The sequence below is a fragment of the Corylus avellana genome, chromosome 5, assembly GCF_965113065.1.
Source record: "Corylus avellana chromosome 5, dhCorAvel1.hap1.2, whole genome shotgun sequence".
Taxonomy (NCBI): domain Eukaryota; kingdom Viridiplantae; phylum Streptophyta; class Magnoliopsida; order Fagales; family Betulaceae; genus Corylus; species Corylus avellana.
Window position 1 is genome coordinate 17,297,785 of NC_142494.1, and position 70,548 is coordinate 17,368,332.

The 70,548-nt window shown below is 37.5% G+C and overlaps 3 protein-coding genes and 2 pseudogenes across 5 annotated transcripts; all 5 read right to left on the reverse strand.

Annotated features, from left to right (window-relative positions):
* Positions 1 to 4,740: 4,740 nt before the first annotated feature.
* On the reverse strand, positions 4,741 to 6,858 carry LOC148585866 (uncharacterized). Its single transcript, XM_088516797.1, has 2 exons — positions 6,565 to 6,858; positions 4,741 to 6,474 (listed from the first exon to the last, which is right to left on the reverse strand). The coding sequence occupies exons 1-2, from the start codon at positions 6,856 to 6,858 to the stop codon at positions 4,741 to 4,743; spliced, it is 2,028 nt and encodes a 675-aa protein (XP_088372923.1).
* A 9,274-nt stretch (positions 6,859 to 16,132) lies between these two features.
* On the reverse strand, positions 16,133 to 17,513 carry LOC148585867 (zinc transporter 1-like; annotated as a pseudogene).
* Positions 17,514 to 30,707: 13,194 nt separating this feature from the next.
* LOC132181080 (zinc transporter 1-like) lies at positions 30,708 to 34,372 on the reverse strand (annotated as a pseudogene). Its single transcript, XR_015912142.1, has 4 exons — positions 34,229 to 34,372; positions 32,379 to 33,037; positions 31,557 to 31,706; positions 30,708 to 31,450 (listed from the first exon to the last, which is right to left on the reverse strand). The product of XR_015912142.1 is annotated as a zinc transporter 1-like (transcript).
* Positions 34,373 to 34,933: 561 nt separating this feature from the next.
* Positions 34,934 to 36,704, reverse strand: LOC132182605 (zinc transporter 8). Its single transcript, XM_059595900.2, has 3 exons — positions 36,096 to 36,704; positions 35,377 to 35,526; positions 34,934 to 35,271 (listed from the first exon to the last, which is right to left on the reverse strand). The coding sequence occupies exons 1-3, from the start codon at positions 36,684 to 36,686 to the stop codon at positions 34,966 to 34,968; spliced, it is 1,047 nt and encodes a 348-aa protein (XP_059451883.2). The 5' UTR covers positions 36,687 to 36,704; the 3' UTR covers positions 34,934 to 34,965.
* Positions 36,705 to 52,580: 15,876 nt separating this feature from the next.
* PIF4 (phytochrome interacting factor 4) lies at positions 52,581 to 56,961 on the reverse strand. 2 transcript variants are annotated; one of them, XM_059595832.2, is made up of 8 exons: positions 56,593 to 56,961; positions 56,004 to 56,095; positions 55,090 to 55,855; positions 54,695 to 54,793; positions 54,546 to 54,611; positions 53,846 to 53,911; positions 53,511 to 53,765; positions 52,581 to 53,295 (listed from the first exon to the last, which is right to left on the reverse strand). In XM_059595832.2, exons 2-8 carry the CDS (start codon positions 56,072 to 56,074, stop codon positions 53,170 to 53,172), a joined length of 1,449 nt encoding a protein of 482 aa, XP_059451815.2. In that variant the 5' UTR covers positions 56,075 to 56,095; positions 56,593 to 56,961; the 3' UTR covers positions 52,581 to 53,169. The 2 variants fall into 2 exon arrangements, with proteins under 2 accessions (XP_059451815.2, XP_059451816.2); XM_059595833.2 differs by lacking the exon at positions 56,593 to 56,961 and adding an exon at positions 56,297 to 56,376.
* Positions 56,962 to 70,548: the final 13,587 nt, after the last annotated feature.

Consider the following 70,548-nt stretch of genomic DNA (forward strand, 5'->3'; position numbering starts at 1 on the left):
AAGGCTGAAAATGCTAAGCTGAGGGATACGTTGGCTCAGCAAGACAAAGAATTGCTCCTTCTTGGCCAACAGCAGTCGATGGCCCAGACCGAGTTTGAACAAGTCGAGTCTAGGATGTCGGCTCTATCTTCCGAGTTGCAGACCCTCCATGCCGATCATTCAAAGCTTCAAGAGGATCATTCCATCATGAAGGAGGACTTGCATCAACTTGAGGAGAAGCACGGGGAGGTCCTGGAGCAGTTAATGGCTTCTCAAGCGGAGAATGCTGGCCAAAATACGAGAATTGAAGAAGTTACCAAAGGTCAGGTTGTCGCTGAGGAGCGACTTAAGTTCTTCCGTGGGAAGCTTGAGGAGACGAAGTTACGACTTAAAAAGGCCGAGGCCCAGTCCTCTTAACTATTTGGAACAACTATCATACGCTTCCTGGACTCGGGATAGTGCCTGGGCCGACGGAATCATTCTTGGTTTTGAGACCTTTCGATCTTGGGCCAAGGATCCGGCTCGCACTACTGACCTTGATACAGTCCAACCTGAGACTATTCTTGTTTCCGATAAGGCTTTGAAGCAGCTGATCAGTCTTGGGTCAGACTTGATGCCCGATGATGAAGGGATCAACAGATTCGCTCATCAACCATTTTCGTGTTCCGAGGAGTCCTCAGGTGATGGAAGGACTACTTCTGGTCATGGTGCCGAGACCCCTTATGCTTCTAAGGCCCCTTCTGAAGATCCCAAAGAAGACTAAACCCCTTGGCCCTGGTGCTGAGACCCTAAAGAAGCTTCTTTTGTTTTTTTTATTTATTTGTAAATGAAGAATTTGAGATTTTAATGAAGTTTTGTTTATATTTCTCAGAATGACCTAGCTTTGTAAATGAATACTTGCTCTTAATAGATTACTTTTTCTGAAGTTTGTTTAGCTTTTTTCGAGCACACCTTTTTTTGTAAGGATTTCTACTCTTGACAAGCTACTTGCTCCGCTTTCTTTGAACACACCTTTGTTTTGAAGGTTTTACGTTCTTTACAAGCCATTGGCTTAACCTTCTTTGGATACACCTTGCTTGAAGGTTTTACATCCTTGACAGGTTACTGACTTTAACCTTCTTTGGACACACCTTGTTTGAAGGTTCTATGTCCTTTACCGGTTTTGTCTTAGGAAAGTTACAAATCTTTTTAGTGACCTGTTGGTTGTTTATGTCGAAGGTAGTTTTAACTTACCTTGCTTTGGAATGTTAAAAGATGATTGAAACTCTGGGAGATTCTTTTATTTAAAAAAGTAATAAAAATTACAGGAAAAATAAGAATCAAACGAAAATCAAATAAGAATCACCTTACTGAAATAAGCTAGACAAAGTACTTTTTTAGGTGCTCGGCATTCCATGGCTTGGGGAGTGCTTTTCCTTCCATGTTCTCAAGCTAGTAAGCTCCCGCCCTTCTACACTCAATCACTTTGTAGGGTCCTTCCCAGTTCGGAGCTAACTTCCCTTCCACTGGGTCTCTGGTAGTAATGGTGGTCTTGCGCAAGACCATGTCCCCAATCTTGAAACTTCTGTGCTTGACTCCTTTATTAAAATACCAAGTCGCTCTCTCCTGGTATGCCGCCATAGTTACTCGGGCCTAGTCTCGCTTCTCTTGTAACAGGTCCAAGTGTAGTTTGAGCCCTTCATCGTTAGTTTCGAAATGAAAGGATTCGACTCGGTAACTTCCCGAGCCTATCTCGGCTAGGATGACTGCCTCGATTCCAAAAGCCAAAGCGTATGGAGACTCCTCTGTGGGTATTCTCTTGGTTGTTTGATGTGCCCATAAAACTTCTGGGAGATCATCTGCCCAGTCCCCCTTCCGATCTCCAAGTTTTTTCTTCAACATTTTGAAAATTGTTTTGTTAGTCATTCTACTTGTCCATTTGCCTGAGAATGGGCTGGAGACGAGTAGTAGTTTCTTATATGGAGATTTGCACACCATTCTCGGAATGATTCACAGTCAAACTGCTTTCCGTTATCAGTTACAAAGGCATGAGGAATACTATAACAGCAAACAACATTCTTCCACAAGAACCTTTCGATGCTCTTGGCCGTAATGTTCACTAGAGCTTCTACTTCTACCCATTTTGTGAAATAATCCACTGCCACAACCGCGAAACGCACACCCCCTTTTCCACGAGGTAGTGGTCTTACTATATCTACCCCCCATTGTGAGAAGGGCCATGGCGAGGAGATTGAGCTTAGGTCTCCTGGGGGTTGCTTTGCAATGTTTGCAAAGCGTTGGCATTTATTACAATTTCTTACCATTTGTACCGAGTCCCGATTCATATTTGGCCAGTAAAAACCGGCTCTGACTGCTTTATGGGCCAATACTCTCGCTCCCGAGTGACTATCACAGATTCCTTCATGGATCTCGCGGAGGACATAATCTCCCTCTTCCTTTGAGATACATTTGAGTAGCGGTAGCATGAAGCCCCATTTGTATAGGACTCCATTAATTATGGTAAATCTAGCAGCCTTAATTTTGATTTGAGTTGCTGATTTTTTATCTGACGGGAGAGTTCCCTGTTCTAAATATTCCCTTATGCTCCTCTGCCATTCCGATACGGTTTCAATAACTGAGACCGAGACCGTCTTGGGTACGGCAGGTCTCGACAAAACCTGAATTTGTACATCGGGTTCTTCAGCACCGCTACCTGTTGTTGATGCTTTTCGGGCTAGTTGGTCCGCCCTTTCATTCTCTTCTCTCGGGATCTTCATAATACAGAATTTCCTAAAGGCATTCTGTAAATCCTGTACCTTTGACAGATATTGCTTCATCTTATCTCCTCTGGCTTCAAACTCTCCTCGGATGTGTCCAACAATCACCTGCGAGTCACTCCGTAGCTCAACAAAATCGGCTCCCATCTCTCGGGCTAAACCGAGTCCTGCTAGAACTGGCTCATACTCGGCTTCGTTATTGGTGGTCTTGAACTCCAACCTTAGGGAACTACATAATTCTTCTCCATCGGGGGTGATTAATACTACTCCAGCTCCACCATTCTTCCTTGTAGATGATCCGTCTACTTAGACTACCCATGTTTCATCTTTCTGCCATTCTGTGGTGGCAGGTAGATTAGTGAATTCTGCTAAGAAGTCAGCCAATACCTGCCCCTTGATACTATTCCTTGGGAGGAACTCAATATCAAATTCTTCGAGTTCGATCTCCCAGTTCGCTAATCTGCCAGACAGATCTAACTTCCTGAGCACTTTCTTTAATGGGTACTCGGTCAAGACTCTAATGGTGTGAGCTTGGAAATACGGGCGTAGTTTCCTGGAAGCAATAATCAACGCAAATGCTAACTTCTCCATCTGAGGGTACCGCTCTTCTGCTCCCCTCAATGCTCTGCTTATAAAGTAGACTAGTTTCTGAACACCGTCTTCTTCTCGGATGAGGGCCGCACTTATAGCTGTTGGGGAAACAGCCAAGCATAGATACAAAGCTTCCCCAGGAATGGTTTTGCTTAACAGAGGTGTGCTGGTCAGATACTTCTTCAGCTGTTGAAAGGCTTCTTCACACTCTGTAGACCATTCAAATGCCTTCCTTAGGATTCTGAAGAAGGGTAGGCATTTGTCTGTCGACCAAGAGATGAATCGGTTTAACGCTGCAATTTTGCTCGTCAACTGCTGAAGTTGCTTCGTATTTTTAGGTGACTGCATATCCAACACTGCTTGGATCTTTTCGGGATTAGCTTCTATTCCTCAGTTTGACACCATATAACCAAAAAATTTACCCGAGGCCACTCCAAACGCACACTTCGCGGGATTCAACTCATCCCATATTTCTTTAAAGTTCCAAAAGTCTCCTGCAAGTCTTCTATATGACCTTCTAGTAGCATGCTTTTGACCAACATGTCATCGACATATACCTCCATATTACTGCCGATTTGGTCTCGGAACATCTTATTAACCAGCCTCTGATACGTCGCTCCGGCGTTCTTGAGACCGAAAGGCATAACCTTGTAGCAATACAAGCCTCGGTCAATGATGAATGCGGTCTTTTCCTAGTCTTCTGGATGCATATAAATCTGGTTGTAACCAGAAAAAGCATCCATAAAGCTCAACAGGCCGTATCCCGCTATCGAGTCCACCAGCGCATCAATGTGTGGTAGATGAAAGCTATCCTTCGGGCATGCCTTATTAAGGTCTGTGAAGTCCACACACATTCTCCACTTCCCACTGGATATTTTGACCAGCACCACATTAGCCAACCAGTCAGGATAATAAACCTCCTTTATAAATCGAGCTTTAAGTAATTTCTCCACTTCCTCGGCGATAGCCATATTCCGTTCTGGGGCAAACTTTCTTCTCTTCTGTCTTACTGGCTTTATGTTTGGGTCCACGTTGAGTTGGTGGACAATGTCATTGGGACTGATCCCTGGCATATCTTCATGAGTCCACGCAAACACCTCCATATTTTCTCGAAGAAAAGTTATGAGAGAGTCTTGGATTTCTGAGGCGAGCTGCGTTCCTACTTTCACTACTTTTCCTTTTTCCAATTTTACTTCTTCCAAAGGCTCGGCAGGTTCCCCTTTTAGGGAACTTTACTTCGGCTGCCCACCATACCAACCTTCAAAGGGGAAGGTTCTGACTTCTTCAAGGAAATGTTATAACACTTCCTTGCCGTAACTTGATCTCCTTTTACCACTCCTACTCCCTTCTCAGTTGGAAACTTCATCATTAAATGGTAAGTGGAAGTTACAGCCTTCAACTTATTAAGGGATGGTCAACCAATGATTGCGTTGCATGCAGACGGCCAATCGATCACCAAGAAATCAACCATAGTTGTGGACTGCCTTGGAGCCGTTCTTACTGTAACTGGAAGGGAGATGAGTCCCATTGGCTGAACTTCTTCTCCTGCAAACCCTACTAGTGGTGAATCAAACGGTTGGATCCTGTTCCGTTCGACACCCATTTGTTTGAAGACCGGCCAATATAAAATGTCGGCTAAACTACCACTGTCCACCAAGACTCGGTGGATTTTATGGTTGGCCATCGTTAGTGTGACGACTAATGCATCATCATGAGGAAATATTACCCCCCTTTCATCTTCTTCAGAAAAGGATATAGCCATCCCCGCTCTCCTTGCTATTTTTAGCGGTCTTCCGATCGACAGTACTTCGTTATCAGGTTTTGTTCTCCTCACGTAAGCTTTCCTAGATGAGCTAGAAACTCCTCCGCCAGCCAGTCCTCCTGAGATGGTGTGAATCTCCCTCACCACATCTTGATGGCGAGGCTGATGGAATTCTCTGTCTCGCCTTGGTTTCGCCTGCTGATCCTGCATCGGTTCAGCATACCGATCTTCTCTCGGCCTTGCCTCTCGGTTTCTGGGAGCTTCTCGGTCTCCTTCCAATAACAGAGGCTCTTCATTTCTTCGTTGATTCCTCTCACCCGCTAGGAATTTCACCAACCTTCCGTTTCTGATATGGTTCTCAATCTCTTGCCTCAACGTTATGCATTCCTCTGTTAAATGACCATGATCGCGATGATACTTGCAATACTTCTGAGGATCACGTCTCTTAGGATCGCCTTTCAGCTTGCTTGGCCATTTGAAGGCAGGATCCCTCCTTATCTCCATGAATACTTCAGCCATGCTAGTATTCAGTGGAGTAAACTTCGCGCTCTGCAATTTCCGAAGGTCCATTCTAGGATATGATGGGGCCACCTTCTCCGACCTTTTCACATTCTTCTCCTCCTTTTTTACAGCACTTGCCGGTGCTACCTTCTCCTTACTGCCCTTGGCTTCGAGCTCTTCCTTCTGGTTCTTCATGAGAGCCTTGACGGTCTCTTCTTGATTAATGTACTTATCAGCCTTTTTTATGAACTGACCGAGAGTCACTAACTTGGTACTTTTCGACAGCTCGGCCATCAAAGGCCCTTCAGCCCTTACTCCATGCATCAGAGCGTCAAGTACTGTTTGCTCAGGAGGATTTTCAATCATCAACTTCTCCTGGTTAAATTTGAGCATGAACTCTTTTAATGACTCCTCCTTCCCCTGCACAAGGGACAACAAATAAGCCGGATTCTTCTTCCTCTTCTGGGTAGCCAAGAACTGACTCAAGAAGAGACGCCCGAGAGTCTTGAAATCGTCTATTGAATTGGCCGAAAGTTTGCCGAACCAATATTTAGCTACTACAACTAAAGTTAAGGGAAAAACCCTACATGAAATTGCGTCTGGGGTTCCATGAAGAATGAAATACGCACGAAGACCTTCCATGTGCTCAGTTGGATCCCCAGTGCCATCATAGAGATTGACTCGGGGCATCTTGAATTTATCAGGGAGAGGAAAATTCATGACCCGAGGGGTGAAGGGGAGACTTGTGTTTTCCATAAGTTCCCCCGCATTGGTTTGATCTCCGCCATCAGCTATTTGATGAGCCATTTCGTCGCATTTCTTCTTAAGCTCCTGCAAGTCGGTATTAACATTGCTCTCGTTATACCCTTCAGTGCGACGGTCCTCCTGGCGGAAAGACTACTCCCTTCGAGATATAGTATGACGAGACCTTTCGTTCTGGACAGTATTATGATGGCTGGCCTGAGCTGAGCTTACTTCATCTTCTTCCTCAAAACCTCGAGGCCTCTTTCCCCTATGGATCTCGGCGCGTCTTTCCCTCTCGCGCCTATCTTCTTGTCTCTTCGTCCTTCTTTCCTCCCGCTCTTGATCCCTTCGGCTGTTTTGGCCTTCGGCAACCGTGAGCCTTGTGGCGAGGTCTTCGTTCTGCTTCTGCAAAGCCTTCATGGATTTAGTCATCTGCTTTATAAGATCTGCTAACTCTGGAGGAGCTCCAGCAGCCCCAGGAGGTACACCGGGCTGTCGCACGGATTGGGAGCGTGTATACACCATACCTAGAATAATGAAAGAATGAAGGAAATAGCTAGGTCCCCACAGACGGCGCCAAACTGTTGATACACAGTTTTCTGGGATGGTGATGTGGCATGCCTTCTGGAGGTGTGATTGGCTTTGGTGATATTTCAGACTACACACAGAAGAGAACAAATAGGATTAGAGCCCCCGGTGGTGTCCCGGCGGGGGAACTCCGATGCCTAAGTTAGAAACTGAGGAAAAAGTGTTGGAATAGAGTTTGTTTCCCGCATATCTTGGGACTCTTATCCCTGAATATCTGGTTTACAGTTATTCTGTTAAGGGATGAATCTTGGGATGAGGTAGTAAGCTGTCGTTTGACGTATATTGCCTTTTTGAATTTAAACAGCCTCTTATCCCGCTAGTATAGGGATTGTTTGTTGAAGGCTTCTTTCGAATGTAGGATAATGTTTACTGAAATGAATTTGAATCTTTGTATATCCTTAACTGTATAATGGCAACTTTACCCTTGGTATTTTGACTTATTTGCATTCGGTGTAGTGTCTCGGATCTGACATCTGACTTCTATCCAAGGGACGGTCTCGGAGTCAGATCCCGAGACCGTGCTGGTTTACGAGGCCTTCTCGGGGAAAGCTATTCCGAGGCCTTGTCGGACATCCTGTTTAGGCAAGATCGGGTTTGGAGTCTATTGGGTTTCAATAGCGGATCCATGACCCAACAGTATACTTTGACATTGCTAATCGCTTAGGACTTGATGATTGCTGATTGATTGTTCGATTGTTTGTTTGCTAATTGATTGTTGTTTAATCATTTGCAGTGAGTGCGGAGAAGTCGAGCTGTCATGATGGCGTTAACCTTTGTTTTTTGTTGGGATGTTTGTACGTAATGTACTCGCGAATCACTTAAGTTGTATTTCCTATTTTTGTTGATGTATATATATATATATATATATATATATATATATATATATATATATATATATATATAGTTGGATTTATTTGTTTATTAACAATGTTGATGTATATAGACAATGATGTATATATGTATGTTTTATGGACATCATCTTGATTGATAACTCATACGACTCGAGAAATGATGTATGTTGATGAATAGCTATTGACAGTCATTTTTATCAAGTGTACACATAAAAATTTTGGAGAAATTTATTAAAAAACAAATTTTTTTTCCTGCATGGTTTAGTAACGTGTCAAAATTGACATGTTACTAAAGTTTAGTAACATGTCATAACGTGTTAATTTCTCACACGTTACTAATTGGAATTTAGTAACACCAAATTAGTAACACGCCGCACACGTTACTAGTAACATGTCAAAAGTGTCGTTACTAATCAACAGGTTTTTTGTAGTGATTGCCAAGATCCCAATCCGTTTGACCCACTCATACCATGTACTTGTAAGGAGAGACAATTCAAAGTAAGAAAATCGTATGTATACCTTGCACTCAGACTAAGAGAAGGAGCAATCAAAAAGCTGCAAAAGGGAGAGAGAAGCAAATGGTAAACAAAGAAGAAAATCTTTTGGGGAGTTTTGAAAAGGTCAACAAAAGTGGGCAGTGTTTGACGAACTGAGATCCCCTCCAATTGAGGAGAAATTGAAGATTCTCCAATTGTTAATCGTGGCTCTTCATTTTAAATTCAATGGTTTAGCTTTTGTATAACTGAGGCATTAAATGTTGGCTTTTGTTTTACCGGGGTTTAAATGATTTTATAGATCACTAAATTTAAAATGAAGGGCCACGATTAACAATTGGAGAATCTCCAATTTCTCCTCAATTTGAAGGGGTCCGGATCCGTGTTTGACGGCTTTTGAGCAACTTTATCAATTTCTTTCATATTTAACATTTAAAAAAAAAAATTAACAAAATTTACAAAAAATATCATTTATTGAACTCTTTATCCAAACTTAAATTTAACATTTGCTGGTATGAAAAAGTCGTTTGTCTTATCCTTCCTAGTTTTCTCTCTGGAGAACATCTAGCGGTGAGGGTTGAACCTCGTTACTAGTTACGGTAGTGGAGGGTTTGTGTGGATTTGTCTGGTGGGAACGATTAGAGGAAGAAGATGACGGATCATATTGTGAATTTGTGTGGCAAAATTTCACTTACGGAGGGAGAGCAAACGGGTATCAATATTACTGAGGGTGAAATTGAGGAGGTGAGGGCATAAGTAGGAAGATGTCTGGTTGGACAGATATGGATGGGGAAGAAGGTCAACACTGAAGCTTTTAAATTTGTCCTTGCTCGAATCTGGCGTACGAATGGTAGTGTCAAATTCAAAGAATTAAACGACAATATATGGTTTTTTGAGTTTGAAGACGAAGATGATATAAGGAGGGTGTTGGATGTAAGGCCTTGGTCTTTTGACAGGCATATGCTAGTTTTAAATGAGTTTGATGGGAGTATCCCCCATTCGAAGATGGAGTTTTTGCATTCTCCTTTTTGTGTTCAGGTGCACGACATGCCTCTGATGTGTATGACCAAAGGGATTGGTACAAAAATTGCTTTGTCGATGGGGATGGTGGAGGATGTGGATGTTGCAAGTGATGGTGTCGAATGGGGGAGATGTTTACGAATCCGAGTGGTGATAGATTTATCAAAACCTCTCGAGCGTGGAAGGGCTCTTATTCTCAATGGCAAATCATGTTGGGTCAATTTTAGGCATGAAAAACTTCCTGAACTATGTTTCACATGTGGTCGCATAGTGCATGGGGAGAAGGGTTGTCCAGTTTGGTGATCATCTAGACAAAGTACAAATGAAGAGGCAAAGCAATGGGCAGTCTGGATTAGGGTTGAAGATCCAAGAAGGAAAGGTGGTGGTGGAGCGTATGGCAATTAGTCAGATGGAGGACGACATCCTAGTTCAGGTGGTGACAGTGGGGCCACTGGCGGCAGGGAGAATCCATCTTTTTCAAATATGGGCGCAAACGGCAATGGAGGGAACCCTAGCAAGGGAACCAATGAGAAACAAGGGACTAGGAGTGCTAAATCAGATTCAGTTAAATATGGAGAAGTTGGTGGACCGAAGGAGACAGAGCTTAAGGAGATAGAGGACTCGATTGGGCAGGAGTTTGTAATAGTTATGTGAAAAGAGAGTGGGAAGTCCACGAGGGATGCTGAGTTGACAAAAAATAAAACGAAGATTGGGGTGGGCAGCATAGAGAATACTGGTGGATCTTGAGATGAAGAGTTAAAAGGCCATAAAGTTAAAACAATAATGGGAGAAAACCCAATGGGTGATGGGCCAGCAAGGACTTTAGTTGAAAATATGGAATTTAGCCCATCCCCAATATTTTCATTGGCTAGTATTGGTGAAATAAAGGATGACGGGAAGAATCAGCTGTAGCTATATTTCCATACGGTGAACAGCTTCAGGTCCAATCTTTACGAAATTTGAAGAGGAAGGCCCGTGATGGCTTAGCTCTATGGGGTGATTCCGAAGGTGATAAAAATAGAGGTAAGAAGAGGAAAGAGATGAATTAGACGATAGGCAACAGGGAGGGAAAGCGATGTAGGCGGATGGAGACTGAAACTCCAGTAAATGTGAATGATATGGTGGAGGCTGGAACCCAGCCCCACCAAGTCAAATGAATATATTAAGCTGGAACTGTTAGGGGCTTGGGAACCCCTAGACAGTTCGAGACCTTTGTCAGTTGACAAAGGAGAAGAATCCCAGCATTGTGTTTCTAATGAAAACAAAGTGCATGAAAGGTAGAATGGAGGTTATGAGGGTCAAGATGGGGTATGCTAGCATGTTCGTAGAGGACACAGTTAGTCGTAGTGGTGGGTTGGCTTTGTTATGGAAGGATGAGGAATTTTTGGAAATTCAAAATTATTCCCGAAGACACATCAATGCCATTGTCAAATATCTGAATGAAGATAAACCTTCGAATTTCACAGGATTTTATGGCCATCTAGACTGGACAAAATGATGTGAATCGTGGTCATTGCTCTGTCATCTTAGTATCTTTGCTCCGATACCTTGGCTCTGAAGATTTTAATGAAATCATTGATCAGTCTGAAAAATCGAGTGCAGCTCAAAGAAGGGAGATCCAAATGGCTTCGTTTAGGGAAGCTTTTGAGGATTGTAGTTTGAATGATTTGGGGTTCTCAGGATCTAAGTATACTTGGAACAATGGCAGACAAGATGCTTCTTTTACTAAAGAAAGGCTAGACCGAGTGACAGCTAATGTTGGTTGGTGTGACATGTATATGCATAAAGAGGTTCATATCTTGGCAGCACATGCATCGGATCACAAGCCTTTATCAATTGAATTTGCAAAGGAGGCCGACAGTTTTACAAACACTAGACTTTGGAGTAAATTTGAAGCACGTTGGCTATTAGATGAAGAATCCAAACTAGTTATAAAGGAGGTATGACAGACTGAGGAGGGGGGGGGGGGGGGGGGAGGGGTTCACATATGTAGCAAGTGCAGCAAAAGCTCGATTCATGCAAGGCAGAATTGAGGCGGTGGAATTGGCTCAAACACGGAAATGCAGAAAAGTCTATTAAGGAGAAGACGAAACTTCTACAAGAGTTGTAGATGAATGAAGGTCAAGGTGTAGTGGAGTCAACGAATTGGTATAAAAATTGGGATAGAAATACTCCTTATTTTCATGCTTGGGTGAGTCAACGCCGTCGAACAAATCAGATTCAAAAAATCAAAGATGATTTGGGTAATGAATGGAAGAAACCCAAGGATGTAAGGCAAGCCTTTATCAACTTTTATCAAGAGTTATTTACTGCTGGAGAGGTCTTAGGGGTGGAAGACAACTTGATGGGTTTGGAGAGTAGAGTGACGGAGGAGATGAATCTCAATCTGCTCAAGAACTTTTCATCGGTTGAAGTGGATAATGCTCTACGGCAAATGCATCCCTTAAAGTCTCTTGGACCGGATGGTATGTCGCCTTATTTTTATCAACACTCATGGGCAACAATACGTGAGGAGGTTAGTATGGTTGTGCTTCATTTTTTGAATACTGGGTATTTGATTCTTCCATTAATGACACATTTATCACTTTGATTCCTAAGATTAAGAAACCCACCTGAATTATTGAGTATAGGCGTATTAGCCTATGCAATGTAATTTATAAGTTGATTGCCAAGGTCTTAGCAAAAAGATTATCTCTCCCAATCAGAGTACCTTTATACCAGGTAAACTCACTTTTGATAATGTGTTGGTGGCTTTTGAGGTGCTTAATACAATGGATACTTGGATGAAAGGGCGAAAGGGTTTCATGGCACTCAAACTTGACATGAGCAAGGCCTATGATCGAGTCGAATGGGACTTTTTGGAAGCTATTATGCTTAAGCTTGGTTTTGCAAAGAGATGGGTGGATTTGGTAATGGTTTGTGTCCACACGGTAACTTACTCAATTCTGATTAATGATCAACCATATAGGGACATTACCCCTACCAGAGGAATCAGACAAGGAGATCCTTTATCACTTTATTTTTTCATATTATGTGTGGAAGGATTGAGCAATATAAATCATCTTTTCTTTGCAAATGATATTTTGCTCTTTTTTAGGGCCAATACTGTGGAATGGGTACAAATTCAAGAGGTGTTAGAGAAGTATGAGAAGGCATTGGGGAAGAAATTGAATCGACGGAAGACTTCTATATTTTTTAGCCGAAATACAAATGCTGAGGCTAAGACTCTTATTCTGTCAGCAGCTACGGTGAATCCCACAACATGGTGTAAGAAGTATTTAGGGCTACCAGCTTTGATTGGGAGGTCGACAGTAAGTTCCTTCACAACCCTTAAAGGCAAGATATGAGAGTGAATGAATGGGTGGAAGGAGAAGTTCCTTTCTCAAGCTGGCAAGAAAATTCTCTTGAAGGTGGTAGTTTAGGCGATCCCCACATACACAATGAGTGTATTGCTACTTCCGAAAGGACTTTGTAGAGATATAAGCTTGATGATGTCTAAATTCTGGTGGGGACATAACAAGAATTCTTCTTGTATTGCATGGATGAGTTGGCGTAGAATGGGAAGGGCAAAGGAGAAAGGTGGTATAGGTTTTAAGGATTTGGAGATGTTTAATTTATCTCTATTGGCTAAATAAGGCTGGAGGTTGCTTCAAAAACCTAACACATTGGCTACAACCATCTTTCATGAAACTACTACCCAAATGGAATGTTTCTTGCTTCAAATTTAGGGAGTAGTCCTTCATACGCTTGGAGAAGCATATGGAAGGCCAAGTTTTTTCTTATTGAGGGGCTAGTGTGGAGAGTGGGTGATGGCCAGTCAATTCATATATGGGGTGCTTAGTGGTTACCCAAACCGGTGGTGTATAAAACACAAGCGCAAGAGCAAGTGCTGGATAGAGGGGCGGTGAGTGAGCTGCTAGACGGTGAGACTAATTGGTGGAATAGGGATTTAGTGAAAGTTGTGTTTAATGAAGATAAAGCCAAGGAGATTTGCGGTATAGCAGTTTGTCCACGGTCCCGGTGTGATAAATTAGTATGGGCAGGCGCAAACAATGGGGACTTTACTATGCATAGTGCATACCATATGGCGAAGGAGCGAGAATTGAGTAATGAAGGAAGCTGCTCCAATCCGTAGGTTTTGGAATCATTATGGAAGGATATCTGGAATGTTAAAGGATCAAGAGTGGTCAAAACTTTCTTATGGCAGGCCTACAACGATACTTTACCAACGAAGGAGCGTTTATTTAAACGATATATTACTGTGGATCCTCTTTGTCCTATATGTGGTTTGGAACTTGAAACATTAGGACACATTCTTTAGAGTTGTTCGTCTGCAAAGAATGTGTGGCTGGAGTGTGTTCCCCAGATTCAAAAGAGTACAAGTGATGTTGCTAATTTCATACATATTTTTGTGATGTTGCTGACAAGAATTGACGTGGAACATATACAACTGGTGGCAACGGTAGCCAGGCAATTATGGTTAAGGAGGAATACGATTATATTTGGTGGTGATTTTCTGGGGCCATCTGCTATTATCAGAATAGCCAATGAACAAGTGGATGCTAGCGTTGAAGCGGCACAGAGGAGGAATGCCAGTGGAGAAATGCCCAGGCCACTTCTTGTTACTATGTGGCAGAAACCAAGGCATGGGTGATTGAAACTTAACTGGGATGCAGCTTTGGATTTGCGTCAAAACAGGATGGGCCTTGGAGATATCGTCCAAAATCATGAAAGGATGCTTGTAGCCATGTTTTGCGCAGTAAAGGAAAATGTGTCTGAATCGACTATGGTTGAAGCGTTTGGGGAATGGAAAGCAGTGGATATTGCTTCTCAACTGGAAATACGAAGCATCATATTAGAAGGAGACTCGTTGATAATTGTTCGAGCATTAGTAAGCAAGGATGATTGTTGGAGTTTGTATGGACAAGTTGTAAATGATGCTAGGGACAATCTGAAACGTTTCTATGAGTGGGAGGTAAAGCATGTTAGTAGAGTTGGCAATGGAGCTGCTCACTGCTTAGCAAAAATGGCTTTGGGTTTGGAGGGGGATAGGTTGTGGAGGGAAGACTTCCCTCTACGAATGCAAGAGCTGTAATCATTTTGTTTGATTGTTTTCACATTGTTATGAATGATTAGAACCAATTCAAAAAATAAAAAATAAAAAATAAAATAACATTTGCTTTAATTCCTCTCTAAATATAAAGACATCAAAAGCAAAAGTTATTTATCTTTTAATATTATTTTGGTTGTTAAGGTAGTATTGTTGAGCTATAGTGCTCAACAAAGTTGTTGAGCATTGTAGCTCCTCAGCAAACTCTTGACTAGTTTGTTAAGCCGGATGGAGAGTGATTTTAAAACTATGGCTCAACAAAATAGCATGAGCTGGATGTGAATGCTCTTAGGGTTTCCCACGTATTCCAAGAAATAGGACAGCCAAGAGAGAGAGAGAGAGAAAAAAAAAAACCATAATTAAAAGAGAGGAAAATTACGTTTCCTCTTAAAATAAAAAATAAATACACAATTTTATTTCCTTGAAAGCTTCAATCTCGGTGGTCTAGACCCTATATTGTAAAATATGTTTTCCCTTATGGGAATGGTAATGTGTTTAAAGTTAATGGGTAATGATTGAAAATCTTGGGGAATGTATGGTTCAAACATTTTCATTACTAATCAATGAGTGTGGTGTAGATTATTTTCAACATTCTTCTATGAGACTACTTGTTCTTTCTTAATTAAGCGTTTTCATATGGTTCATATGTGAGGTATTTATATTGCTTACATTATTTCACTCATATATACTCAAGAGTGTTACACCGATTTCAGAGTGATTTCAATTATTGAGTGTTAATTAACATCGGTAAGGCTTGAGTCAAAACATACTTTCAAATGGAAACTATGCCATTAATTTCCCAGTACTAAACAATATTTCTGAGAAGAAAAGAATCTATTGATGAAGTAAACAATATTCTTGAAAATTTGCTTTGCAAGTAAATATGACACAATATGGGGAGAATTAATAGACATTTAACTATAAGTATACAATCACCAAAATACGTAAAATCAAACACAAGGATTTTTGTGACAAAGAGGAAACCTTTTAGAAAACATTTTAAAAGTAAAACCTCTCCGGGGCAGCTAAACCCAGAAAATCACTATCAAAAAGATGTTTAGAGATTACAGACACTAGGAACCACTTACAACCCGATGCAAGTCCTTGACTCTGTAAGATGGACAAGCCTCCAACTCGTCTCCTCGCTCACAATCTCCTTCAATGTGATTCTCCTTTACTAGACCATTCTGATAGACTTCTCAATGAAGCTCACAATGAAACTTACAATAATCCTTTAAGAAGAATAATTAGGCTCACAACAGATGTTCTCTCTAAGCACAACCTCTCACAAAACTTAGGGTAGAATTTCGTCACTCTCTCTCTCTCTCTCTCTCTCTCTCTATATATATATATATATATATATATATATAATCTACAAAACCCTAGACCTGGGCCCACATAAAATACATGATTTGGACAGCATAGCTCCTTGTCAGGACGCCCAGTATTCAAAAAATGAAGCACAACCATACTAACCTCCTCACGCACTGTTGCCCATGAGTGTTGATAAAAACAAGGCGACATACCATCCGGTCCAAGAGACTTTAAGGGATGTATTTGCTGTAGAGCATTATCCACTTCAACTGATGTAAAGTTCTTGAGCAGATTGAGATTCATCTCCTCCGTCACTCTACTTTCCAAACCCATCAAGCTATCTTCCACCCCTGAGACCTCTCCAGCAGTAAATAACTCTTGATAAAAGTTGATAAAGGTGTGCCTTACATCATTGGGTTTCTTCAATTCATTACCCAAATCATCTTTGATTTTTTGAATCTGATTTGTTCGACGGCGTTGACTTGCCCAAGCATGAAAATAATGAGTATTTCTATCCCCATTTTTATACCAATTCTGTTTTGTCCGCTGTTTCCACCATCTATCCTCTTGCTCAACGAAGTAGAATCGTCAACGACAGAAGCGAGGCCATGGGCATGCGTTGCATGAGAGTGAGCGTGAACGTGCATGTCACCCGTCTTCTCCTCGTCCTCAACCCCTCCTTGAGCGTCGCTATTGAAGCTGGAGCTCCTGTAATACGACTTCGCAAAGGCATCAACCATCAGAGTCAAGATCGCCGACGTCATTGCCACGAACCCCGTGAACGGAAACGTCTGCCACGGCTTCTTGTCGAGACATGACGACGTCAAGCTCTCGAAAGCGTCGGGAAGCATGTGGATGAACCCGGTCGACAATATCACGCTGGCAGTGAACGCCTTTATCATGAAAAACACGCCCTTCTCGGGTCACAAGGCTGGAATAGTCTTACCCAGTAACGGAATACAAACGCTGATTGCGTCGGTGATGAGTATAGAAGTGATGGCGGCAAGTTTGTACTCCAGAGCCTGGTGCTTGTTGCGCTCTCCGTCGTTGGCGTCACACGTGCAGTCTCCCGAAACTAAGGGAGGGAGCAGGATTAGGAAGAAGAGACAGAAGATTTGTTGAAGGGTCAACATATTGTGAATATTCAAAAGGAAAAAGGAATTTGAGAGAGTATGATGAGGGAGAGAGGTAGTTATATAGTAGGACAAATATATGAGCTCATGAAATCATTGTGGCCCATGATTTGGAGAATGACGACAATCCTGCATTGGTAGTGGTGTCAAACTAGGTCACTAAGTATTCATTTAATTTTAAATACGCAATTATGTCATCATATTGTCATCTCAAACTAATTATCAAGTCATGCAAAGTAACTTTTGTTTGACATGTCATATGCCAAATATGCGTGCAGAACCATAATTTTAGGAGGATGGGGACAAAGCTAAAAAAAAAAAAAAAAAAAAAGAGTTTTTGAGTATCCATTTCATTTAAATTAAATAGATAAAATGTAGAAGAAATTTTTAAAATTATATAACATTTTTTAAATTTTACAAGGGCCGAGAACCCCACAGCTAGTGGTGGTTCCACCCTTGTATATGTACCATGTGATACAATTACATTAAATTATAAATATATTCTAAATAGAAAAATTAAAAAATTAAAAAAAAATTAAAAAAATTCTTAATTTATAGTACTACTATATTTGTAATTTTAAGTAATTAAGCCATGTGACACATCACGTACGTACATGGCATGTCAGACAAGAGATACAGTACAGTAATTGATTAGTCTGCCATATGACATACACTCTTAATAATAAATTGGAATAGGTTGTGTATATCTACTTTTTCTTCTCTCTACATTTTCTCTCTAAGAACTTAGAGGTGAAGCTTTTTGATCTTTTATCATCGGTGGGTGAAAGGTTGATTGTGTGTTGAGACTTGAAGTATGAGTAATATGGCGGACACGTTGACTGAACAATGGGAAAAATTCACTCTATTGGAGGAGGAGAATGTGGGGGTGGAAATCCCAGAGCAAGAAATTGAGACTGTGGTGTCTCAAGGGTCGTTGAGCATTGTTGGGAAGCTGTTGACGGATCGAGTAGTGGGGAAGGAGATTGTAAAAATACCTTTGATGTGGGCATGGCACCCCTCTGGCTGGGTGAAATTCAAAGATCTTGGACCGAACTTGTTTCTTATTGAGTTCAAGCATTCCTGGGACAAATCCAGGATTTTGGAGGGACATCTGTGAACTTTTGATGGGCATTTGGTCTCTTTGGTGGACTTCAATGGAATGACGCCTCCTCACTTGTCGGAGTTTGAAAAAGCGGCATTCTAGGTGCGAATTTTCAAACTCCCACTTGGATGCATGGGAAAGGCAACTGGATATCGGATTGGATCTACTGTAAGGGAAGTGGAGGAGGTCGGTGTGAATGAAGATGGTATCGGATGGGGGGAGTTTTTGAGGGTACAAATTGTGCTAGACTTAACAAAACCTTTATCCCAGGGGAGATTCCTGAAAGTGAAGGATAAAACTATTTTGGTCACTTTTCAATATGAGAAGATACGCAAATATTGTTTTCATTGTAGTGTGATTTGTCATGGTAGCAAAGGGTGTGTAGCGGCGGGGAAAAAACGTCAACATGGGAATGACAAGGAGCCTGAATTTGGCCCGGGTTTGAGGGTTATGTCTCCTAAGAGGAGATATAGAGGGAATAGGTTTTGTGGTCGAGGAGGGAAGTGGGATCCGAAAGAAGAGGAGAGTAGTCAACAATTGGAGAAGGAACATGGGGATGCCGAGAGTGCTTTCGAAGAGACTAGCGGTGGCCGGAGCCAAGCGTCAGTCGCCGGCTAGGGGAGAGGGCAGTTTCGGTAGACGGGATAATTGCCAAAGCTTCTCCAAGGAAAGTGCGGATTCAATTCCTTTGGAAAAGGAAGGAAAAATTCCCATGCAGAGACAAGTAGACAGGTGGCAATCAAGGAGAATCAAATATTACACTCATGCAAATCAGCCACAGATTTTGGAGATAAAAAGAAAGCAGATGTTGGCTCCTCATAATCGTCATTTAATGCAAAAGATGCTGGGGGATCAAAAAATGTTTATATTGGTCAATGGGATGCCATTAAGGAGCGCATGATTTGGGGAATTATGGAGCAACATAAGGCGGCTCATTATTTGGCTGGAGGGGTGCAATCTTCCATAGGGGTGTCAATGCGGGCAGTTTGCTAACCACTATATATAACCGCTAACCACTAACCGCTTAACTGTTTAACCGTATTAACCGCTAACAGCCTAACCGCTATAACCGCCTAGCGATTAGCGGTTAATGGTTATTGGGTTTACTAACCGTAACCGCTAACCACTAACCGCCTTTTTATATAATATATTTTTATAATTATAATTATAAAAATATTTATACATATAACATAATCATTTGATCATTAAATCACAATTTGAGTATTAATATATTATCACTATAATTTATATGATTATATCACATGATCAATTGATCATTAAATCATTTGATTACATAATAACAAATTATATATATATAATATGACATAACTCATAAGTATACCAATTCATATTAATACAACAATTAAATATCTAGAGACTTATTTCCAATGTATGTTATAAACTTATAAGTCTATATATGTTATAAATCTATATAAGTCTACATATGCATATGAATAATATAAATGTATAATATCAATACTTAATCATATGATTCAATAACAATTCAAATACTTTATTTAAGATTTCAAGTGAATCATATTATTAATGTACAATGATGATATGATTCGTATAATATCAAATTAAGTAATTGACATTGGATTAAAAAATGACCAATGTGTTACTTATAAACACAATTTAAGTATTAATGTATTATCATTATAATTTTAGTAATTTATATATTATCACTGTAATTAATATGATTATATCACATGATGACTTGATCATTAAATCATATGATTATATAATAATAAATAATACATATATAATATGACATAACTTATAAGTCATAAGTCTACAAGTTAATCATATGATTCATGTACAATGATAATCATAATTGATTCAATTGAATTAAACAATATATTACTTATAACTACAATTTAATTAAAGCATGATTAGATACTTTAGGAATTTAGGATTTAGGAGTTTAAACATTACTATTTACCATTAGATATTAAGTTCAATTCAAAGAAAAAAGATTATAAGTAAATATGATAATAATTTAAATAATTAATCATATGATATAGTTTAATGAGATTATATGATTATATAATATCAAATTAAGTAATTGACATTAAATTCAACAATGTGTTACTTATAATCACAATTGAAGTATTAATGTATTTTTTTAACATTTTTTAGAAAAAGAAATTTAACCATTTTTTGAAAAAAAAAAAAAAAAAAAAAAAAGAAAAGAAAGAGCATTAACCATTTTTTGAACCATTTGTAACAATTTTTTTTAAAATTGAATCATTGATAGTTAATAGTTTTCCCCTTAACCTTTTTTCTAAAAAAAATTATATAGAAGGCAAAACTACGTCATTTTGTACTTCTATATATTCATCTATTTCTTCCGAACCCTAAATCTCACGAAAATCATCTCAAAATCACTCAACACAGCAGCCTCTCTCAAACTCTCACCGTGACACCGTCTCAACTTTCGTCTCTCAACTCTCTCAAGCTCACCCACTACTCATGGTCGGCTCAACGAAAATACTAGGCAGTTTCTTTCTCAAATTAGACAGCCAAGGTCAGTGATTTTGGGTTCATTTTCTTTGAGTTTTTGAAATGCTCTGTGTATTGTGTAGTTGCCGAGCTACTTTGATTTTTGATTTCCTACTATTTTACAATTCTTTCCAATGATTTTGGGTCGTTTATTGTGTATTTGTTGATTATTGGGATATGATCGAAATGGGTTTTGGATTATATTGTGTATGGCAGCCGTATGGGGTATTGGGATATATATATATAGTCAAAAGGCTTGAATCATTCAATATATAGGGATAAATTACATTTTCTTCTTCAATAATGCAAATAAAAACAGGGAGACATATTTGTTCTTTTAACTCCTTTTCGAGTACTCCAAAGAGAAAAGGGCAATGTGAGCAGCCTAGCTCACAAGCCTCTATGGGATGTCCAAATTACATGCAACTTGAATTATAGAAGATCTCAATCTTATGGGCATCCAGTTTTCAGAAAAAATACATGCATTAACAAATGGGTATAATTTTTCAGAACTGGACTCTTGAATCTCAGATTGGATAAGACATCAGGTCTTGCAAACCAATGCACACAAAGGTATATAATTATATTAAGCACGTTTTGATATGTGTACATGCTTGTGCCTTAATATTATTATGTTTAAGTTTATAACTTTTCTTCTTTTGATGTCCACAGGATTTGCTAGAGGACCAAATGAGAGGATTGATGAAGTTTTAATTTTTTATTTGTATCATTTAATGTTTTATTTGAACTTATTTTATATGTTTTGTGTTGAACTTTTTTTTTTATATGTTGTGGCAGTTGTCTGAATTCTAAACTTTTTTTTTATATGTTGTGTTGAATTTTTTTTTTTTTTTTTTTATATGTTGTTTTTTTTTTCAAAAAAAAAGTTAACCGGTTATGATTTAATATTTAAGGAAATTTTTTTAAAGTATAAGTAAATGTAAATTTTTGGGTCAAATATTTTTGATTTTTCAATATGAGCTCTTTTTATAGCAATTGGGCCCAAGAAGACACTAAAAAAAAAAAAAAAAAAAAAAAGTAAAAAAAAAGCCCAAAAAGGCCCAAAAAGCAAGAAAAAAAAAATAAAAAAAAATAAAAAAAAGCTAAATTTTAAAAAAGCGGTTAGCAGGCAGTTATCTATTTCACTAACCGCTAAGGCGGTTACGGTTAGCGGTTATTGCCAATAACCGCTATCCGTAACCGCCTTGACACCCCTAATCTTCCACGTCATGTGGGTTTGGTCATGTGGCTGAGAAGGTGGCATACCACGTAGGCTATAGGACTATACAGCTGAAAAAACACATGAGATCACGGCATGGGTTTCGACCAAATTGTGGCAACGATCCATCGGGTGAAGGTATGGCGATGACAATGGTGCCAAGCAATGAGGTACAGGTGGGGGGGAAAAAGAAGGAGTGGTGATGATGGGGAAAGAGTTTTCGGTCCAGGGAGATCTTGTCATCTTCTAATGGGGGCGGTTCTCGGGTGAGTAACATAAGTGGGAAGAGAGCTAAGGTTGGGGATATGGCTTTGAAGAAGGGAAATGATGAAAAGGCGGCGGCTGTGACATAGCCCTTCCAATCACCATTAGCATAATAAGTGGGAACAGTTGAGGGCTTGGTAACCCCCGGGCAGTTCGGGACCTTTGCCGGATGGCGAAGGAAAAGAGACCCAAAATGGTTTTCATTATGGAAACCAAGTTACAGGCATCCCATTTTGACCGTCTTAAAAATAAGTTGGGATTTGAAAATGTGTTTGTGGTTGATAGTGTTGGTAGAAGTGGAGGTTTGGCATTATTTTGGAGTAGCGAGGTGGATGTGGAAATTTAAAACTATAGTAGAAGACATATCAATGTGATGGTACAGTTGGAAAGGTGGAGTCCCCATTGAAAATTTACGGGATTTTATGGACATCCCGATGTCACAAAGCGAATGGAGGCATGGAATCTTCTCTGATACCTTCAGTGTATGTCTCTAACTCCTTGGCTTTGTGTGAGATATTTTAATCAGATACTTGATCAGTTGTCGGAGAAAAAAGGGCGTATGTGGACGACCAATGAGGCAAATGGAGGAGTTTAGAGAGGCTTTGGAGTTTTGCAATTTGCATGATTTTCAATATAGTGGCCCAAAATTTACGTGGAGCAATAAAAGGGGAGGAGATGATTTTGTTCAAGAAAGATTAGATAGAGCCACGACCAATGGTGAGTGGTTGGAGATTTTTCAATATGACAGTGGAGATTTTGGCCACAAGAAGTTCTGATCATGCTTCTGTCCATGTTATGGTGTGTATTCAACCCCAAGGTTTGGTGAGGCGCAGTCCACGTTTCTTCTATGAGGCAGGCTGGGGAAAGCAAGAGGAGAATCGCAAAACTATTAAAAAAGTATGGGTAGCAAAGATTCAGGCTGGGAGTGAATGGCAAAAATTAAAAAAGAAAATTGAGGGGAGCAAGAGGGAGATTCTTTGCTGGAGGAGGAAAAACAAGGAGCAAAATGAAAATGGAATTGAACAAAAAACGAAGCAGCTTGTGCTATTTCAGAGGGGCCGGACAAAAATGAGGAGATTGGGCAGATTCAAAAAGATTTACACGAGTTGTTGGAGGCGGAGGAGATGGGGTGGAGACAACAAGCCTAGGAGCATTGGTTAAAATATGGAGACAAGAATTCGAAATATTTCTACGCAAGTGTGAAACAAAGACAAAGAGCCAACCATATTCATCGCATTATAGATGAGGGAGGGGTGGAGTGTTCTACTGTGGAGGAGGTAGTTCGAGGGTTTACCACTTATTTTCACTCCATTTATACAACATCCAACCCGGATGGTATTGGTGAGTTCATTGCTGGGCTCCAACCAACAGTGACAGCTTCCATGAATGCCTCGTTGGGGAAGGAGTTTACTGAGGAAGAGATTTGTGCAGCTCTATCTCAGATGGATCCCCTAAAATTGCTTGGTCCGGATGGCTTACCTGTGGCTTTTTATCAAGAACACTAGGCCTTGATAGGCGATGAGGTATGTAATGGGGTATTACAATTTTTATGTTTTTGATGAAACTATAAACCATACTTATATTACATTAATTCCGAAAGTGAAAAATTCCTCAAAGGAATAGGTTGATGGAATGACCAATTGTAAACCAAAGAAAAATGGAAGAACCAAATTTTCTAAATTGAAAACTTAAGGACAACATTAAATTGCACAAAAAAAAATTAATGATTGAATTTGATTTTGTTGGAAAAGTTAAAAGAGTGTTGAAAGAATGTCGACATTAACACGTACCACACAATCCACCGAGAAAGGAAAGAAAGTCGATTCAAATTTTAGGTCAGATATTTTGTTGATAAGTTTACCTTTTAGGTCGGCAATTAATTAAGTGTTAATTAAGATTTTGTTTTAATTAATTGTGTTGCCAACAATGGGAATTAATAGTTTTTCATTAAAAGGTGTTTGGATTTCATTAAACTTCTTCATTGTTTTGATATTATTGTTGTTAATGTCCATGTAGGCTTCCAAGCTAACGTAATCATATATATAGTTGACAATGTCCTTTTGTGGTGATCATGAATTTCATGAATCTATCATAATTTAGAATGATGACATTTCGCTAATTCAAGAATAAGTTAATTTAATTATATTTCATACAAGAGCCTGTTTGAGATTGAGTTTGAGAAATTGAACTTTTAAATCAAAAAAATGTTTTTTTGGCAAAAACTTTATTTTTAAGCTTTTGCCAAAAGTGCGTTTTAGCCATTTTTAGGCTTTTTGAACCCTTAAAAGTGCCTTCAATTTTTTTTATCAAACGAATACTTTTTTCTTCAAACAAACTTCTTGAATATTAAACGCACTTTTAGGCTTCTCACATAGACCCTAAGTATATGTGGTTATGTTTTGAAAATGAGTAACGCTAAAAACTATACTTTCATATTGTCACTATCTCACTATGTAGAGGTAGCAATGTGAATCAGCCGTTTTGATCACCCCTTATTTCACAAAATAAAAAAATTAAAAGGGCTAATTAGCATTATGATCATGTCAACGGGGTGGAATAATGATTAAATAAAAGTAAGGTTTTATAGTATGATTAGTAATGTTATATATTAAACTCTCATCCTACTCAGTTGATGTGGTGGTAGTGCTATTAGTCCTTGGATCAACAATCATTAAAAAACAAAATTCATAGCAAGATAAAAGGTGGAATGAGGGTGTTCTAAATAGCGTTATTCTTTGAACCAATTAGATTTTCTGAGTCTTAAGAACAAATAGGTGCTCCCCCTTTTTTCTTTTATTTTTTCCTTTTTTTTTTTTTTTGTTAATGAATAAATATTATTTCATGTTAAAAAAATAATAATGAATAAATATTATTTCATGTTAATGAATAAATTTTTTTTTTGTAAAATAAAAATGTAATTTTTAACATTACTAAAAAAAAATGTAAGTGGACTATTGTATAGGAGAAAAAGCCCAAACAAAATAAAATGGGCCCTAAGTGGATTAATATAAGGGTTAAATACCTCAGACCCCCCTGGGGTTTGCCAACTTTATTTTTTTTCCCCTGAAGTTTCATTTTTATCACAAGAGGTCACTCTAATTTTGATAATAGACCAAGTTAGTCCTCCATCAGTTGACCGTTAGTTGACTTAACGGAATTCCACGTGTACCAATCAAATGTTAACACGTGACACCTATTTAATTTTTTTTTTTTTTTAAAAAAAAAAAGTATTTTCGAAAAAAAAAAAAAAAAAACAACAAAAAAGAAAAGAAAAACAATTGGAGGTGGCCAAGCCACCCCCTTGGCCCGAGCCACCCCCTTTGGCCATGGGGGTGGCCTAGTCACCCCCATTTGGCCGAATGGGGGTGGCTCGGCCACCCCCTAGGCTCCAAGGGGGTGGCTAAATGGCCAAGGAGCCACCCCCAATTGTTTTTCTTTTCTTTTTTGCTTTTTTTTTTTCGAAAATACTTTTTTTTGTAATTTTTTTTTTAAAAAAAAATAAATAAATAAAAAATAGGTGCCATGTGTCAACATTTTATTGGTCCACGTGGAATTCCGTTAAGTCAACTAACGGAGGACTAACTTGGTCTATTATAAAAACCACAGGGATCTCATGTGATAAAAATGAAACCCCAGGGGAAAAAAAAAAAAAAAGTTGGCAAACCCCGGGGGTGATGAGGTATTTAACCCTCACCATGTTTGGGGAAAGGGACATTGGGCTGGTCTTAAGCCCAAAGCCACTTAGGAAAAGTCCATTTGGTCTTCGAGATGAACTTTGACCCAGAAAGTAAAAGGGAATTTTCAAGGACAAACCAAATAGGCCTTAGAAACTTTAAATAGGCTTTTAAGAAAAACAAGTTGAACATTTTTCTAAACTTCAAGAAAAATTATAAGTACAATTCAAAGTTTGATATGATTTATGAAAATTGGACGTTGGCCCTTTAAAGTAATTATTTCACGAAAATAAATAATTTTGGCCCATTTTGAGAATTAAAAGAAAATTAAAAACAAATGTACTTAAAATTTTGGATTTTGGAACTTAGGCCATTGAAATTTTTGGCATGGGCTAAGAAAAGTTCAATTCGATTTGGATTTGGGCCAAGACCCAAATTGGAGAATGGGGAGAAAGGTATATTCAGCCACAGTGAAAAATCAAAGGGAAGAAAATTTTTCGGAGAAACTTCAGTTTGGCCTTCTGAACTTTCAGCCGATTTTACAAACCCTCCCACCCCCCCCCCCTTCTCAACTTTCAAATCTCTCATTTAGGACCCCCTCTGTTAGTTTTCAACGTTAAACTCAAACGGTTTGACTTTTTATGCCCATTATACCCTCACCCAATCCACTTGAAATTTCGAAAACACCCAAAACTATAACACCCACCCCCAGACCAAAACAACACTGTTTTAGGCATCTATTTTAAAAATAAAAAAGAAAAAGAAAAAGAAAAAGCAAATATTAAAATTTTTTTTAAAAAAAAAAAAAAAAAATCAAATCGGAGACACCCCCTTGGCCAAAAGGGGTTGACCTGACCACCCCATTTTTGGCTAAGGAGCTACCCCCATGGTTAATCTGAGGGTGGTCGAACCACTCCCATGGCCAAGGGAGTGGTTCACCCACCCCTGAAAGGCCCAAAAAAAAGAAAAAAAGGGAATGGGTTTCGGGCTTTTGGGGGTGGCTGGACCACCCCCAAGGGCCTGGGGGTGGTCAGGCCACCCCCAAAAGCCCAAAAGCCATTCCTTTTATTTATTTTATTTTTTTAATAAATATAATAAATAATTATTTAATATATGATAATTAGTTACTCATAATCAGCTTGTTTAATTTATCTTGAGTGTTTAATTTGCTTCACATGCATTGTTCCTTACAAATATACTGCCAATTATATAAGGGTCCCTCGTGTTGAGCCGGTCTCATAGAAGCTAAGGCATGTTCTTCATGCTGCAGTTGATGGAAAAGTGAGATTCTTCTGATGGGCCAGCGTGAGTGGAATTATTCCCAACACCCTTCACAAAAGCCTTTAGCCACTGGAGTTCCAGGATTGCAAGAGGCGACTCATAGAAGAATGGACTAGAAGTTATGGAGCTAATGTAGTACTAGAAGCAAACGGGTTGTTTGTTTGGTACGCATGAGGTGTGCATTACAAAAACTTTGTAAGTGTATCCTACTTGTAATTTGAATTCTTCTGTGGTAAACGAGTTTCCTTGGTTTGAGTACTGGGGAGTGGGTTTACCTTTGTTCTACAAATAGTTTTCACACTAAAATTGATTAGGTAGTGAAGCCCAAGATTAGGCAGGAAAAGAAGGCAATGATTAAGAAGAAGAGCCTATTTGGTTTTGCAAACGTAAACTCGACCTAGTTGCTTATCACAAGGGAGATGAAAAGATGGCAATGTTGGGTAGTGGAAGTTAAAGGAACATAACCAGAAATAGCAACTTTCATATCCAAGCTGTGGACAGAGAAAAAAGTAAAGAAAAGAAAAGAGAGCGCCAAAAACAATAGTGAAGTGTGTAAGACTTGGACCATGCACCATGCATGCATGTTGGCTCAAGCTTTTTCCACCTTCCAGCATCCAGAAAAAGATAGTGGGGACACACAGAAACAATAAGAGCTGTCCATGCCACTATCCTCCATTAATATCTTATCTCTTTATATTTTGATCTTCTTGTTGCATGTCACATCTCACCTCTCTCTCTCTCTTGCTGTATCCACCACAACATAATTGCCATGGAGGCAAATATATAATTTGATTTACAAGTTTCAGCATGCTTGGGCCAGAAATTCAGGGTCCTTCAAATTCAAGAAGAGAAGATGGAATATATTGGAAGTAAAATCAGAATATGATGATGCATGCTAAGGGGAGAAAATGAAGAAAGTGGTCCGTTGTTTGAGTCCTTGACCGATTCATTGTTGGTACTGGCCGACGGGGAGTTTATTAGAAAGGGATGGGCAGGGCCGGTTCAATGTTTTTTGGGGCCTTAGGCGAAACTTTTAAATATGATTTTTTTTTTTTTAATATTTATATATTAATTAAATTATATTTATTTTAATATTATTATTATATTTAGAATTCTCAGTTTTATTAATCCTTACAAAAATAAACACAGCAATAAAAAAAATCATTTTTTTTTTTTTTTTTTTATGAATCAATCCAAGAACCGCACCATATCTCTGCTAAGCACATGTTCCAAAACTGAAGCACACAAAAACAAACCAACAAAAAAAAAAAAAAAAAAACCACTAGAAATATTATCAAGAACCCATAGAAAATTACCAAAAAATAAAATAAAATAAAATATCTATACCGTGGCAGTAACTTCCCCACTTGATTCTTTGATACACCTCTGTTTCAAACAAAACCCACCAAAAAATTTGTCAAAAACCAATACAAAACCCACCAGAAAAATCAAGCACAGAAATAAACATTAATTTTTATTTTTATTTTTGGTTATGAAATCCTTACCTCTTTGATACACATGTTTCAAACAAAACCCACCAAAAAAATTGAAAAATACTCATACAAAACCCACAAGAAAAATCAAGCACATAAGTAAACATTACAATTTTTTATTTTATTTTATTTTGTTTTATTTTATTTTTTTATGAATCCTTACCCCATTGATACACATGTTTCTCTCTCTCGCCTAGCCTCTCTCTCTCTCTCTCTCTCTCTCTCTTCATCTCTCTCCATCACGTTCTGTTTTGAGTGAAACTAAGGAAAGAGAAAAAGAAGATAAGAGAGGAGGCTGTCAGTGGAGAGGAAAAGTGAGAAAGAAAAAAAAAAGAAAGAAAGTGGGTGGTTAGATAGGGTTAAAATGATCTTTCAATATCAAATAATTTCGGATGCATAGGTAGATAGGCTTTTTTTAAGTATAAGTATATTTGTTTTTCTGAGTTAATTGGTCTTATTTTACTATGTGCTTATTATATTGGAGTCTTATTCAATGGAAGCATTTTTTAAATTACTTACTTATCATGATCAGAGGCCTTAAGTTTTTATGGAAAAATAATTTTAGGCCAAAAAAAAAAAAAATGGGCCTTAAATTACTACCAAAAAAAAAATTATTAAAAAACTTTTTTGGGCAAATTTTTTTTTTTTGGCCTTATTAATCCGGAGACCCTAGACGAGTGCCTCTCTCACCTAATGGTCTAGCCGGCCCTGGGGATGGGTCATAAAATGACCTTGCCTTAAAAGGGTTTCACGTCAATACGTCATTAGAAGAAAAAAAAAATGAAGTGAAATAATGCATATATCTCTAACTTCAATCCCTTTTTTTTTTTTTTTTTTTTTTACATGTCCGCACAAGAGGGGAGAGGGGAATTCGAACTAGTGACTTTCACTTCATTAAGTGTGGTCCCAGCCGATTGAGCTACCTCTTGGGGACAAAAAAAAAAAAGGAACACTTTTAATGAAGTTTCAATAACACAACATGACAAATAAGGTCAAGCCTAAAACATAAAACTACCTAAAACCTTAAATAGAACATTACTAGCCTACCTCTGGAAATAAGGAAACTTTAGTGATTGACTCTTTAAAATAAGGAAAGAAAATATAACTAAAGCTACTCCTAAATCCCAGTTGCCTATATTAATTTAGAGTGTAACTTGTTCTACATCAATCTCAATTGCTTGAAACAAAGATGTCTTCAAGTTGGCTTCTGTTAAAGTGTTGATTTAACAGCTTCAATATCGTATAGTCTATTGGAATTCCAATTACTCATTTCAAATGTTCTTTCTTTCTTTATGTTTTCATATACAATAAGAAATAGTTCGTTAACTGTGATATACTAATAAAATGTTAGATTTTATTAAATACACTTAAGTCACCTAAACTATGAGTCATTTTCAAAAAAGTTCTAAAAACTGATCACAAGTTTGATACCTAGATATATTAAAACTACCATTTTGTGGCATATAAGGCACTCCATTAGTCTTGGCAGTCAGTTTAAATGGAAAAAGTGAACTTTTCTATCTCTCTTCCTATAATACCCATAATTTATTAAAATCCAAAAATTAAAAATAAAATAAAAAAATTAAAAAAAAAAAAAAAAGAATGAAAGAAAAATAATAACTTTAAAAAAGAAAAAGAAAAAAAAAGCAACACAACACAAAGGGTGGCCGAACCACCCCATGAGTGTAGATTGGCCACCCAAAATCAAGTGGGATGGGGTGGCTCGTGGGTCACCTCAAACCCCCAAAGGTGGTTGGGGTGGTTCACGGCCAGCCCCTTCCCCCTTTCCATTTGGTATTTTTTTTTTTTTTTTTTTACATATTAATAATTATAAAGGGTAAATTTGGTTTTTCAATAGTCAAATTGAGAGTATTTTTGAAAAATTTCAGTCAAATTTGAGTTTTCTATCCATTTTAACAATTAACGCTAACGGAGTATGCATTTTTGCCATAAAATATTATTTTGATTTTTTCAAGTGCCACACCTGTCAATTTGTAGAGCTTTTTTGAAAGTAGCTAGTAGTTATGGGGAATAAAGTGTATTTAACTCTTAATAACATAATTTTTTTATTATTTTATAAATGGGTATTTCAAATAATTAAGAAATAATATTTTTTTAAAAAAAACTTAATATTTACATTTTTTATTTCAAACCAAAAATTTAGGTGAAAATCCACAATGTTGAAGTGAATGAATTGGTTAAAATTTTGTCCAACACTTTATAAATTATCCTCTTCACTTTAACTATAAGTTGAGTGATGGAGAAAAGAGCTAGCGGTCGAGCCTTTGAAACACCACCTGTGTCACACGCATAGGCAATGGGCTTTTAGTGCTATAAAGCGCACCTTACACTTCAAATTTCGATTGACTCATGATTAATTAGTTCGATTTATACTTCGATCGATCAAACTAGTGCAATACAAAAACTCGAGAACTTCAATCTTAATATGAGCGACCTAACGATTAATTGTCATTATTGGTACTAAGGGTTATATGACTTTTGAAAAGCAAGGGTACCTTGCGTCCTTAAACTGAAAACCATTTTTGGGCTAACCTAACTACCATTATGAGGGGACAATGATGAGGGCATGGGCCTGGGGATTGTTATATGTCATGGCCTCCCAGTGACCAAAGGGATAAGGTTAAAAGGTTAAACTAGCAAACCATGTGAGCTGACAACTTAGGCTCCCATTTGGATCTCCAAGGACCCCTAGGCCCTAGTGCACAAAACTTATTGAGCCGGACCTGGTTGCAAGATATGCCGAAACTCAAGCCCATTTGGCGAGGAGAGACATACAACTAGCCCCAACAAGAAGAGAGAAATTAGCCCCAATTAGAAGGCATAAATTGGCTTGCATCCTAGGGTTCATAAATCAACCGCTAGAAGATCAACAAGAGCCATGTAGATTAAGATCCCAGCTGACGCTGCGTTCAGAATTCCTTCAACAATCAAGGCAGTGGGGCTGTTCTCGTTGTATACGTTGGATATTCCTGTTCCAATTGCAATCCCAATTGGTGTTGTAAGGGAGAAGAATAGCACCATAATTGATGTAGTTCGGACCTTGAATTTTGCCTATAAATATTGCATGTACAGGCATCAAAAAAGGCAGCTAAAAAAGAATGACATATTTGTGTCAAAATTGAAGTTATAAATGCATGGTGATATATATATTGATTACCTGAGAGATGCATCCACCAAGTCCCATGCCCTCAAAGAATTGATGAAAGGTCAATGCAGCTAGAAGAGGCCTTATTGTTTTTGGACTTTGAGAAGCACCCAGAGAAATTCCAATTATCACTGAATGTACCACAATTCCCAATTCCAAAACCTGCACTTTACTCAAACCCAGTTATTCTTCATCCCAATTCCAAAACCTAAAGAGATGGACTGTACATATAGCATGTATCTAAAATTATATAAATTAACTCTAATTCAACCACTCAACCATAACATGTTGATTTCGTATTAAGTTTACATTGAATTCATGTAAAAAAACTGTTGGCTATATATATATGTTACATGTTAGATTCGGGTTGTGTCGAGACATAAATATAAACTAAATAGGTCAACTCTAACCCAATTCATTTAACTAAGCAGATTAGACTCCTCAATATTTGATTGTGTCGAGACATAATTATAAACTAAATATGTCAACTCTAACTCAATTCATTTAACCGGATTAGACTCCTCAATCCTAACTCGGTTAAAGAAAACGGTACAAAACATGATTAATGGTCAATAATTTTTTTTTAAAAAAAAAAAAAAACAAAAAACAAAAAAAAGAAAAGAAAAGAAAAAAAAAACAAAAAAAAAAAAAGAAAAAGTTGACCTTGGAGTCCTTAGTCCTTACTCAGCTGTATTACTCAATAGTGACAGACGTTATTATAGGAGGGGTCGTGGCATGAATTCAAGAGTCACGAAGTGCCGTGGCCTTCCTTTTAGGGTTCCACGTCATTAAACAAAAATAAAAATAATAAAAACTCCGAACATTAAAAATTACCTGCGATACGACTCGATGCCGAAGAAGGTCCAACGAAGTAGAAGCGGGGCCATGGGCATGCGTTGCATGAGTGTGAGCGTGAACGTGCATGTCACCCGCCTTCTCCACGTCCTCAACCCCTCCTTGAGCGCCGCTATTGAAGCCGGAGCTCCTGTAATACGACGTCGCAAAGGCATCAACCATCAGAGTCAAGATCGCCGACGTCATCGCCACGAACCCCGCGAACAGAAACGTCCGCCACGGCTTCTCGTCGAGACATGGCGACGTCAGCTCTCGAAAGCGTCGGGAAGCACGTGGATGAACCCGGTCGACAATATCACGCCGGCGGCGAACGCCTTTATAATGAAAAACACGCCCTTCTCGGGTCGCAAGGCCGGAATAGTCTTACCTAGTATCGGAATACAGACGCCAATTGCGCCGGCAATGAGTATGGAAGCGATGGCGGCAAGTTTGTACACCAGCGCCTGGTGCTTGTCGCGCTCTCCGTCGTCGGCGTCGCACGTGCAGTCTCCCCAAACTAAGAGAGGGAGCAGGATTAAGAAGAAGAGACAAAAGATTTGTTGAAGGGTCGACACATTGTGAATGTTCGGAAGGAAAAAGGAATTTGAGAGAATATGATGAGGAAGAGAGGTAGTTATATAGTAGGACAAATATATGAGCTCATGAAATCATTGTTGCCCATGATTTGGAGAATGACGACAATCCTCATTGGTAGGTTCGTTGACTTTTGATACCAAAGAAATATCGCCACTATGCTAAGGATCATTGTGGCCCATGATTTGGAGAATGACGACAATCCTGCAATGGTAGATTCATTGACTTTTGATATGACTTTTGATACCAAAGAAATATCGCCACTATGCTAAGGTTGAAGAAATAATGAGGACATCCCAAAGATGATCACTACTTTTAGGAATCCATTATATATATCGAAAAAAATGAAATTTAGTTTTTAGGTTTTAATGTAATTTTAATTTAGTATACTTAGGTTTTCAATTCTAACAACTAGGTCACTAAGTATTCATTTAATTTTAAATAGGCAATTATGTTATCCTATAGTCATGTCAAACTAATTATCAATTAATGCAAAGTAACTTTGGTTTGACATGTCATATGCCAAATATACGTGCAGGGACAGAACTATAATTTTAGGGGGATGGGGGGACGAAGCTAAAAAAAAAAAAAAAAAGGTAGAGCTTTTGAGTATGCATTTCATTTAAATTAAATACGTAAACTTTAGAAGAAATTTTTAAAATTTTATAACCTTTTTTGAATTTTACGAGGGCTGAGAACCCCCACGGCTAGGGGTGGTTCCACCCTTGTATACGTACCATGTACGTAATAAAATTACATTAAATTAAATATATTCTAAATCGAAAATTTAAAAAAAAAAAAAATTCTTAATTTATAGTACTACTATGTTTGTAATTTTAAGTAATTGAGCCATGTGGCACATCACGCACGCACATGGCATGTCAAATAAGAGATATTGTACATTAATTGATTAGTCCGCCATATGACATACACTCTTAATAATAAATTGGAATAGGTTGATGGAATGACCAATTGTAAACCAAAGAAAAATGGAAGGAACAAAATTTTCTAAATTGAAAAGGACCACATTAAATTGCACAAAAAAAAATTAATGATTGAATTTGATTTTGTTGGAAAAGTTAAAAGAGTGTTGAAAGAATGAATGTCGTCACAGTCCACCGAGAAAGGAAAGAAAGTCGATTCAAATTTTAGGTCGGATATTTTGTTGATATTTTTTGTTTTTTTTGCAGAAAAGATATCTTTTATTGCTTTTCAGGAAAATGGATAAACATCTAGAACCCAAGGTTCTAAATTACAAGAACATGAAGCTCTAAAGGTACTAAATGAAAAAGACAGTCAGGCAAGGCATGGATCCAAACTTGATCTGACGGTTGTCGCAGACTCTCCTTGGCCAGACTATGGGCCGCTTGGTTTGCTCCTCTCCTCACGTGTTGAACCATCCAGCTCCTGCATGTACCTAGAAGGACCCTGTCATCGTCAACAATATGCCCATAGGATATTTTGTTGATAAGTTTACCTTTTAGGTCGGCAAGTAATTAAGTGTTAATTAACATTTTGTTTTAATTAATTGTCTTGCCAACAATGGGAATTAATAGTTTTCATTAAAAGGTGTTAGGATTTCATTAAACTTCTTCATTGTTTTGATATTATTGTTGTTATTGTCCATGTAGGCTTCCAAGCTAACGTAATCATATAGTTGACAATGTCATTTTGTGTTGATCATGAATTTCATGAATCTATCGTAATTTAGAATGATAACACTTCGCTAATTCAAGAATAAGTTAATTTAATTATATTTCATACAAGAGCCTCTTTAAGAAATTGAGCTTTTAAGTCAAAAAAGAGTAATTCTAAGTACCATATTTTTTTCCTCCTAAAGCTGATGTGACTTTTAAAATCATCATTAAACTTTAGATGAATCATACTTGAATTTTGATTCAATAATGATTTTGATCCATTAAATGTCAATTTAGTGTATCCAACTGAAGCTCGCTCTGAAATTTGAGTGAAGAGTTGAAAGATATGCCGAAACTCAAGCCCATTTGGCGAGGAGAGACATACAACCAGCCCCAACAAGAAGAGAGACATTAGCCCCAATTAGAAGGCGTAAATTGGCTTGCATCCTAGGGTTCATAAAATCAACCGCTAGAAGATCAACAAGAGCCATGTAGATTAAGATCCCAGCTGATGCTGCGTTCAGAATTCCTTCAACAATCAAGGCAGTGGGGCTGTTCTCGTTGTAGACGTTGGATATTCCTGTTCCAATTGCAATCCCAATTGGTGTTGTAAGGGAGAAGAATAGCACCATAATTGATGTAGTTCGGACCTTGAATTTTGCCTATAAATATTGCATGTACAGGCAACAAAAAAGGCAGCTAAAAAAGAATGATTTGTGTCAAAATTGAAGTTATAAATGCGTGGTGATATATATTGCATGCATTACCTGAGAGATGCATCCACCAAGTCCCATGCCTTCAAAGAATTGATGAAAGGTCAATGCAGCTACAAGAGGCCTTATTATTTTTGGACTTTGAGAAGCACCCAGAGAAATTCCAATTATCACTGAATGCACCACAATTCCCAATTCCAAAACCTGCACTTTACTCAAACCCAGTTATTCTTCATCCCAATTCCAAAACCTAAAGAGATGGACTGTACATATAGCATGTATCTAAAATTATATAACTCAACTGTACTTCAACCGCTCAACCATAACATGTTGATTTCATATTAAGTTTATTGTTAGCTATATATATGTCACATGTTGGATTCGGACTTTGTATAAACATAAATATAAACTAAATAGGTCAATTCTAACTCAATTCATTTAACGGTACAAAACATGATTAATGGTCAATAATATAAATTAAATAGGTCAACTCTAACCCAATTCATTTAATCGGATTAGACTCTTAATACTAACTCAGTTGAATAAAAAGGTACAAAAGATGATTAATGGTCAATAATTACAAAAAACAAAAAAAAGTTGACCTTGGAATCCTTACACAGCTGTATTACTCAACAGTGACAGACGTTATTATAGGAGGGGTCGTGTCATGTATTCAAGAGTCACGAAGTGCCGTGGCCTTCCTTTTAGGGTCCCACGTCATTAAACAAAAATAAAAATAATAAAAACTCCGAAAATTCAAAATTCAAAATTACCTGCGATACGACTCGATGCCGTAGAAGGTCCAACGAAGTAGAATCGTCAACGAAAGAAGCGGGGCCATGGGCATGCGTTGCATGAGCGTGAGCGTGAACGTGCATGTCACCCGCCTTCTCCGCGTCCTCAACTCCTCCTTGAGCGCCGCTATTGAAGCCGGAGCTCCTGTAATACGACGTCGCAAAGGCATCAACCATCAGAGTCAAGATCGCCGACGTCATCGCCACGAACCCCGCGAACGGAAACGTCCGCCACGGCTTCTCGTCGAGACACGGCGACGTCAAGCTCTCGAAAGCGTCGGGAAGCACGTGGATGAACCCGGTCGACAATATCACGCCGGCAGCGAACGCCTTTATAATGAAAAACACGCCCTTCTCGGGTCGCAAGGCCGGAATAGTCTTACCCAGTATTGGAATACAGACGCCGATTGCGCCGGCGATGAGTATGGAAGCGATGGCGGCAAGTTTGTACTCCAGAGCCTGGTGCTTGTCGCGCTCTCCGTCGTCGGAGTCGCACGTGCAGTCTCCCGAAACTAAGGGAGGGAGCAGGATTAAGAAGAAGAGACAGAAGATTTGTTGAAGGGTCGACATATTGTGAATACTCAGAAGGAAAAAGGAATTTGAGAGAATACGATGAGGGAGAGAGGTTGTTATACAGTAGGACAAATATATGAGCTCATGAAATCATTGTGGCCCATGATTTTGGGGAATGACGACAATCCTGCATTGGTAGTGGTTTTCAGTTCTTAAAACTAGGTCACTAAGTATTCATTTAATTTTAAATACGCAATTATGTCATCCTCTTGTCATGTCAAACTAATTATCAATTAATGCAAAATGTCATATGCCTAAATATACGTGCAGGGACAGAACTATAATTTTAGGAGGATGGGGACGAAGCTTTAAAAAAAAAAAAAAAAAAAAAAAAAAAGAGTTTTTGAGTATCCATTTCATTTAAATTAAATACATAAAATTTAGAAAAAAAAATTTCAAATTTTATAACATTTTTTGAATTTTGCAAGGGCCGGGAACCCCACGGCTAGTGGTGGTTCCACCCTTGCATGCATGTATATGTACCATGTGATACAATTACATTAAATTATAAATATATTTCAAATAGAAAATTAGAAAAGTTAAAAGAAAAAAAAAATTCTTAATTTATCGTACTACTATATTTGTAATTTTAAGTAATTGAGCCATGTTACACATCACTTACGTACATGGCATGTCAAACAAGAGATACAGTACAGATCAAGTCTGCCATATATACGACAGACACTCTTAATAATAAATTGGAATAGGTTGATGGAATGACCAATTGTAAACCAAAGAAAAATGGAAGGACCAAATTTTCTAAATTGAAAACTTAAGGACAACATTAAATTGCACAAAAAAAAAAAAAATTGATGATTGAATTCGATTTTGTTGGAAAAGTTAAAAGAGTGTTGAAAGAATGTCGACACAGTCCACCGAGAAAGGAATTGAAAGAAAGTCGATTCAAATTTTCGGTCAGATATTTTGTTGATAAGTTTACGTCGGCAATTAATTAAGATTTTGTTTTAATTAATTGTGTTGCCAACAATGGGAATTAATAGTTTTTCATTAAAAGGTGTTTGGGTTTCATTAAACTTCTTCATTGTTTTGATATTATTGTTGTTAATGTCCATGTAGGCTTCCAAGCTAACGTAATCATATAGTTGACAATGTCCTTTTTGTGGTGATCATGAATTTCATGAATCTATCGTAATTTAGAATGATAACATTTCGCTAATCCAAGAATAAGTCAATTTAATTATATTTCATACAATTTGAGACTGAGTTTGAGAAATAAAGTTTTTAAGTCAAAAAAAAAAAGTTTTTTTGGTAAAAGCTTCATTTTTAAGCTTTTGTCAAATGTGTTTTGGCAATTTTTAGGCTTTTTAAACCTTTAAAAACGCTTTTAATTTTTTTTACCTTTTTTCTTCAAATAAATTTTTTGAGTGTTAAACACACTTTTAAGTCTCTCAAATCGACCCTAAGTATATGTGGTTATGTTTCGAAAATGAATAACGCCAAAAACTGTACTTTCATATTGTCACTAGCTCACTGTGTTGAGGTAACAATGTGAATCAACGGTTTTGATCACCCCTTATTTCACAAAATAAAAAAATTAAAAGGGCTAGTTAGCATTATGATCACGTCAACGGGGTAGAATAATGGTGAGATAAAAATAAGGTTTTATAGCATCATTAGTAATGTTATATATTAAACTCTCATCCTACTCAACTGATATGGTAGTGCTATTAGTCCTTGGATCAACCATCGTTTAAAAAGTGTTCTAAATAGCATTTCTTTGAACCAATTAGATTTTCCTGAGTCTTAGAACAAATAGGTGCTCCCCCTTTTTTCTTTTATTTTTTTCTTTTTTGTTAATGAATAAATTTTTCTTTTGTAAAATAAAAATTTAATTTCTAGCATTATTAAAAAAAAAAAAAAAATGCAAGTGGGCTCTTGTACGGGAGAAAAAGCCCAAACAAAATAAAAGGGGCCCAAAAAAATTTTATTTTTCACCGTGGCTGAATATACCTATCTCCCCATTCTAACTTTTGGTCTTAAGCCCAAAGCCACTTAGGAAAAGTCCATTTGGTCTTGGAGATGAACCTTGACCCAGAAAGAAAAGGGAATTTTCAAGGACAAACCAAATAGGCCTTAGAAACTTTAAATAGGCTTTTAAGAAAAACAAGTTGGACATTTTTCTAAACTTCAAGAAAAATTATAAGTACAATTCAAAGTTTGATATGATTAATGAAAATTGGACTTTGGCCCTTTAAAAGTAATTATTTCACGAAAATAAAGAATTTTGGCCCATTTTGAGAATTAAAAGCAAATGGACTTAAAATTTTGGATTTTGGAACTTAGGCCATTGAAATTTTTGGCATGGGCTAAGAAAAGTTCAATTCGATTTGGATTTGGGCCAAGACCCAAATTGGAGAATGGGGAGAAAGGTATATTCAGCCATGGTGAAAAATCAAAGGGAAGAAATTTTTTTGGAGAAACTGCAGTTTGGCCCTCTGAACTTTCAGCCGATTTTACAAACATCTCTCAACTTTCAAATCTCTCACTTAGGACCCCTCTGTTAGTTTTCAACGTTAAACTTAAACGGTTTGGCTTTTTATGCCCATTATACCCTCACCCAGTCCACTTGAAATTTCAAAAACACCAAAAAATACAGCACCCATCCCAGCCCAAGACAACACCGTTTTGGGCACCTTTTTTAAAAAAATTAAGATTAAAAAAAAAAAAATCGGAGCCACCCCCTTAGCCAAAAGGGGGTGGCCAGATCACGCCATTTTTGGCCAAGGAGCCACCCCGGCCGTGGCCGGTTTGGCACATGAGAATGCCAGAAAGACATAGCATATAATAATGTGCCAAAATTTATAATTTATTGGCACATTTTTTGTGTGTCAGAATCTCCATTCTCTTGCACATTTTCATGTGACAATTAGTGGCACATGATAATGTGCCACCAATTTGGTGATACATAATTTAATATTAGCAATTATTTATTTTAATACCAAATTTTATTTAAAATCAAATTTGGTGCCACCTGATAATAAATTAAAAGAGATCATAATCATACACACAAAAAACATAATACGAAATAATTAGTTACTAATAAATATATATAACCGCAACCACATCATTGTTCCTTACAAACATACTGCCAATTATATAAGGGTCCCTCGTGTTGAGCCGGTCTCATAGAAGCTAAGGCATGCATGTTCTTCATGTTGCAGCTGATGGAAAAGTGAGATTCTTCTGATGGGCCGACGTGAGTGGAATTATTCCCAACACCTTTCACAAAAGCCTTTAGCCACCGGAGTTCCAGGATTGCAAGAGGAGACTCATAGAAGAATGGACCAGAAGTTATGGAGCTTATGTAGTACTAGAAGCAAACTGGTTGTTTGTTTGGTACGAGTGAGGTGTGCATTACAAAAACTTTGTAAGTGTATCCTACTTGTAATTTGAATTTTTCTATAGTAAACGAGTTTCCTTGGTTTAAATGCTCGGGAGTGGGTTTACCTTTGTTCTACAAATAGTTTTCACACTAAAATTGATTAGGTAGTGAAGCCCAAGATTAGGCAGGAAAAGAAGGCAATGATTGAAGAAGAGCCTATTTGGTTTTGCAAACGTCAACTCGACCTAGTTGCTTATCACAAGGGAGATGAAAAGATGGCAATGTTGGGTAGTGGAAGTTAAAGGAACATAACCAGAAATAGCAACTTTCATATCCAAGCTGTGCACAGAGAAAAAAGTAAAGTAAAGAAAAGAGAGGGCCAAAAACAATAGTGAAGTGTGTAAGACTTGGACCACCATGCATGTTGGCTCAAGCTTTTTCCACCTTCCAACATCAAGAAAAAGATAGTGGGGACACAGAAACAATAAGAGCTGTCCATGCCACTATCCTCCATTAATATCTTATCTCTTTATATTTTGATCTTGTTGTTGCATGTCACATCTCACCTCTCTCTCTTGCTGTATCCACCACAGCATAATTGCCATGGAGGCAAATATATAATTTGATTTACAAGTTCAGCATGCTTGGGCCAGAAATTCAGGGTCCTTCAAATTCAAGAAGAGAAGATGGACTATATTGGAAGTAAAATCAGAATATGATGATGCTAAGGGGAGAAAATGAAGGAAAGTGGTCCGTTGTTTGAGTCCTCACTTGACCGATTCATTGTTGGTTCTTGCCGACGGGGAGTTTATTTGGAAGGGATGGGTCATAAAATGACCTTGCCTTAAAAGGGTTTCACGTCATTAGAAAAAAAAAAAAAAAATGAAGTGAGATAATGCATATATCTCTAACTTCAATCCCCTTCTTTTTTTTCTTGAAAAAAAACAAAAACACTTTTAATGAAGCTTCAATAATACAACATGACAAATAAAGTCAAGCCTAAAACATAAAACTACCTAAAACCTTAAATAGAAAATTACTAGCTTACCTCTGGAAAGAAGGAAACTTAGTGATTGACTCTTTAAAATAAGGAAAGAAACTATAACTTAAACTACTCCTAAATCCCAGTTGCCTATATTAATTTAGAGTATAACTTGTTCTACGTCAATCTCCATTGCTTGAAAGAAAGATGTCTTCAAGTTGGCTTCTTAAAGTGTTGATTTAACAGCTTCAATATCGTACAGTCTATTGGAATTCCAATTACTCATTTCAAATATTCTTTCTTTCTTTATGTTTTCATATACAATAAGAAATAGTTCGTTAACTGTGATATACTAATAAAATGTTAGGTTTTATTAAGGGTTAAATACACTTAATTAAGTCACCTGAACTACGAGTCATTTTCAAAAAGGTTCTAAAAACTGATCACAAGTCTGATACTTAGATATATAAAACTACCATTTTGTCGCATATAAGGATCTCCGTTAGTCTTGACAGTTAGGTTAAATAGAAAGTAAACTATTCTATCTCTCTTCCTATAATACCCATAATTTATTAAAATCCAAAAATGAAAAAAAAAAAATTTAAAATAAAAAGAAAGAAAAGAAAAAAGAGCAACACAACTCAAAGGGGTGGCGGAACCACCCCATGAGTGTAGATTGGCCACCCAAAATCGAGGAGGAGGGGATGGCTCGTGGGTCACCTCAAACCCTCAAAGGTGGTTGGGGTGGTTCATGGCCAGCCCCTTCCCCCTTTCCATTTGGTATTTTTTTTTTTTTTTATACATATTAATAATTATAAAGGATAAATTTGGTTTTTCAATAGTCAAATTGAGAGTATTTTTGAAAAACTTCGGTCAAATTTGAGTTTTCTATCAATTCTAACGATCAACGCTAATAGGGTATGCATTTTTGCCATAAAATATTATTTTGATTTATTCAAGTGCCACACCTGTCAATTTGTAGAGCTTTTTTGAAAGTAGCTAGTAGTTGTGGGGGATTAAGTGTATTTAACTCTTTTATTAAAATAATAACATAATTTTTTTATCATTTTATAAATGAGTATTTCAAGTAATTAAGAAATAATATTTTTTTTAAAAAAAACTTAATATTTACATTTTTTATTTCAAACCAAAAATTTAGGTGAAAATCCACAATTTTTAAGTGTATGAATTGGTTAAAATTTTGTCAAACACTGAATAGAAATATTAAGGCCAATACTTTATAAATTATCCTCTTCACTTTAACTATAACTTGAGTGATGGAGAAAAGAGCTAGCGGTCGAGCCTTGGAAACACCACCTATGTCACACACATGGGCAATGGGCTTTCAGTGCTATAAAGCGCACCTTACACTTCAAATTTCGATTGACTCATGATCAACTAATTCGATGTATACTTCGATCGATTAAACTAGTGCAATACAAAAACCTGAGAACTTCAATCTTAATATATGAGGGATCTATCGACTAATTGTCATTATTGGTAATTAGGGCTATATGACTTTTGAAAAGCAAGGGTACTTTGCGTCCTTAAACCGATAACCATCTTTCGGCTAACCTAACTACCATTATGAGGGGACAATGATGAGGGCATGGGCCTGGGGATTGTTATATGTCATGGCCTCCCAGTGACCGAAGGGATAAGGTTAAAAGGTTAAACTAGCAAACCATGTGAGCTGACAACTTAGGCCCCATTTGGATCTCCAAGGACCCCTAGGCCCTAGTGCACGTGCAATATTTATTTCGTAACTCTATTTTTTTATATAGAGTATGAGCAAATTACTTTACCAAATCATATATATATATATATATATATATATATATATATAAAAGCTGAAAGCCCTCCAAAAGTATCTTAAAATTGCGATATGTGGAGTGAATTCATTTTTTAAATGCTAAATTGGTTTTTTAAGGCATATTTTTTTTTTAGAAGTAAACCGATTTTTTCTTAAAAAACCGGTCATTAATTAGCATCATTAATTGCGTTAATTATATTTCAAGAGTTTTCCATATATAAATAATAAATTATTCAATAAGTTAAGTATTATTAATGTCTGAATCAAATAAAGAAACAAATAATATAAATCAAATTATTATGTATTAATACGTTTAGGATTCTCAAAAAAAAAAAAAAAAAAGTCGTCATATATATATAACCGGTATATATGTATATATATATATATCTTTCATATTCATTCATTTAAGAGCATAAAATCCTTACATCAGAAAGCAGAAAGTTTTGATAAATCATAGCCAAAGTTATCAGGTTGCAACGTCATAGAGACAAACACAAAATCTTACAATCAAGCCTTATTTACGACTTCAACATCCGCTAACTCATGTCCAAATTTTAGTTATAGAACAGATCTACTCTAGACAGACTCAATCTAATACATAGGTAGCCCATATTCTCAACTTTTATTTTTCTGGCCATAAGAGCAAAACCCTCACATCGAAACTAATCCTCCTCGACCCAAAGACAAAATACTTCACCCCAAAGATCATTTATAAAAGCAGATCTAAGGAGAAGTCAAACCCTTATTCAAAACAATAACAAAAAACATAATAAAAAAATAGCAAACAGCTACAACAGTCAAGGTGAGAGAGGTGAAAAGCCCAACCGATTCTGGAGAGGCGAAGAGCGGTGTAGCATGGTTGAGGGTGGACAGAGGCAGCGCAGCATAAGAAAATGATGAATGGAGCAACTTAACTGTTCGAAAAAACCAAAAAAAGAAATGAAAAAAACAAGAAGGGGAGGGGGAGGAAAGAAGAGGGGAGTAGGGGGATGGGGGAGGGGAACTTGCTCCCTCCTCCCCTACATGTCTTAAGGACCATATCTATTTTAAATCATATATACTTACATGAACAAAGATTTAATTTTTTATTATTATTATTTAAAAAGGTGAGATATATTTTTATACGTCTTTTTAACTTATAATAAAAAATATTGTGTTTAAATGTTAAAATTAAATTATAATAAAGAATCCAGCGCATAGCGCAACTTATAAGCTAGTTATTATAATTGTTGACCGTATACATTAATTGTATATCTATTATATGCAGAGGAGAGACGATCGAGTCTTTTGTGACTCCAAACTGTAAGGAAAACGACATACGTAACTAAAATGTTTATTTGATAATAATCTTTTTTTTTTTTTTTTAATGTATTTGACTAATTGGCTTCCATGCGTAAATTATTTAATTAAATTTTAGGAGAAAATGCAGTTTACCCCCCTGAAGTTTCAGGAGTTTTTCAATTTTAACCCCAAAGTTCAAAAATTGGCAATCTACCCCCCTGAAGTTTCAAAAATTGGCAATTTAAACCTTCCGTTTAATTTTTCCGTTAAATTGGACGGAAATTTTTTTAAAAAAGACTGAGGGTAGTGATGTAATTTCACAGATTTCCGTCCATTTAGACGGAAAAATTAAACGAAGGGTTTAAATTGCCAATTTTTGAAACTTCAAGGGGGTAGATTGCCAATTTTTAAACTTTTGGGTTAAAATTGAAAAACCCCTGAAACTTCAGGGAGGTAAACTGCATTTTCCCCTAAATTTTATCTTCCTTTTGCAAAATAAGATGCAACAAAAACTAAGTGAAGAAGAGGGTTGACAACACTGAGGAACAAATTTTCACACAAGTTCTACGGACATGTTCGGTCAGTGTTAAAAGGATGGGAAAATTACAAGGAGTTGTGCCACACGAAGCAGCGATTGGCGGAAACAGAGCAGGAAGTAGAAAGGTTAGCGGAATAATTAGAGGAAGATTAGCGGGTTCGTTTGATCACGCATTTTGGGCTGGAGAAAAAATATTAACAAACAACTTCAAACACAAATTACTCACAAAATACTAGAAACTATTTTCATATTTATGTCACATTATAAAACTTTGGGAAAGTCCACATATCCCCCATCAAACTACCACCCAATAAAAATTTTATTTCTTTTAAGGGAAAGATCAACTTTACTCCCTTGAAGTTTCAAGGGTTTTTTCAATTTGAACCCCAAAGTTTAAAAATTGGCAATGTACCTCCTAATGTTTCAAAATTTTTCAATTTAAACCTTTCATTACTAATTTCCGTCAAATTGAACGGAAACCTATGAAACTATGTAATTACCCTCAAGCTTCTTTTTTTTTTTTTTTTTTTTTTTTTTAATTTCCGTCTAATTTAACGAAAATTAGTAAAGGTTTAAATTGAAAATTTTTGAAACATTATGGAGGTATATTGCCAATTTTTAAACTTTGGAGTTCAAATTAAAAAAACTCCTAAAACTTTAGGAAGGTAAAATGAATTTTTCCCTTCTTTTTTTTTTTTTTTTTAAAAAAAAAAAAATCGTTTAATCTCTTTCTATCCGCTAAAACTTTTAAGATAAATAGTGATTTGACAGCTAAATAGCTTCAATGATTCTATCTACTCAATTTGAGAGTGAAGAGTGGAAGCATGTTGGCATTTGCACATACTCATACATAAACAAACTAAATCTTGTTCAATGTACTTTTTTCGGTGCGTTGGATGATCACATGTACAAGTATTTTTCATCCAAAAAAATAAAAAAATTATCTACAACTTTTACATTACAGTCTAGCAATGTGAAGGCACAAACTATATTTTGTTGGACAATATTGGGAATCACATGCTGATTTTTGACAATTCTTACTACTACTTGCTATTCATTTACCTACGATGTGACATTGAGACGATTTGTCTTGTCAGTTGCTTGAAGAAACATGTTTTATTATTGTTTTCCTTTTCTTTTCTTGTCAAATGTTGTTATTGTTGGAAGAATGTTTATCATGTTTCAGATTTGTTAGCACAATATTTAAATACCAATTGCTGTTTCTTGCTCCTTCCTATTTGCTCCTAGGAATATCATTTTGTTGTGTCATGGTAGATTTCAATATCCTAATTATATCTAGACAAACATATGTTGATACTTCTTTTTGCCATTTTCTATGCAGTTTATTTTAGAACTTTGATTAATGTGGGTGTTGTTTTTCTATGTATTTATTGATCGAATACTTGTATGATGTAAAGTATAAGGGTGAAAAGGCGGGCGGTTGTTAACCGCACTAATTGTTAACCACTTTTGAAGGTGGTTAAGAAAAATTGCTAACCGCTAACCGCTAACCGTTAGCACTAACCACCTTTATGTATATTATATAGGGTAAAATTCATTTTACCCCTTGAAGTTTTAGAAGTTTTTCAATTTGAACCCCAAAGTTTAAAAATTAGTAATGTACCCCCCTAATGTTTCAAAAATTTTCAATTTAAACCTTCCGTTAAATTGGACGGAAATTTTTTTAAAAAAGCCTGAGGGTAATTACGTAATTTCATATATTTCCGTCCAATTTGATGGAAATTAGTAACAGAAGGTTTAAATTGAAAATTTTTTAAACATTAGGAGGGTACATTGCCAATTTTTAAACTTTGAGGTTTAAATTGAAAAACTCCTAAAACTTCAGGGGGATAAAGTGGATTTTTCCTATTATATAATATATATTATTAGGGGAAAATGCAGTTTACCCCCCTGAAGTTTCAGGGGTTTTTCAATTTTAACCCCAAAGTTCAAAAATTGGCAATCTACCCCCCTGAAGTTTCAAAAATTGGCAATTTAAACCTTCTGTTTAATTTTTCCGTTAAATTGGACGGAAATTTTTTTAAAAAAGCCTAAGGGCAATGATGTAATTTCATAGATTTCTGTCAATTTTAACGGAAAAATTAAACGGAAGGTTTAAATTGCCAATTTTTGAAACTTCAGGGGGGTAGATTGTTAATTTTTGAACTTTGGGGTTAAAATTGAAAAACTCCTGAAACTTCAGGGGGGTAAACTGCATTTTCCCCATATTATATTTATACATATAAAAATACATGAAACGACATCATTTTTTTTAAAAAAAAAAAAAAAAAAAAAAAAAAAGCAGTTAGCGGTTATTAACTGTTAATCGCTGGTTAACTGGCTAGGGGTTAGTGGATTTTACTAACCGCATAGGTGACTAACCGTAACCACTTTTTCACCCATAGTAAAGAATTAGTTGTTCTCTATTATAATAGGTGACTACTCATGTCAAAATTAATTGTTATCACCAACGATATATTTTGTCTTCGATCAATGATGACACCCTAAGTCATCGTTGATAACTTATTATGAATGATGATCATGTTGATGCTAATAATTTATTATTAACGATGACATGTTGGTTTAGGTTATTACGCTATCTACTAGTGGGATTATGTGCATCATATATGCGCAGTGGAATTATCCCATGAATCGATCTTTAAAATATAATGGAGAGATCATGCAACATAAATAAAGCAAGAGACAAAAGGAAGAGACTAACTTGTTGGGGGGGGGGGGGTTGGGTTGGGGTTTGGCCACTTCATTTGATTGTTGAGACCTTAGGGTATTCTTTCAATGACTAAAGATGTGCAAAGAGTGTGGGCTCTCTTAAGAGAATGTTAAACTTAGAGTGCATCTAATGCCTCCACTGGCTTCTTATTTATAGGCACTCATTTTTTTTCCTAATCAAATGTGGGAAAATGTTACAAGAGGGATGATCATTCCCATTCTTGATTCGAATGGAAGAGAGAATGAAAGATCCTTTGGGAATGCTTCCAAACACAAGGTTGAAAGCGGCCCATTTAGCAAACCAATGTGCCCTAAAATTGGCACAATGAGAAACTTTTTAAAGCCTTACAACTTTGAAAAGAAGAAAAAAGAAGAATATCATCCACAACACTAGAAAAGCTCCATTATTTAAACACCAAGGGATTATTAATGGCAGTGATCAAGAATATGATTCTCACTCATGTCACCATGATCAAATTACATCAGCTTGAAAAATAAAAAATAAAAAAACACTCAAGGGAGAAAAAAATAGCTCCAATAGGCTTGTGACATTGGTCTTCTCATGATTAGTCACAGACTACTATTAATTATAATTAATTTCAGTACATATTTGTATTTAAACTCTAGTTAATATTTTTTTAACTAACCAATTAATCTCTTAAGTACAATTCTTATTTGATCGTTGGATTCTTCCACGAAATATTGCGTAATTGAATTAAAGTCAATTAAACAATCACTTTAATTCACTATCTCTTATGTTTGAATTCTCAATTTAATTCACATAATTATTCTCTTACTTGTGAAATTTACTTTCATCAAGTATCAAGTATGTAGTATTTTAGTAACTCTTACTAAAATGCAATGGCCATGTATTGAGAATAACTAATCCATTAAATCTATCTTAAGTGAAAATTTCTCTTTGATCTAGTCAAAGGATTTGGATTCTTTCTTGAGGATGAAGTTCTCACAATACTACATATAATCACCCAACACATTGAAAATTTTAATTGCAGTTGTAGTGACCCAAATAATTAACTAAGCTTAGGTAGCTTAGTTAGAGGGTTAATTTTGGTTTTGGGTCACTAGGAACAGCTGGAATGGCACTTTGGGTATTTTAGACTTTCTGACCGGACATACGCCAGGGTTGCTGGATGTACACTCCTGTCGTTAGTAGAGGACGTACACGGGGGACCACCATATGTACGCCTACAAATAGTACAAGGACATACGATGGGGGACCATCGGACATACGTTACATTTTGGAAAACCTCTGGATAATACCTGGACATACGATACAATCTTCGGACCGCTGGGTAAATAGTACCGAATGTAGTTCCAATAGTACCGAACGTCTGCTACTTTTCGGAAGAATTGGTGAGCGTCTCCAGCTTTTCTCCTCTATAAATACTAACCATACCCTCGCCCTTTTCTCGTTCAAACTCGCCCCAAGCTCCCAGAAACCCTTTTGTGAGTGTGTTCTTGTGAGATTGTGTGTTTTGTGGAGAAGGCAATGTGTTTTCTTGAAGGTTGCTTCTAAGAGGTAACCCTCTGCGCCTAACTTTTCTTTCTAAATCGTTATCCTCTTTTAATGCTTTCTAAAGTAGCTTAGACGTTGGTTTGAAGCTTTAGACATGTTATACCATCAATCTTGTTTAGAGTTGGGCTTAGTATTCCATTGTGTTTTCTATTGCATGGGGAAATTATTTTGAGATAAGTAGTCTAAGAAAGCCTTTTGGTAGCCTTAGAAATCGATTTGGGAGGATTGGAGGACAAATAGACAAAATAAGGTTCTACCTGAAACCTTCTGGGCGGATGTACGGCATCGAGCTTAGGCGTACAGTCAGAAGCGTTATAGGGAACGCTATTTTGGTGGGCCGTCCGATAGCTCCTATTTTCATGCTCTAAGGTTGTTTTAGTCAGACCTAGGACTAATTGAAGGTTTTCCATAGATTTGGAGGACCCAAACGTGTTGAAGGAGTAGTCGAAGGATTTAATCGACCCAGGTGAGTTTTAATTCACATAATGCTCGCTATTATTTTCCATGATTACACGTCTATTTTGTGTATCAAAACATACATATTTATAACTCTCACGATTTACACTTGTTGCACATGAACTTTAGCATTTCTAAGAAAAACGTTGTGCTGAATATGTTAACAAAGTGAAACTTGTAAAAGTATGCATGTAAAATACGTACAAGATAAATTCATCATATGACATGGTACACCGGTACGTGTGGTATAATGGACATGGGCTTACTATACATGTTAACTTTATGGTCAAATGTGTGTGTTATATGGACCTTGGATCCAATGGTTGTTTTGTGACCGATGCAGCCTTAACAGGTGGTCACTACAAGACAGACATCATTAGCAGTGTGGGCCACCTAAGGTCGGACTCGATCGTGCCGCTAGTGTTATATACAGTAGCGTACAATGCCTAGGGCACTGTCATTATATTTCAGGTCCCTCGAGACACCGCTAACCCTGCTGAGAAGGGGTAATATCTCGAGTAGATCATACTGTTGAACTATGACAGTTACTTTATATTATATGCATATATCATATATTTATATCACATCTATGAAAAATTGTCATAATGGAACTATTGCATACTTTATAAAACCAGAGTTCATTACAAAAACTGGCATGAGCATTATATGCGTTAACATTCACTAAGTCTTTAGACTTACCAATTTATTTTATATTTTCCCCCCTTCCATTACGAATAATTGAGCTGTTTAGTTAGCTTAGAGAAAGATGCCATCGAAGCAGACGTGGGTGATCACGCATGATTTGATTCGAGGAAGATGCCTTCGGAGGAAGATGCTTAGGGCACTGTCATTGTATTACAGGTCCCTTGGGACAGCGCTAACCCTGCTGAGAAGTGGTAACATCTCGGGTAGACATACTGTTGAACTATGACTGTTACTTTATATTATATGCATATATCATATATCTATATCACATCTATATAAAATTGTCATTATGGAACTGTTGCATACTTTATAAAAACCAGAGTTCATTACAAAAATTGGCATGAGCATTATATGCGTTAACATTCACTAAGTCTTTAGACTTACCCATTTATTTTATATTTTCCCTCCTTCCATTACAAATAATTGTGCGGTTTAGTTAGCTTAGAGGAAGATGCCTTCGGAGCAGACGTGGGTGATCACGCATGATTTGATTCGAGTAATTTTCGAGGACTTAGATCCAGTTGGTTACATTCTATGTGGACTGATGGATGAACTACCCGAGCAGACATGATCAAGATTGTTATCTCTTTACCTTTGCTTAAACTTAGGATTTGATTTGTTGATTTTTGGTTAAGACAATTATATTATGGGTTGAAACCTTATTTGATGATGGTCGGATGACCAGTACATTTGATGATTATCTTTATATTATGAGGTATTTTGTTTACTCTGGTGTATGAATGTGTTGTTGTGTATGTAATGCTCTTTTTTCCTATAGTTTAGAAAGTTTTCCGCTGAGGTCTCTCGTCTATGAGAGATTGAAATATCTGAGTACTGTCCCGTGAGGGATAGGGTTGGGAGACAAACCATGTGATCAATTACTGGTTAATTGATTTGCCCATCGGGGTCGTTACAACAGTAAAGTCTAACTCCTAAATGTATTAAAGTGGTATTCACTTTACATTTGAGTTCGCAATACTCTCAGAATTTAGAATCAATGTCATAAGGAGTCTTTGAGTTTCACATCATTTCTTTTGACAATGTTTTAAAGGAATGAAAACTTCGATCGTATAATCAATGCATTGTATCCACACTAACACATCAATCAAGAAAATCGAATTAAAATTTGACAATATGAAATGAGAATAGGAGACCAATTGAGAATGCTTCCAAATACGAGGTAAGAAACAACCTATCTTTTTTTTTTTTTTTTTTTTGACATGTCCACACAAGAGGGGACATGTCAAACTAAAGAATGTGCACGAAAATTGACATATTTAATAATTTTTAAATTAACTTTTTAGTACTTAGGTTTTCATATATATATATTTTTTTTTCCACCTATGTTTCAATTCGTGTCACAAATGATACTTGACTTATGAGTAAATACTAGTTTAGTATCTCTGTCGCTATTCCATCAGTCAAACTAACAAACTGCCATGAGAGTGGTTCCGACAACCCCCTGTGGCCGGTCTGGGGGTGACCGAACCATTTTCAAAACTCTTAGGGGGTGGTTCTGCCACCCCCAATGGCCAAAAATGGGTGGCCAAAACCACCCTCAGAGGCCATGGGAGTGGTCGAACCACCACCTGACCGGCCATAGGGGGTGGTCGAAACCACTCCCATGACAGTCCATTAGTTTGGCTAACGGAATGGTAATGAAAGTAATAAATTAGTATTTACCCATAAGCTAAGTATCATCTGTGATACGAATTGAAATATAACTCGAAAAAAATAAAAACTTGAAAACTTAGGTACTAAAAAGGTAATTAACTCTAATTTTTACAGCTTTTCAAAAAGAAAAAAAGAGCAAATTAAGTCTAATATCAGCAACTACATTAGCAAAGTTCTAACTCAAAAACAAACTTGAATTTTGAATATCATCCCCGTCAAGGATAAAATTATCAACCCCAAACAAACCGACTACATGAGTAGCCAAAAAAAGCAGCTAGGGTTTGACCTACAGCAGCATTTTGAGTGCAAATCCTTTTGGTGACGGGAAGAGTCATACTTGTTTGGCTTTAACATATATCCACTGGTAAGAGATGACGGTGGTGTTAATGGTAGTGGGGGACCATACGCATCTGAGAAGCATGCTCAAAGTCGCTGATTAACAGATTAACGTCAGAAAAGCATTGCCGTCAAATCAAAATTTATATCATGGAGTCACTTTTATTTCATCATTGAGAGCTGAAAAAGGAATTTATGTGGCAAACGGCAAACCCCTGCACCTGCGGGTTCCTTGTGACCACTCACTCCTCATAGGTTGTAAATTGAGATAAGGCAACCACTCATCCCTTTCTCTCTTCAAATCTCATAAATAAATCTAATCTATATAAGACTATATAAATTGATTATAATTTAGTTAATTAAGTCAAAATTTTCAATCTTAATTTATGAATTTGATGTTAGGTTTGAATTAAGTTTATGAGTCGTGTTGAAATTTTTTTTTAACTAAACACTGTAATATAAAAATGCGAATTGAAAATATTGGAGAATATAAATCTTTATAAACTCAATTCTTATCTATTTATAAATTTTGAACAATACAAGAAAATTGAAAAAAGACCCTACAAAATACAGTTGAGAATTGAATTATATTCTCTGAAAAAAATAAAATTATACAAATGAATTAACTTAAGTTGCCTTAAACTAATGTCCATAGCTGGATATATAGTGGACACATGATGTCAATTTAGTGTTTGAGTGACATTTCAAACCACCTAGCCAAATTAGACAATACTAAATTGCATGAAGTACACAGAAATAAAATCTCAATAAGACAACTATTTTTTTCAGATATATAGGTAGACCAAGGCGGTTGCCTACCCATATTCCGCTATCCACCCGACATATGTATGGACAGTGGATATGGTACCTGCTCGCTCGGGGTTGAGAGCTGAAAATTTGCCTGTAACCCATGCGGATGGGTGGAAAGCAAATGCACAAACCGCCCACTTGAATATCCCTATCCCCAAGTTATGGTTTGAATGTTTCTTTAAGAACAATTCTTGAAATGAGAAATGGAGAACCTATAATTCACCAAACTACAGCATCATTCTTTGCTTATAATTGTACATTCCCTGATATCAATGTTACAAAACAGGTGCGGCATCATTAGTTGTGGCTCCTCCATTCAAGTGTCCATTGCTCGTCACAGGGGATGCTTCTGTTTGACTCTGTTGCATTGCTTGGGAACCAAATCTGAATACATTAAAGGGCTACACCACAAAAGCAATATGAAAATGATCAAATATTATTTCAATGACAAAACCTAGTTTCTTACTTTGAGTTCAAGAAAGTCAAATGGTTTTCTTCAAAAGCTGACAGTTTTTGACACCAACGTGAACCCAATACAAACCCATTACGGAATTAGTGGGTTAGGGTTGAGTAATCTAACCTGTTTAATTAAATGAGTTGAGTTAGGTTAACTAACCTGAGAGGCGGTTTGCATCTGATGGAAGCGCATGTAGCGTGCATATTGCTCATAAAAATTAGAACCATGCATCTGATCTTGGTAGTTAACAGGATTCAAGACTGGAGTTTGGCACATCATAGGCTGGTTTTGTAAATGCAGAGGATTGTGAATAGAAGGCATAGGAGGAGGACCAATTCCCAAGCCCATTCGGGAGATATAGTGATGGACTCCTGGAAACATTACTGGAGCCATCCCATTTCCCATCCACATTACCTAAAACAGCAAGTTTAGTAGCCTGCATGTGTAAGAAGAATAAATCTAACTTGGGTTTTATGAGCTTCTGTGATATGCACCTGAAGTTGCAGCTGAAGTGACTTCATGTATTCAATTGCCTCATCCAGCATTGATGCTTTATCAGTCTGCAATATAAGGAAAATTCTGTCACAAAACAATTTAATTAGAATTTCATGAAAAATGAGATGGAAAGTTTTTTCCTTTTCTACTATGTTTTAACAAATTCAACATTAAAAGATGCAACAAAAAGATGATCAGCTGAAGACACAAATAGAGCTTTATGCTGACAGTCAAGGAATGTGTTGAAAGAATCTTTCTTGCCATTTTGCTTTATTTTCTCAGAGACTCATCATGATAACTTTTCGTACAGCCTTGAGTGAAGATATTTCTTCCTTTCTTTCTGCCCCCAATTTTACACCTTTCTCCAGTATAATGCCACCTTCAATGTGTAGCCATTTTGCTTTATTTTCTCTTCTTCTCATATGATGTCATCTCTAACTTTGAATGCAGGAATAATTCTGTTTCTTATTATCCATCAAAACATTCTCAATTTTGTGTTTACTTAATTAACTTTTATTTACATAGTGTCATCTCTTGTACTTCTACAGATAACAAACATCCTTAAAATTCATCAGAGCCGGAAGGCTGGGGGGATCAATAACTGTGTTGAAGAAAAATAAACACAGCTTGACCATTCTCTCTCAGGAACTTCAATAGTTGTTCACATTTGGTGGCAGGCAATTGATACAAAAAATGCACCTTGTTGCAGTGTGGTATGAGCTCCTGCAATGCTTTCATCTTCTCATTGATCCGATCTCTCCGTTTCTGCATCAGCAGATTAGTAAGTTATAGTGGCAGTTTACAAACTCTTAATACTTTGACAAGCAAGGGAATTCCAGATTTCTTACCCTTTCAGAGAGGTTATGCACTTCAGTCGAACGGCTCCTGCGGGAAGACACTGATCGTTGTGCTGGTTTGTTTCCACCAGCTGATTCATGTTCAGCAGCCTAAAACATATTTAGACATATTCAGAAAACAAAACTAAATGATGTCAAAAGAAAGAGTAATAAGGGATCTTTCAACCCCAACACATTTACTCAGAGTGGTAAGTTACTTGGCTCTAATGCCTCGGGAAGCATTAGGTATAAGGTTCAACCTCTTGAGTGCAAACAACGAATTATATTGATTGATCAGGGATCTATCAGGGGAGAAGCCCACGGGCAAAAGCTCTTGTTCAGGGATCTAGTCGGGCGAAGCCCGGATAACCCGGTTATTATCAAAAAAGAAAGAAAGAGAGTTTCACCTCACTTTGGCACTCTGATGACTCCATATCCCTTCCCTTCCTCTTCTGGCTATTGACACCTGTAGATTGCCTGCAAGTTCCTCCAAAACTATTTCCTGATCCACCAGAAGATGAAGTAACCGTTGGTTCAAGTGTGTCCGATTTCGGGTTCTCAGTCTGAGGTATTTTCTCTTGAAAATCTCCTTTAACAGGTCCAGCAGAAAAACCAGAAGTCCCAACGCCATCATTTGGTACTTGGTTGCTGTCACAGTGGCTGGATCCAACTGTCATTACCGAACACTCTCTAACCTCGGCCGTTTGACTCAAACCAACTGATTTTTTCCCTCCATATTGTCCACTTGAAGATCCTAATTGAGAAAAATTCACAACTTTTGCAGGACCTGCTAAATCATGATTTTGTTGGGCTGATTCAGGAAACAGAAATCCGGGTGGAGGAGGCATGGAGTTTCCAGGAAATTCAGGACCAACAGAAGCACCAAACTTAACAAGCTTGTCTTCTTTGGTTGGCTTATCAACTTCCTTAGGATCAGAAGGTGGCAATTCATTGAACAAGTTGGAATAGAAATCTTTCTCGAAGGGATCTTCAAGTGGGAATTGGATCCATGACACATTCTCTTCATCTTGAATCAAATTGCTTGAATACCCAGATGGTTGATCATGTTTCTGACTTGAATCATTAGGACTGAGGCTTGGTTTTCGATGTGTTTGACTATGCAAGACTACCTGCCCATTTTGCCATAAGAGCTCCACTAACTCATTATCTGGCCTGCAAAATCGGCCACCCCAATCAACAAAATGTTAACAGGGAAAACAAAAATATTCTAAACTCTTTATTTCTTGAACAAAAAGATTTCAAAGAGCAACTTAGCAATATTTTTGGGAGGGAGAGAGAGAGAGAGAAACAGAATACAGACCCCATGGATCTCTTCTGAGTGGTCACAGGGAGATCAACCTCAAAATTCCAATCAGGAAGGCAACGATTCATGGCAGGCCAAACCCAGGTTTACTGTGAAACAGGAAAGATGAGAGCTTCAGTTTTGAGATATGATCAACTGACGAGCTCTGTCTCAAAAACAGAGTCTTTCAACAGTAACACACACTCCCACTAAAGCAACACACTTAAGCAACGAAAGGTAATTAACTATTTTATTAATCAACTAACTAATTAACTAATAAACAAAGGAATAATAAATCATTTTTTCCATACCTTTTATGGAACTATCCTAAAAGAAATGAAAAAGGAGAAGCAACCCCAATCTTCAGAAAATCTAACATATATTGGAAGAAAAGGATATTTGAGATACTCATGGAACTCAAATAAAAAAAGCAAAGCAAAGCAAAGCAAAAGGTTGAAGAAAATTCAAACTTTGGTGGGAGAAGAAATGGAAAAAAAGAAAAAATAGAAATCGGCCACAGTTTCTGCAAAATAAAGTAGAAATGAAAACTAAACTAGAAATTAAAGAAAACCCAGAAACAGAAACTGGAAAAGAAACAAGCATATACCTGACAAAAGCCAATTTCTGACTCCTCTTGAACAAGAAACTGAAGCCCTTACAGTTTTCTCTCTGTTTGTGTATTAAAGAGAGAGCAAAGACAGAAACAGAGAATAGACCAGAGAGTTAACACAAGTTGGAGGCTAGAAAGACAGGGACCTCACACATACACAGAGACAGATGTCAGAGCATACATGCCGTAGTAACACAGTTCTTTCTGGTTTTGTACAGAAACGCGCAGGCTGTCCACGTGGCAGTTAAGCTGTGGGTTGGATGTGAATCTGGCAGACAGAGGCCCACAAGGACTGGAAGGGCTGACTGTGTTTGGTTTTGCTGCGGGAAAGGAAATTTACAACTTCAAGGCCATGGGTGTGATCTGAAAATGAAAACTTGTGGTGCCACGCCCAAGTGGTAAGGGTATATTTCATTGCGCAATGATGAGGGACAAAGTTGTCAGATGGAAAATATTTGACAGCTCATCTATAGATTGACCAATTTGGCAGGCAGGGGTGTCATTTTGCAAATGCTGGTGGTTATTGTTAATGGTGTTGATTGCACACCCAAACCGGAGGTAACTCTGATATTTAAGTCAGTAAAAATTTTATGTAAAAAAAGAAAGCTAAAGTGGAAGAAATCAGAATATGAGAAGAATGAACCATGCTGGGATGGCTGCTATTTTCTTACACCTAGTGTTCCTTATCCTAAACACATGGCTAGGTGTCACCCTTTGATTAGGCACGCTCGGGCTATTCTAGCATCTTAGCCATGCCGTGTAGTGAGGTCCTCTATTGTACGTTGCCTACCAGCTAAATGTGCTCGCAGAAGAGCAACGGAATGCACCTCTCACCCATATGTGTCTCTAGTATCCCAAATTCTCTGCGGAGAATATAGGGGATAGTTATGATGATGTGGCAGGTTGTAATCCTTTGCTATGTGTTCTCTAATTAGCTCATGAATGTCAAGGGGGTCAACATACATTTCCTATAGGATATAAGGCCAAAAGGTTCAAGTCCTAGTCTTTCGGTCCGTCAGGCCTTGCTTAATTAAATACACCATTCATAATAGGGGTGTCAATGCGGTTACAGTTAGCGGTTATTGGTAATAACCACTAACCGTAACCGCTTTAGCGGTTAGTAGATTTTACTAACCGCAACCGTTAACTGCCTAGTTAGCTACTAATTGCTGGTTAGCAATTAGTCAAATAGGTAACCGCTTGCTAACCGTTTTTTTCAAAATTGTGTTTTTTTTTTTTTTTTGACTTTTTGGGCTTTTTTTACTACTATAGCATTTTTTTACCCTTATTTGTTTTTTTGTATTTTTAGTGTTTTCTTAGGCCCAATTGCTATAAAAAGAGCCCATGTTGAAAAATCAAAAATATTTGACCTCAAATTTACATTTACTTGTACTTAATCATAACTTGTTAACTTTGAAAAAAAAAAAAAAAAATTCAACACAACATATAAAAAAAAGTTCAACACAACATATAAAAAAAGTTCAAATAAAACATATGATATATATGATTATATGTATTGTTTGTTATTATATAATCATATGATTTAATAATCAATTCATCATGTGATATAATCATATCAATGATAGTGATAATATTACTAAATTTAGAATGATAGTACATTAATACTTCAATTGTATTTATAAGTAACACATTGTTTAATCCAATGTCAATTACTTAATTTGATATTATACGAATCACATTATCATTGCGCATTAATAATATGATTCACTTGAATAAAGTATTTGAATTGTCGTTGAATCATATGATTAAGTGTTGATATTATACATTTATACTATTCATATGCATATATGTATAATTATAATTTATAATATATATAGACTTATAAGTTTATAACATACATTGGAACTAAATCTCTAGGTACTTAAGTGTTGTATTAGTATGAGTTGGTATACTTATGACTTATATCATATTATATATGTATAATTTGTTATTATATAATCATATAAATTAGAATGATAATACATTAATACTTCAATTGTGGTTATAAGTAGCACATTATTGAATCTAATGCCAATTACTTAATTTGATATTATACGAATCGCATTATCATTGTACATTAATAATATGATTAACTTGAATAAAGTATTTGAACTGTCATTGAATCATATGATTAAGTATTAATCTTATACATTTATATTATTCATATGCATATATGTATAATTATAATTTATAACATATATAGACTTATAAGTTTATAACATACATTGGACCTAAGTCTCTAGATACTAAATTGTTGTATTAGTATGAATTGGTATACTTATGTGTTATGTCATATTATATATGTATAATTTGTTATTATGTAATCAAATGAATTAATGATCAATTAATCATGTGATATAATCATATAAATTATAGTGATAATATAGTAATACTCAAATTGTGATTTAATTATCTAAAAAAAAAATGTGAGTTAATGATCAAGTGATTATGTTATATGTATAAATATTATTATAATTATAATTATAAAAATATATTATATAAAACGGCGGTTAGCGGTTAGTAAACCCAATAACCTCTAACTGCTAACCGCTAGGCGGTTATAGCGGTTAGGCGGTTAGCGGTTAATGCGGTTAAGCGGTTAACTGGCGGTTTCTAATCGCCCACATTGACACCCCTAATTCATAATGCAATCGGCAAAAAGGATCCTCTATCAATTCTCTATGCTAAATTTGAGATATGACTTATTTCTTAAATTTAATCAATATAATTCTTGTAATGTGATGATGTAGTAAATCGTACGCTCAACATCAAGTCAAGAAGCCTTACAAAATGAAGTATAAGTTAGTACGAAAACTTGTCAAGTGTGTCGGAGAGGGATACCTCTGATACTTCAGTCAGTTAGAAGCTCTAAGCATAAGGTTTGCAGTGGTGGGATAACAAATGTATTGAAAGAATGAATGTACCTGGAATGGCAACCCTTTTCCTTCATACGCAGAGGGCCTCTCGCTATATATGGCATTTTCCATGTGGTGCTTAATCACTGGGCAATACCATGTCCTAGCATGGCACTTGGTTAATGTCCTTTAGTGAGGTATGACAATGCGAGGGTAGTGGCATTGCATTCTTTGCGTCCTACAATCGTCGATGGGTGTCAGATAATGCCATGCTCCTTCTAACTTTATGTGGACATTCCCAATTTCATGCCAGGAATAAGCCAGTTGCAATGAGGTGGTAAGATTGGTGGTTATCTACTATGTGCCCTTCCTCATTCCTTAGCCAAATGGGTGATCGACCTACCAAGCCCGGATGGTTGGAGATTTAAGGCCTAGGGGTTTGTCCTCAATGGGCCTATTCGACCTAGGTGTGATCATGCGGATATCGGTACATCAATTGTCTACCATTCCCATTTTAGGCTAGGTTCTCTAGATGGATAGTGGAAATCTGTGTTGGATATTCGAGCTATTGATATTTCAGTAGCCCTTTTCTTGGGATCTGTGGGGTTTCATTCAATGAAATGGACGCCTGACAGCTATGGTTAGGTCCATGTGGCCTTTCTGCTTCTTCTTCAGGCCCGCATGCATGGTTTTGAGTTATTCTTAGTTCGAATTATGAAACTAAAGCTTTTACGTCATTCAAGAACGCTTTTAAGGGAAATTTTGTCTTTTCACACAACTGCCATTCGCCTTGGTTCCCTCGATTTCACTCCTTCCATTGCTTCTTCTATGTTCTATCCAAGATTATCTCTACCTTTCTTTTTGCTCAAATGGCTCATAGAGACAAAATGTGCTGCTGGTGAGTCTTCTAATTCCCATGGATCAAACATCGGCCCTGTGCAACTAGAGGAATCTTGAGGGAACAAATGGCACTCTAAACTAGCAGACAACTACATGGATCACCTTCATCTTAAATACCATATCCCCTTTTTTGTGCATTTGTGGGCCCCTCAATGTGATGGGGGGCTGGTGCTCATCCCAACTGAATGGGACAAGGTGTGCCTTTAGGAGAATATCTTTAGGGTGGGAGTTAGTGTAATACCCTTAATAATATTAATAATAATGGTAATAATAAAAAGAAATGTATTTATTAACATTTTACAAAAACACCAGTAATTTAAAACTGGCCCAAATCATTTTCTGTAAAAATTCAAAAAAGATATTATTATTTTAATTATGGCAGGATGTTTGAAGTTCCCCTAGAACATTCATCGAAACCCTAAACTCGAACCTTCGAGGATTCCTTCGAACATTCAATAAAAACCCTAGAATCGTTGATACAACAGTACATCGAACATTCGAAGGTAGTACACAAAATGTTTGATGAAGTCTGAACAACAAATTAAACCTATTAGCCACCTCATCCAGCCTTATCCAGTCCACCCACTCCTATATAAACACCTTTCATGACCCTTCAGACCTATTCATCCCCCATGCACTTCACCCACCCCAAACCTATTGAAAGAATGAGACTTTAGAGAGAGAAGGAATTGTTTTGGTATTAAACTATCTTCACTAGGGTGAACCTTGAACCATACTTATTTTTCATATTGCTTATACTCTGTTCATGTGATTTACCATGATTTTTACAAAGTCATAATACATTTATAATTTATCTCTCTTAAATGTAAACAACTTTCCAAAAATTTATGAACTTACTCTTGTTTTTCAAGATTTATCACTTTGATATGTTTTAACATATTTTTATTGAGTTGTTAGAAGCTTTGGTTAAGGTATGATTAATGTTAGGTAGGATTTTTAGAATTTTGCATTCATTATGGTACCCATCAAACATTCCATGGCATCTAATCAAATGTTCGACTATTGTATACCAAATGTTCGATATCAAGGCCGGACGTTCAACAGTACCTAAAATGGATAATTATGTTTTTTAAATAGTGATTTAGCATTACATGCATAAAGGAGGTTCTCGAGGTTTTGTGAATAATGTTAGAATATGTATCGTAGTAACGGGAGTCCGAGATGTCGGAGTTTATAAATGAGCAGACGAGGTAAGTAACTACTTACAAGTGCTTTGTTAAAAACATGCAATGTCAGAGGATTAAGCATACATTTCTTTTCAATAATATGTTATGAGCCTATTACTTTTATAAAGATGAATAAATGATTAATAATGATAAATGAAAAAAATTTCATTGTATGACATGGTACACTGGTACGTGTGGTATAATGGCCATGAACTTACTAATTGTACTTGACCCTATGGTTACAATATGTTTATTGTTTATCTTTGGCCTCGGATCTAATGGTTGTTTATGACTGCCGCAACCAAGCTTGATTGATGTTCACTATAGACGGACATAAATAGTAGCGTGGGCCACTCGAGGCTAGATTCGGACGGGTTGCTAGTGAATGGACGGTATGCATATAATATTCGGGGAACTGGTATTGTATTACAAGTCCCTTGGAACAAAGCCAACCTTACCAAAAAGAGGTTAAGAGATTTGATAGACCATACGGAGGATAGCTATGATTTATTATAGACTTATATAGCATGATTTTTTTGCATCAAAATATCAGTGGTTGTTATGGAAATTATGCTCATACTTATACGAGTATGGCACCAAAGACCTCATTTGGTCAAAGGCTGACAAAGATTAATTTAACGTTTAAGTAAAATTAATTAACTGATAATTAACTTCATGGTTCACATCCCAGTCTCATTTCACATGGAACAAAACTCAACGATCTCAATCTCTCCGGAAAGAGTCTACAATAGAAGACATTTTACTTGTAAACAGAGATAGCTATAATTTAAACCAACAATCAACAATTGACTAGAGTAAATATAAAACGTCATAACATAGATAAGTCTCCAAATGTTGCGATCAAAGTATAGTGATCAAAATAAGTTATAAGATTACAAATCAAGTCCAACTATCTCGAAACATAATCAAATCCTACATTTAACAAGATAATAAGTTATAAGATTACAAATCAAGCACTCAGGATCCAACTCTTAAAAAATAATCCTGAGCATCGTCTCCAAAAGAGCTAGATGGCTCTCAGGGAGTGTCATCTAGGCAACTAGCTGTAAAACAACACATGTTTTATAGGTGGAAAGAATACGAGTGCAATTCCACGAGAATACATTTGCGTTTACGAAAGGATGTTCCTTGCAAGGCTTTGATTGCCTTTCCCGATAGTGGTGATAACGCTGCTTTGCTCCCTAGGTTTAGCCCATTTCCAAATCATGCCCAATGGGTGGCGGTTCTTCTTTGCCTATTACCTGCTATGGCCAACCGTTTTCTCCGGTCGTCAAATGATGGTCCTAGAATTTTTGGCCATCTACCGTCCAATTCACTCTAAGGATGGTTTGGTAAATTTCATGGCCTGGGGGTAAAAATCATCTTATCACCTTGACTTCTACATTTTCGAACAACAAACAATGGAATGAACAGTTCTTCTTTGTTTCTGGTCAATGGAGGTGTCACCCTCGGAAATCCTTCTTGACGAACAGAGGGTTCCCCGGGAGTGAGGACCCATGAAAAAGGAATGTAAGTAAACCCCGTCTTCTTGTCTTTGGGAAGTTGTTTTTGTTGTTTTACGTATGCTGTTAACCGTATATTTTCTTGGAAAAAATAGGGGAGAGCAGCCCCTCTTTACTTCCTGAGCAACAAAAGCGGGTGGATAGGATTTTGGCTGTCGTAGCTCAAGTAGAATGCTTCGCGGATGGACTTCGCGGCTATTGTTACCAACCAGGCCTTTCGCACCTACTTAAAGTACCCAATTCCTGAGGGGAAGGTGCTTCTGAATAAGAGAGGGAAGCCGAAAAAACCCCCTAAGGAGGGACCCCCTCCTAGTGCCAATGCCATCACTCCCAATCCCTCGGGTGAACCCACTGTTAAGAAAGCTACGGTGAAGAAAACGAGTGCTAGGAAGACCACTTCATCTTTTGCCGCCCAGGCCACTGCTGCTGGGGGCGGTGCAAGCACAGTTTCTGAAATTCTTCCTCCTGTCGGGAAACGCCGTTCCAAGGACTCCTTAGACTTCTTATGGTTGACTACCAAACATTAGTGCCTCGATTAATATCTCCAAGGTTTCTGGTGCCAAATGCAAGGTTGACAAAGGCAAGGATCCAATGGAGGAGCCCTCGAAGAAGGCCAGAGTTCCCAAGGATAGATGAGAATTCCTTAGGAGCCGATTGAGTACCACTATCTCTTCCTTTCCCCGTCCTTCTTTCACTCGTTCAGAGAGACCGGTCACCCTGGAGGAATTTGCGGCCGCCAAGGGCATATCTGTTGGTGGTGGCCCCTAGATTCCCAAAGGTGTCCTAGAAGTGGCACCCTTGGCCACTCTCCTTGATATTTTGGATGATTTCGAACCTGAAGGTGCTACCCGGGAGATTGTGGTGCCACAGCCTCCAGACATACCGGTACTTGAGTGCTTTAGGCCCCCGAGGGAACCCGAGTTGGGACAATCCTCTGGTGTCCCTACCTCTTTGGCATGAGACTCTGTTTCTTGCCCCAGGGTTTTTCCATCATATTCTACTCCTTTTGGGGCTCAGGCCCAGGTTACTGAAACTATCTACAAGGGTCCTCCTACTTGGGGTTCTTCGGGAAGGAAGGGGACTTTGATACGCTCGCTAGGGCAAGGTTTGAAAGGAAACCCGCTTGAGGCCATCTCGAAGATCCTCCCGGATGGCCATACTAGATGTCAATAGCTTGAAGAAACGTTTGGTGGACAAAAACCAGGAACTACTTTTGAGCCGTCGGGAGGTAGTGAGTCTTGAAGAGAGAGCAGCTGGTAGTGATAAGTTGGAGGTCCCTCTAACAACTAATGAAAAGAGCAACTGGGAGCTCGCCACTCAGGCTACCGAGGAGTCCAATAAGATGATTGATGAGTTGGGGGACACTCGAAAAGCTCTTGAAGACTGCCAAAAGCTCTCGGAAGACTTGCGAGTATAGCTGGCTAAGTCAGAGGAGAAGGGGAAGTGGGCTAGAGGAGCTCTGGCCACTGCCAACCTTATGCTTCAAGATTTGGAGAAGGAATGCGAGAAGCTACGGACGAAGTATCAATTCTTGAAGGCCAAAGCTTCGAGGGCTTTGAAGTAGTTGTCTTTCTTCCCTTGGCTTTGGGATCATTTGTGGGTTCACAGATTCAAGTAGGGTTTTGAAAATATGCGAGAACTGATTACTTATCCCAACCGGTACATGGTGGACCTTAAAGAAGTAGAAGCGACGCAGCTCCTGCTTCCTTTGTCTGCTATCGACGAGATGTACTTGATCGGAAAAGATTTGATTCCTGACGTTCCACTGATCAATGCCCACAGTGCTTACCCCCTCGATCTTGATTTGCTGGTGGTGCCCTTGGATTCTTGGGGTCCTTCTCATGATGTTGGTGATGATGTAATGGAGGAGGGTGAAACCTTGAACTCCTGAATTTTGTAAACACCAACAATTTTGTTAATGGAAAAACTTGGTAAATTTTTGTGGCTTTGTGAGTAGCTTTTTTTGTGTATGTTGTATGGTAACATTGTGCATGTTAATCACCCCCTCAATTCAAAAATCCAAGGCAGGGTTGACTGGGCATTGGTTATTGAATTGCAAATAATGAATGTATATGTTGAGGAGCGGTTGCCTGCGTATACCCGGATGAAGCTACTTGGGATTTTTTTTTGTTGGCAAGCCCCTCCATTCAACCAACCGAGGCGAAGGTGACTTAGCCTCGGTTATTGAATTGTAGATGACGAATGTTGCACGAGAGTTTTTTGTTGGCAACCCCTCCATTCAACCAACCGAGGCGAAGATGACTTGGCCTCGGTTATTGAATTGTAAATGATGAATGTTACTCGAGAGTCTTGTGTTGGCCACCCCCTCCATTCAAACATTTGAGGCTAAGGTGACTTGGCCTCGGTTATTGAATTGTAGATAACGAATGTTACCCAGGAGTTTTTTGTTGGCAATCCCCTCCATTCAACAATCCGAGGCGAAGGTGACTTGGCCTCGGTTATTGAATTGTAAGCAATGATTGCTTTTGTTAGGAAGCTCAATCTACTACTTCCTTCTCTATCATCATTTGTAACACCTCGAAAATTAATTAACTGGTAATTAACTCCACGGTTCGTCTCCCAGCCTTATTTCACTCCGAACAAGACTTAGGGACCTCTACTCCTCAAAAAGATAGAGGATTCTAAGCAGTGGAAGATATTAAAGTCCTATAAATATCAATCTTACAACCAGAGCATCTACCAAAGACCATCAAGTAGCGAAAATCATACTATACACATCATCGTTACATGGGATTCATGCTATACCTAAATATGCAAACATACATAAAAGATCTAGGTCTACAACATAACTCAAAGTACTAGTTACCATGAGCGCTCGCCCAAGCTTGCAATAAGTCCTCAAGCATCTCCCAGATTGAATCCTCCAAGATAACCGGATGTTTCGCGATATCCATCTTCTGCTAAGCTATTTATAACAGCATAATTGTATATATAGAGAAAAAAAGGAAAGAATATAAGGGTAAGTCTGATGACTTTGTGAGTACAAATGCACATGACGTACCCGTCATTAGTTTGTGGATTCAATTATTTATAAACCACATGCAACATTATGACAGTTTATCATGGATATGATTGAACTATTACTGTTACTCATGATTATATATATATATATATATATATATATATATATATATATATATATATATATATATATATATATATAATGTATGCATATAATCATGAGTAACAGTAATAGTTTAATCGTATGGTTTATCCGAGATATTACCCCTTCTCAGCAGGGTTGACGCTGTTCCGAGGGGCCTATAGTACAACACCGGTGCCCCAGAAATTGCACGGCTACCATACATAACACTAGCGGTATGACCGAATCCAACCCTCGGGTGGCCCACACCGCTAAGGATGTCCTATAGTGACCATCCATTGGGAATGGTTGCATCTTGGTCATAAAACCATGAGATCCAAAGCCCACACACACACACATTTGACCATAAAGTTAACCTGTATAGTAAGCTCATACCCGTTACCCCGCACGTACTGGTGCACCATGTCATACGATGCAATTAATCTTATTAGTCTTTTACATGCATAGTTTTACAAGCCTCATCATTATCTTATTAATCAACACACGTTTTCACAAAAGAGAGTTCACACTAGTAGCAAAATGTGTTTCATGAGAGTTGCAAAATATGCATGTTTGATATAATATAAAATAGACGTGCAATGTGGGAAAAGTAACAACAAGCATCCATGTGAGTTTACACTCACCCGGGTCGTAAGGCTCCTCCATAAAATTCCTTTGAGGCTCCATAACATCAAATACTGAAAAAAGACCTATCATTAGTTCTACACCCAAATCAAACGAACTTAGAACATGAAAACAGGAACTATTGAACAACTGGCCAAAGTGGCATTTCCCTGGAACGCTTCTAACCGTACGTCCGGGCTCGTGGTCATATGTCCACTGAAATACTTTGGACCGTACATCTGGGCTCGAGGCCGTACGTCCGCTCAGAGAGTTTCAGGTAGAACCTCATTTGGTTCAACCGTCCTCCTATCCTCCCGAACTAATTTTTAAGGTTACCAAAAGGCTACCTAGGGTCTCCTAACTCAAAATGAAACCTCCATGCACACGAAATCATGTTAAACCAAGTCAAATGCTAACATTATCAAGTTTTAAGACACAACCTAGCTAAAACTAAAACTAGCAACTTAAGACAACATTTAAGCAGCATAATGACGTAAAAACGAGCTAGGCTTAAGAGTGTTACCTCCTTGAAGCGAAACTTCAAGAACTTCCCTTTCGTTAGCACCAAACGCTCACAATCTCACAAAACACACTCACAAAGGTTTTTGGCAGCCTGGGGGCGAGAGAGAGGTGTGAAAAAATGAGTAGAGGGTGCTACCAACTTCTTTGAAAAGTAGCGGACGTCTGGTACTATAGGGGCGTACGTCCGGTACTATTCACATAGCAGTCCAAAGGCTATAGCGTACGATACAAGTATTATCCAAGGGGTATTCCAAAAGTAGCGTACGTCCTGTACTATTGGGGTGTACATCCGTGTACTATTTGCAGAATACGGTGTACTATTGTCAGCGTACGTCCAGTGGTCCCCCCCGCGTACGTCCGTACTAAAAACATGAGCGTACGTCCTCTACTATAGACAAGAGTGTACATCTGGCAACCCTAGCATACATCCGTTCTAAAAGTCTAAAATTCCCATCCGGCAACCCTAGCATACGTCCTTTACTATAGACAAGAGTGTACATCTGGCAACCCTAGCATGCTTACGTCCGTTCTGAAAGTCTAAAATAACCAAAATGCTCTTCTAACTGTTCCTAGTGACCCAAAGTCCATCTTCACCCTCTAACTAAGCTACCTAAGCTTAGTTAATTATTTGGGTCACTACATCATTGAGGAGCCAGCAATTTGATTTGGAAAAGCTCAATCGAATGCTTCCTCCTGTGTCATCATTGAGGAGCCGATGATTTGATTTGAAATTAATTGCTACGCTCTTTTTCAATGGATTTGGGCACACCCGCGCCGTACCCTCCAAACATTTAGTCGTGAAATCATTCAGACTACTGTAATTTGTTTTTTTCGCACGATATCTGCTCCTAACTTCGTCTGTTCTTCTTCTTCTTCTTCCTCATCCGATTTCAAGTCAAATGTCAACTCCTACAGGGTGATTGGCTCTAACTCTTCCTGCGATCTTCACCCCCGTAATATGAGTGAGTCTTCTTCGGGCAGCCCTCCACAGCGCCATCGTTTTGCTGGGGTTTTTAATCGATATGACCTTGAGTTCGACAGGGTGAGGTCTTAGCTGGAGGCCCGGGAACAGAGCTTTGCAATCAGCGTAAGGCAGGTCCTTGAGCTCACCCTTCAGGTTGCTTTAAGGGATGAGCGCATTGCCCAGTTGGAGCGCGTCCGTCCGGACAATGCGCGCTGCATCGAAAACCTCTCAGAGGTGAACCGCCTGTACACTGAGGCGGACAGGAAGTTAGCGAAGTATCGGCTGAAGTGTGCCGAGTGGAAGGCTAGGGCGTAATGGAAATAACATTGTAGTTTTTTTTTTTTTTTTATCCAAGTGTTAAAACAATTTTTTTTTTTTAATGCTTTACTATTCCCAACATTGTTATCAATGAAAGTCATTTTCTTTCCTGATGTTTTTTCTATTCCTATATAATTTCAATAGCTGTAAGTAGTTGACTTATTTGATGTTTCTGCGAATAACCACTAACTTGGAAAAGTGGAATGCCTAATTCAAGGCATTAGGCCTATTGGTGGAATTAGGGTAGATCTTTACTTTTCTAAGAATGGACCTAGGTAAAATTGAGGGCAAAATCCGAAACCCCCTTTAGGACTTGGTTAAAAAGAAACCAAATGTTTAGCCTTTTGTTTGTTCGAGGGTGAGTTTTGACTTTTCTGTGAATGGACTTAGAGAAGACCGAGGACAAAATTTGACCCCTCTTTTAGGACTTGGTTTGTAAAGAAACCAAGTGTTTGGTCTTTCTGTTTGTTCGAGGATGAGCCTTGACTTTTATACAAATGGATTAAGAGAAGACCAAGGGCAAAATCCGACCCCTCTTTTCGTAACGCCCCGGAAATTAATTAATTGATAATTAATTCCACGGTTCGTCTCCCAGCTTTATCCCACGCGGAACAAGACTCAGGAACCTCTACCCCTCAAAAGAGAGGATACAAAATAGCGGAAACAAAAGATTATATAAACATTAATCATTACAACCAGAGCATCTACCAAGGAACATCAAAGTAGCTAAAATCATACTATACACATCATCATCTTTACAATGGATTCATGCTATAACTCAATATGTAAGCATGCATAAAAACTCGTAAGCGTACAGCATAACTCAAAAGTACTAGTTACCATGAGTACCTAAGCTTGCAATAAGTCCTTAAGCATTTTCGGGTCGAATCCTCCACAATAATCGGAAGCTTTACGATATCAATCTCTGCTAAACCTATAACCACATAGTTGTACATATGGAGAAAAAAGAAAAATAATACAAGGGTAAGTCCGAAGACTTAGTGAGTATAAATACACATGACGTACCCGTCATTAAATGGTGAACTCAGTTGTTTATAAAACACATGCAACATTATGAGATGACAGTTTATCATGGATGTGATATAGATATAATATATGCTTATAATCATGAGTAACAGTAATAGTTCAACCGTATGGTTTATCCGAGATATTACCCATTCTCAGTTGTGTTGATGCTATCCCGAGGGACCTATAGTACAACACTGCTGCCCCGAATATTGCACGCAACCGTACATAACATTAGTGGCACGACCGAGTCCGACTTCGGGTGGCCCACACTACTAACAATGTCCGTCCTATAGTGACCATCCATTAGGGAATGACTGCGCCTTGGTCACGAAACCATTCAATCCAAAGCCCCCCTCACACATACATTTGACCATAAAGTTAACATGTATAATAAGCCCCTGGCCATTATCCCTCATGTACCGGTGTACTATGTCATACAATGCAATTAATCTTATCAGTCATTTTCATGCATAGTTTTACAAGCCTCATTGTCATCTTATTAATCAACACACGTTTTCACAAAAGAGAGTTCATAGTAATTCCAAAATGTATTTCATCAGAGTTATAAAATATGCATGTTTGATATATATAAAATAGATGTGCAATGCAGGAAAAGTAATAACAAGCATACATGTGAGTTTGTACTCACCTAGGTCATAAGGTTCCTCCGTAAAATTCCCTTAAGGCTTCATAACCTCGAATACTGAGAAAAGACCTATCATTAGTTATAAATCCAACTAAAACGAACCTAGAACATGAAAATAGAGGCTATCGAGCGACTTGGTCAAAACGTCGTTTCCTCTAAAATGCTTCTGACTGTATGTCTGGGCTCGAGGCCGTACGTCCGCTCAGAAAGTTTCAGGTAGAACCTTGTTTGATCCAAACGTCCAACTATCCTCATAAATTGCTTCTAAACCCATCTAAATGG

Bases quoted from the DNA above. Each gene is read 5' to 3' on its own strand.
- LOC148585866 (XM_088516797.1), bottom strand. From the start codon at position 6,858: ATGGTGTATACACGCTCCCAATCCGTGCGACAGCCCGGTGTACCTCCT. The intron at 6,475-6,564 runs GTAAGCTCAGCT...TCTTTCCGCCAG, and splicing joins GTTTTGAGGAAGAAGATGAA to GAGGACCGTCGCACTGAAGG.
- LOC132182605 (XM_059595900.2), bottom strand. From the start codon at position 36,686: ATGTCGACCCTTCAACAAATCTTCTGTCTCTTCTTCTTAATCCTGCTC. The intron at 35,527-36,095 runs GTAATTTTGAAT...AGTAAAGTGCAG, and splicing joins GGCATCGAGTCGTATCGCAG to GTTTTGGAATTGGGAATTGT. The intron at 35,272-35,376 runs GTAATGCATGCA...CAATATTTATAG, and splicing joins TTGGTGGATGCATCTCTCAG to GCAAAATTCAAGGTCCGAAC.
- PIF4 (XM_059595832.2), bottom strand. From the start codon at position 56,074: ATGAATCGTTGCCTTCCTGATTGGAATTTTGAGGTTGATCTCCCTGTG. The intron at 54,794-55,089 runs GTGAAACTCTCT...AATATGTTTTAG, and splicing joins CATCAGAGTGCCAAAGTGAG to GCTGCTGAACATGAATCAGC. The intron at 54,612-54,694 runs GTAAGAAATCTG...CTGCTGATGCAG, and splicing joins TGCATAACCTCTCTGAAAGG to AAACGGAGAGATCGGATCAA.